This window comes from Ursus arctos, unplaced genomic scaffold (genome assembly GCF_023065955.2).
Source record: "Ursus arctos isolate Adak ecotype North America unplaced genomic scaffold, UrsArc2.0 scaffold_21, whole genome shotgun sequence".
NCBI lineage: Eukaryota > Metazoa > Chordata > Mammalia > Carnivora > Ursidae > Ursus > Ursus arctos.
The window spans coordinates 14,422,087-14,484,949 of NW_026622886.1; the positions used below are offsets into that span (position 1 = coordinate 14,422,087).

Here is a 62,863-nt window from a genome sequence, read left to right on the forward strand (position 1 = left end):
GTAAAATGAAGTATCCACTGTGGAAAAGTATTTGGCAGCTTTTTACAAAGTTATACACCTACCCTATGACCCAGCAGTCCCACTTCTAGAGAAATAAAAACATATGTCTACAAAAAACCAAGAATGTTTATAGCAGCTTTATTCACAGTAACCCCTTCCCTCTGAATTGGAAACAATCCAAATGGCCATCAATAGGAGAATGGATTAAAAAAAATTGTTATATCCATACAATATAGTATTACACACCAATTTAAAAAAGGGAACTACTGATAAACACAGTAACGTATATCAATTTTTAAAATATTATTCTAAGGGAAAGAAGTAAGATTCAAAAGAGTTGATTCTATATGGTTCCATTTATACAAAACTCAAAAACAGGTAAAATTAATCCACAATAATAGAAATCAGAATAGTGATTACCAGTAGGGGTAGTACTCAGGTGTATGTATACATAATAAAAATCTGTCGATGTGTAAACCTAAGACTTGTGCATTTTTCTCTGTGTAAAGTGTATCTCCGTGATTATTTTAAAATCATGTTCTCAAAGAATATTTAAAGACACAGGAATTTATTAAATAAGGTTAAGTGCAAAAAGCAGGACACAAAACTGTGTATTGAAGTATGATCCCAATTTGTTCAAAAATACGTATGTGTAGAGAAAAGACTGGGGGCCCATGTGCTGAATGGCAAGAATAATTAAATCTGCTATAGTATTAGGGTGATTTTTATTCCCTTCAATACATTTTTCTGTGTTTTTAAATGTTTCTACAAGGAGCGGATATTATATTTTTTAGGGAAAAAAACTTTTTTAAGTATTCTGTAACTGCCCTCCCCTCCCCCATCTCCATTGCTCCAATCCTGGCTCTGCCCTCATTTCTAAATTATTATAGCAGTCTCCTAACTGATGTCCCAGACTCAAGAGTTTATCTAGTCCAATCTGCTTCTCCGGATATTTCTTCCTTTTTAAAAAATAGAATTCTATTTTTGTGTCATGCATGCAATATTTTTTCTTCGCTTTTAGATTAAGATTTATTCTAATCCCTGCATAGACAATAAAAACCCACCCTTTATTTAACCCATCCACCCAGGATTTTGTCATTACCATGATATTGAAACTGCTCTAGTCAAGGTCACCAATGATCTTCATGTTGCTAAATTCAATCATCCATTATCAGTCCTCATCTTCCTTGACCCTCCTTTGACACAACTGATCGTGTCCTAACCCTATGTCCCCCTCTGAGACATGCTTTCTTCACTTGGCCACTAGGTTCCTCAGCCCACCCTCCCAACTCCCCTCTATCCCCCATTTTCCCATCTCTTCTGCTGATTCCTTTTCATCTTCCTGATCTCTCTATGGTGGAGCATCCCCCGGGCTCAGTCATGTTCAAATCTTGATGCTCTCATCTGGTCTCGTGCCTTTAATTACCACTGTGTGATGTGATGACTCACGAGTACACAGCTTCAGATCTGACCTCTGCCCTGAATCCCAGACTCTTTCCACTGTCCACCTCATATTGACACATAGATATCAATAGGCAAGTAAAATTCCAAAATCAAGCATGCCCCACTTCCTGATCCCTTCCTCACCAATCCTAATCCTCCCTAGTCCTGCCTCCCAGTAAATGTCCCATCTTCCTTCAAAATATGTCCAGTACTTCAAGGAACTGATGTTCTTTGAATATGCCAAGTGTGTTCCCCCTTGAGGGCCTTTCTACTTGCTTTTTCCTATTCCTGAAACTTTCTGCCCAAATATGTTCTGCCTTATTCCCTCACTGCCTCTCTTTCTCTGCTCAAAGTTCATTTTATCCCTGAACACTCAACGTAACCCAACAACTCCCATACTCCCTATCCCCCTTACCCTGTTTTATGTTTGTTATTAGCATTTATCACCCTCTGATATACTGTGTACTTGATTTACTCATCAACCTGCTTATTTTTTGTGTCTGCCCCCTAGAATACAAGCTCCATAAGAACAGATACTTATTTTGTTAACTTATTTTCTATCCCTAATTTCTGGACCATTGTAGGTACTCAATAATTGAGGTACTTTTTATCAGTGCTAAATAATTGTAGGATGAATGAATGAATGAATGAATGATGGGATTTCTATTCCCATGGCAGGACTCAGTGGATGGCCTCCACAGGGAGTGATTGGGTGGTTATTTTGGTGGGGAAACAAGTCCCCAGATGTCAATGGCGGTAAGCCTTTCTCTTAGTGAGTTCTCACCCCTCACCCTGGGATTCCTCCAATCACTTGCCTAGGGGATATAAACCTGACCACCTGCGTTCTGGAAGTTCCGCTCACAAAGGCAGTTGAAAGCTCTCAGTGTTCATTATGCAAACTGTTAATTAACTTTCCTGTGTTTAGTAAGGTTCATTCATTTATTCATTAGGCAAATATTTACCAAGCGACTATTAAAGCCAGGCACTGTTCTAGGTACTTGAGATCTATCGGCAACCACAACAGATGAAAATCTCTCTCTTTTGGAGCTTATTTTGAGCTATGACAGGTGTTCTTGAGTCCAGAGATCTCCTGTCCAGAAGATAAACCTCCTGTTTCCCACCAGGTATGGAGAGAAGCAGTTCTTCGTTTGAGCTGGTCAGGGACAGACTCTGGGGTTGTAACTGCCCCTTATATGTACTTTCAGCAGGATTGGGAAATCTGGCAACTCTCACTTTCAACCAGTCCTTGTCCTTTCAGGCCCCTTCCTCTGATCTCACTCTACCCCCACCCCCACCCCGTCCTCCAGAGGTACCTAGTGCTGGTGTCTTCAATTCTTCAGCTTCTGTGAGTGCAGTAACTTAAAACAGCTTCCTTTTTTTTCACTCAGTTCTGCTGAGGTCGTTAAGACTGATGTATCCCTATTCAACTTCCTAAATGCAATTTTCACCTCCTTTCTTTTGTGCTTGTGTTTCCATACCTGGGGTGCCTGGGAGAAATTCAGTCTTCTGGAACCTGCCCCCACCCCACTCCCCAAGACACATACCCAGTAAGCATTGGGTTCAAACTTTGCATGTTACTGTTTGTGTAGTTAGGGAAATAGGGAAAAGACAAGGGTCTCTGGTTCTTAATCTCACTTTAGTCCACCAGTTGGTGAGAAGAGGGATCTCACCTGTTCATCTGCTGTTTCACCTGTCCCTGTGAATGGGCCTAGACTAAACTACCAGGGCTCATTCCATCAGCTGGCTCCTGCCTCGCTGAAATAACTGGGACCCTCTCCTGACTTTGAGAATCACCATTTTCTGGAATTACCGCAGCCAGGAGAAGCAGCGGAGAACAGATTAAAAATTAAGATTAAAATATGGCCACTAGAGTCTTGCATTTAAGTTCTGCTCTGAAATACCATTTATTTATTAATAAATGTTTGAAAATGAATAGTTGAACCTTCCTCACGGGGTTGCCATGAAAATTAAATGATCATGTATGGAAAGGCCTTAGCATAAGGTCTGGGACATAGTAACACATGAAATCTAAAGAAAGGCTTAGTTTTCCTTGTCCTTCAAATAGGTCCATGTGGTAATTAACTCAGGTTTGAATCAGGCCAGAATCTAATGAATTGGCATTTTTGTGGTCTGTCCTGGAGGGGGCTCAAAGCTCCCTCCCATACAAAATTTGCTCCCTATAACCTAGTTCAGATCTTCCAGAATGCCACAAAGCAGAGTCACATTATTTATGGCACTTGGAGTCAGGGGACTAATTCAACATGCCAAGTGAAAGTTCAAAAGAGCCTGAAGCTAGGCTAGAGCTGAATGGCAGATGTAATTAGCGTTCACTCTAGGGATCCACAGGCTCCCTTCATTCTGTAGCCCCCTCTGAAGTCAGGTTGGGACTATATGGCTAGTGTAGGTCGATGGACTAGAAGCAGAAATGACAGTGTCATTTCCAAGTGAGGCAGTGAAAAGCCAGTGTGCCTCCTTCCCCTTTGCATGGTGATATCTGAGATCATATGTCCTGAATGGTGAACTATAAGATGTGAGTGGAGAAAAAAACAAATCCTAGATACCTGAGTGACTGTCTGAAACAAGCTTCCAGGCCACCTAACTCAACCCACACTTGATTAGTAACATAAGAGAGAAATCAACATTTGCTGTATTAAGCCACTGAGATTTGAGGTTTATTACCACACTATCTCAAGGGATATAAATCCGTTCAAGATAACTTGTGAAAATAAAATTAAAAGGGACTTCAGTGTCCATTAATGACAGGTTACATAATTCAGGTGAACCTTCACACTAGAGAAGCTGAACAAAAAAAAAAAATTTTTTTTTAAATGTGTATTTAACAGCGTTGAGAGTTAGCATGGAAGTAAAAAGTTACCTGGCTACCATCTGGCCATCTGGGTGAAGATAAAAATCCAGAGAAGTGAGCCTGACATTTGAGGCCACCTTTCTCCTGGGAGCATTTGTTAATTATAACAAAGCCAGTGTTTGATAGCTGAGCAGTCTGATGGCTAGGTATGGAGACAAAAGTTGGACTCCTCTGATAAAGCACAGTCGTGTGGGTTGGGAGCCAGAAGTGCTGCACTCCAGGAATAAAGCTGAATTGAAAGTATAAGAGCCTTCATGCTGCCTGTAGCCCAGCTTTGAGTCATCTGGGTGGCCCAGAAGATCTCAGACTTAGCAACTGGAAAGTCTTTGGCCTCTGAGAAAAAGCAAACAAAAGTCCTTTCTGGAGAAAGAGCGGAAAGAAGGCATTATTTTAAACCTAAAACCATTTCTACAAACAATTTTTCTTTTTTTTTTTTTTTTAGATTTATTTCTTTATTTATTTGAGAGGGAGAGAGTAAGACCAAGCATGAACAGGCGGAAGGGCAGAGGGAGAGGGAGAGAGAAAATCTCAAGGAGACTCCCTGTGGAGCCTGACAACAAGAGCCAATCTCATGACCCTGAGATCATAACCTGAGCCAAAACCAAGAGTCGGACGCTTAACTGACTGAGACAACCCAGGTGTCCCTCTACAAACAATTTTTCAAATACAATTTTGGATACAGAGAAAACCAACTACAGACCGAGATACGATAATGTGAACAAGAATCAGCAAAACCCACAGAAAATAGAAACAGAATGATATGGTCTTCAGATATTGGCACTGATCAGACTTTAAAATAATTTGCTTACTGTGTTCCAGGAAATAAAATACCAGATTGACAATTTCAGCAGAGAACTGGAAACATTTTTTTAAAAGACATAGCAGAATTTTAAAAGAATCAATAAAAGTTCTCAAAGTGAAAAGACAATAACTGAAATTAACAACACAATGGATGGATTTTTTTTTTTACCAGATTAGATCTTGCTGAAGAGAGAAGTAAAGAACTTAAAAAAAATCAAAAGAAGATATCCAGAATGAAACAGAAAGAGGAAAAACCCTGGAAAATGTAGAAAATGTAGAAGAGATATGGAAGAGACTGCCCCACACACTGTCCAGCGTCCATTTAACTGGACTCTTAGAAATTGCACAGAGATGAAGCAAAAGCAGAAGAAATAACAGCTTAAATTTTTCCAAAACCAATGTAAGACATTGATCCACAGACTGAAAATAAAGTTAAATAGATTTGGCAGGGAAGAGAAAGGGAAAGGATTACTTTTTTAGAAGTCAAAGTTGACCCCAAGATTTCTAGCTCTAGGAGTAGAGTGAGGTGATTAGCTGAGATAAGAGACAGAGGAGGAAGAACAGGTGTTCTTGGCATCAGGAGGAGGCAAAGTGAAAGAGAACAGTACCTTCCAGTTTTTATGTGTTGAACTTAACATCCACGCTGGGATAGCAAACGTGCATGATTTCTTGAATAATTTTTGGGGGGGATCATATTTAGAAGTCTCCAAGACTTGCATTCTTTAAAAGAGCTAGTCAAACCTTTCTTGTCTCAAGAATCCAACACTTTCAGGCTTTCCCTTCCCTTCTGCTGAATCTATGGTTTCCCTCCAAGAGGTGGCCTACAAGTGGATATTTGCTGCAAAACATAAATGGACTTGAAAACTGCATCTGCCTGGTGTTCAAATGTGATTATCTGTGCGAAGCAACCTTTGCAAAACCCATCACAACAACATAATGTGTTTTCGTTTTCAACACCATGATCCAGTGCTCCATTCTTTTTTCTTTCTTTAATATTAGAAGGGCAAGTTACAGGCACCTTAAATGCTTTGATTTCTGCATATGACATTGACTTTAAATGATGGAGTAAATACAACTTTGCATTGCAATCTACAATATTACCTTAAGGATCATGAGGTTTTTTTTAATGGTTATTTGGCTTTATTAACAGAAAAAAAAAAACAAAACACTGACTACCATAAATTTCTCTCTCTTTTTTTTTTTTTTACTTAGAAAACAGCATAACCTTCATAATAAATTCTATGGCTAATGGATGAAAAGTAAATAGCATGCTTTCTTTTCAACTGAAAAGTTCCCAGAAAGGTTGCAAGATGATAATGATGATGATAGCTAATGTTTATTGAGCACTTTTTACATGCCAGGAACTGTTCATGGGATTTACATGCATTCACTCATTAAAGAGATCTAAAGATATAGGATAACATAAATTACATACCAATGACATATAGGATATTATTTACTAGAGAGTCAGGCAATTCTTTTTTTCTCTCAAAATTATTCTTTTTTAAAAATACACTGCAACTCTGCTGGTACAATTAGGGACAAGAAATGTATATGGGAGAACTTACAAAAAACACTTTATAATAAGCTATACAAGTAAATCTATAATTTTTCTTTGACATTATATTTTTCTTCTGAAAGTAGAAATAAAATTTTCAAAACCAATGAACAGGAAAATAATTTTATTTTCAAGCAATCCTTTACATGCCAACTTTAAATTTTAAAATATCATTAGACTTTAAAATATATCCAGAGAGTATCCATGTTATTGCCATTTGCGATCAAAGATGAATTCTTCAACATTAGCTATGGGTCTAGTTGTCACAGCTGCTTTCATTCATGCTTTCATGTCATTTCCCTGTATAGTTACTACTATATTATTGTGGTTTTCCCCAATAACATTCCAAATACGATCATTAGGAATACTTCAACCATAGTTGATCAAACTTCCAAATATCACTAGCAGAAATGGCTAAAGACAAACATTGTTTAAAACAGAAGACTCTTCCAAGAGAATTTTACCAAATAAAACATACGAACCAACTTCTTAAATTACTAAATGTCTTAAAGATGTAGAAGTAATTTAGGGCATTGTTTATTTGACTATATTCTTAATAACATGAAGCATCAAAATTTAGCCAAGCCCTTGCTTACCCCTCAGCCATTCTGGATATCAGATTCCTAAAAATCTAGCTATCTTACTTAGCTTTTTTCCTTTTTTTTTCTTTTCATTCTTTTTTTTTTTCCCTTTTCCTTCTCCTTTCTTTTCTTTGTTGTTTTAACCTCTCAAACCCAGGATCCTTGAATCCAGCCCCTCATACAGTGGCAATGCTTTCACACCAACCCAGATGTTTCCCATCCCCCATGCCTGCCAAAATAGGGAATTCGCCCCAAGACAACCCTCTCCAGTTTCAGTTTTCACTACTTAAAAAAAAAAAAAAAAAAAAAAAAAGTCTTCTCTACATTGAGGTGAAAACTTCTTCCCCAAAACTGCCACCTATTTTGGACCCCACCAATCTCAACCCTGGCCCTTGGGCAAACCAATATCTTGTTGCTTTAGCTTCCTTAGTTGTAAAATGAAGACAAGAACTGTATGTGATAGCGGCGTGGAAATGAAATGAGAATGTTTATAAGGCACCTGGCACAATGCAGGGCCTCCATGAGCAGTAGCCTCTCCTGGAATAGGAAACCCTGCTCTGCACGGCTGCCCTCAGAAATGTAGTGGCAGCTACTGTTTTCTCTGCTCCAGGCCAAATATGCCCAGTTCCTTCGGTTTTTCTTTGAACAGCATGGTACTGTCTCCCTTATTTTTCTGGTCATTCCTTTCTGAATAAGTTCAGTTTTTTGAGAACTGAACTCTGAGAACACTTCTTTGAGAAGAGTCAACTGCCAGTCCAAAAAAATTATATATTTATCCCCATTTTGTCAACTGAGAGCGAGCTCCAGACCCTGAAGTGTCATAGCAAGATAGTATTTTTCCTTTCTTTCTCTATTGCTGATTATATTTCCTCTCCACCCCCCTCCTACCTCCAGTGTCACTGTATTTGACCCTCTGGCAAGCCGGGTTATGGGGAAGGCAATAGGTATGGATACTTTCTGGCTCTACGTAAGAAGACGGAAGTGCCCCTCAGACATTAGGCTGTGTCTGAGAAGTTTCCCTCTTCATTCTGGTAGGATGTCAACTCTTCCTCATCGAGGGTCACGCCCCTCTGTCCTCTCCATTTCTTCTTCTGGACTTCACAATTCTGGGTGGTGGCACCGTAAGACATCTTCTTTTGGGGACTTGCAAAACTCTCGTGGTTGAGTTCTGTCTCCTCGGCTAATTCGTCTTGGTCAATGATTCCACACTTCTCCTCAGAGAGATTCTCAGGGTCAGCCCACTCCTGCTTCTCCCCTGAAGCAAAGATTCCATAGAAGATCACACCGCTGTAGTGCACCAGGGCAGCTATAAGGAACACATTCTGCCATTCCTCACGGGTCTAGACAAGGAAATATAGTACCAATTAATGGGGGTTAACAGTTTGTTCTAGAGGCTTCCACTGGGATAAAAATCTCCTGCCCACACCTAAAGGCAATGCTGTGCTTCTAGGGAAGGTAAGTGTCAGATGCATTCTCAGGAGCCAAACAGACTTGGAGTGTTTAAAAAATGAAAGTTAACACTACAGTGAATATAAAAATCAGAGACTACAATGAATGTGTGTTCTTTTAATTGAGGAAACTATTTTTTTAAATAAACAATATGTACCATTTCACGGGTCTTTTAAATATACAAATGGGGTTTCCATACAAATGGTAGGTTACATTAAACTCTCTTTAGGAACCCACCATTTTAAATATCAGAGGTCTACTTCTTGCTTGCTGTAGGATACATAACAATATTTGAACCATGAAAATGCTCACTCTTGACTGTCAAAAACTTATTTATAATCCTATTATCTGTGAAAAATACGGTAAATCAAAAAATAATAGGAATTTGTGTTTAAAGTTAGGTGAAGTCAATATCTGAGATTTAGCGGTCATGTTACCTGCCCCGTCATCTCATGAGCAGAGAGGGAAAACATAGATCTTCTGCCTATAAAATCCCCAAATGCCACCTTCTTTTCTATAAAAATTAAATAAATAAATAAATAAATAAGAAAAGTTAACCTACAGTTTTTTCTCCAAGAAGCTGGGAGACTTTCTGAAATCATATTAATAATAGGCAATCTAAGAAAATAGTAGGGTAAAAACTCCATAGAATCAAAAAATTCTTATTTGTGGAAAGCAGCATCCTAAAACCTTTTCAATGACAGAGATGAAGAAAAACCACGTGGCCTGTGGTTGAACTCTGGGGAGGTCTGGGATCCCCTCATCTAAACACACGAAGGCTCAGTAATGGCTAAGTGCCCCACCCTCGTAGATTCTGAGGTAAGGCCATTAATGTATTGTTCATTTTCTTCATAATAAGGAAGTCTAACAGCACTAATATCTTTACACTGGAACATGCTAAGTAATAGGTGGAAACAGGCTATAAAGTTTAATTACTTAGAATTATAAAACAATCTTGGGTAAATTATTTATCCTGAGTTGATCACCTCAGTTTCTTCTATGTGTCTCTAAGTAGTCCCTAAGGTGTTCATTTCCCTTCCCCCACAACACACACCCCTTTCACTTCTCAGTTGAGGAAATGTGGAACCGAACATCGATCAGCCCTGTTGCTGTCAATAAACAATGATTTTTTTAAAAAAAAAGAAGAAGGAAGAAAAAAGTTCAAATGACTCGGCCAAGGTCGAAGACATACACATTTACAGACTGGGGCAGGGCCTTGACATCTCAAGTTTGCACAGTAATTCAGTCCTCTGATACTGCAACCCAGAGCCCCAAAGGAGACCATTACCTTGTGCTTGGTCATTGCACCGACGATGAGGGGACAGACCATTCCAGAGAGGGTCCCCACTCCATTTGAGATCCCCATGAGAATGCTGGCATAGCGGGGGGCAATGTCCAGGTGGTTGACGTTAAAACCTACAGTGAAGCCAAAAAAAACCTCAAAATCAGAGTCGAGAACATTTTGGGAACTACACTGCTTTTCCCAACTCTCCTCAATCTATTTGGTTTCCTCTACCATAGGGACTAATGGACACCTCTCCCAAGACAGCTGGGTTGAGGATTGTCAGGCTGTGTCTGCACATAGCAGAAAAACGTGCTGTGATTGATCAGCAATGGCTACCATGGGTCCTCTGCAGGGAGAATTACGACACCTGTGCTCCTAGGTAGACTCTAAAATAACGGTGTTTTGGGGCAATACTGAAAAAATCGAAAGGATCACATTTACCCAGAGTAAACAATCACACTGATTGTTTACAGTGTGATCAGAACCAAACGTGGCCTCAGAATACCCTCCCTCCCAGTCCTCAGCTCACTCCCGAAACGGCAACTGAGGTAAGCCTGTCTTAGTGGCCACATGGCACAAAATGGAAAAGGTCCTTTTTTGATAACAAATATTTGCACAAACATTGGCAGGATTCTCTGTAACTTACAAAAGACTTCCCCATAGGTACTTGATTTGGAGTCTGAGGATCTGGATTCGAATCTTATTTCCACCACTTACGTAAGTTTTAGGCCTTCGTTTTCTCCTCTCTAATGTGGGGCTAAAATGACTACTTAACTCCTAAAAATGCTGTGAGATGAGCCTCGGGGAAATGTGTATGCAAGAGCCCTTGACAAGCAGCTGAGCTCTGCTAACCAGCACTACTAAAACCACCAGGACACGGCCGCGGCAGCTGCCGGGCTGAGCCTCTCCCTCCCTTTGAGGTCTTCTACGGGATGGTAATACTGCTGCGAGTGGTAAACTAAGTTGCCGACCCCTCACTATTCATCAAGAGAGAAGAATGGATGTGTGGCTCAGTTAAGGTTAAGGTTAAGCATCTGCCTTGAGCTCATGATCCCAGGATCCTGGGATGAAGCCCCTGCCTCGGGCTCCCTGCTCAGTGGGGAGCCTGCATCTCCCTCGCCCTCCGCCACTCCCCCTGCTCACGCTCTCTCTCTCAAATAAATAAATTACATCTTTTAAAAAATGAATGAATGGAGTGAAGGGGGGAGGGGCGAAGGCAGAGGAAGGGGCTAGGCTCTGAAAGAGGAGGTCACTGGCCCTGAGAACCAACTCGACCAGTGTTGCCCAGGCAAACATTCTAGAGCAGACAGACCTGCCTCTGGCAGCTTCACTGAGATGCAAACATGGACAAAGGATTTAAACAACGTCGGAAGCTCTGCTTCTTCATCAATAAGGTAGCATAACCATTCTTATAAAATTATTGTAAGAATTAAGTTAAATAATGTATGTTAAGGACGTGGTACATAGAAGTGAAAACCAACAGGAATGTTCTTTATGGCTGGTTATTCATTGGTCTTGTTTACCACTATCTTCCCTGAACTGGCAAAGAGTCCGGTGCATAGTACGCACTTGATAAATAACTGTTTAATTACGCATTTGAGCCGCTGAAATTACAGCAGGGGATTGTAGGTGTTGTTTATTCATGTTTTTGTTTTCGTTTGCATTGCGTTTTAATTCTCTATTCTGTGCAAAGAACCTGAAAATAGGATTTAAAAAAAAAATTTTTTTTTTCCCTAATCTAGCACATTGGTTGTTTTTCCCTACCTCCAATTCAGGGAGAATTTTGAGAAAACCTTTTTTGTAATAAATATACCTTCTCTTTCAGATCCAAGTGGCAGACAATCAGAATATAAAACACCTGCAAGATTAACTAATCTTACTGTTGATTTGAAAGCGATAAACACTTTATTAGGAAAGAACCCAGAGATAAGAAGCAATTAGTATGATCGTTGAGTATTATATTCTGATACAAAGCTGAGGCATCTGCGTTCAGCTAAAGATAATGTGAGAAAAGCCATTTAGATTTCTAGCTGCACAATCCTGGTGTTTAGGCGAAAAAAAATCATTAAGAAACTCAGATACTGATAGATTTTTTTGTAGTAGATACAAAAAAAAAATGCATACAAGCTAGGAGAGTCTGTCTTCTCTCTGTAGGACATTTCTCAAAGTAAGCATCACCCATCCCTCTATCTTCCTAATCTCACCTGTGTCAGCTCTCTTGTTGATAATCAGTTCCAAATGGTACCAGTCTTCCCTGACATCCCTATGAACTCCTTATGAAGTCAGCAGACAGCAGATTCTGAGAAATCATTGCCCCCAGGGCCCTTGTCCCTCCCACAGTGTCACTGCTGGGTCAGGTAAACCTTTTTTCCAATCCCAGCCACTCAACTTACGTGGGCAAGTTAAGTCACCTTTCTAAGCCCTAGTGTCCTCAGTGGTAAAATGGATATAGCAATATCCTTCTCATTGGGTTGGCAGGAGGATTATATGAGATCATGTCAAAAAGTCGCTAGCATTGAGTAAGTGCTTAAAAAAAAAAAAAAAGGCAGGTGCTATTTTTTGGTATATTGGGTTTCTCTCCTTCCGATCATGGTGGAATTGGCAATCCAGGAACAATGTGAGCCTACATATTTCGTTATCTCTGGAGACAGGATATGAATCCCTTTTGCATCACAGAGCTATCAGAGGAAGGTGTTCCACGTCGACTGGAAACAAGTCATGATTGCTTTATCTCTGCTCCTCAAAGTAGAGACCACAGATCAGCAGCGTCAGCAGCACTGGGGAGCTTGCTGGAAATGCTGAAACTGGGGCCCCACGGCGAAGCTGCTGAATCGGAATCCGCATTTGGCAAGATCCTGGGGTGATGTGTATGGACATCAGAGTCTGAGAAGCCCGGGGGCTAAAGTGAATAATAACTGAACAACACAATTCACAATAGTGAATACTTCCTAATTTTGTTGTGCATCTGGCTCTGGGCTAAGGGTTTCAAAGGCTTTATTTCTACTAGAATGTAAGCTTTTTTATGAGGACACCATCTGGTTTTTTTTCCGCTGTAACATCCCTCCTGCTGCAAACAGCTGCTAGCTCATAGGAAATGTGAGTGAAGGCATGAGTTATCTCAAGTTCATGGCCATCTCCCAACCACCCTGTGAGGCTGCCATTCATTGTACCTCTCCAATTTCTAGGTGAGGAAACCAGGGCTTGAGAATTGAAATAACTTAGCATTTTTTCTTTTATAAATAGCAAATAATAAAGAGAGGCCTCAAAATCAGGTCTATGCATCTCTAAACCCAAGTTCTTAGTAGCTGCATGCTACTTTTAAAGTAGACCCCCCCCCCCCCCCGCCAATTTCACTATCCTACAGCTCTGTTTATTTTGAAAAGATCAAGGCTTTATTTTAGGGTGGTTTAAAAAAGTATCAGAGGTTCCATATTTTTCTGTCCTGGGATATTCTTACTCTGATCTTTCAGGCAGCCTAGAACAGTAGAAAGGGCACAGGCGTGGAGCCAGCCAGAACTGTGCTTTACTTCTTCCTTTGCCACCAATTGCACGACCGTAGAAAAATTTCTGATTTTTCTGAGTTTTAGGTACCTCATCAGTAAACTAGTGATGTTACCCACTTGCTTCACAGTGCTGTGAGATACACGCACTATATGTAAACTGTCCAGGAGGTGATCGTTGGCAGGTGGCAGTCTGGTTTAAAGGCAGGAGAACTAAATTTTGCTTTTTCGTCTGTTGTGCCTAGGGCGTGTCGGAAGCCCAAAGACCTGCTATGACAGCGCCCTGGGCTCTCACACACAGTAGGAGACTGGTCTCCGCTCCCGTGAAATGGGGAGACTGATGCCACCTCGGGTAGTGGGAGAATTCCACAGAGGGCTTTGAGTGGTTCTAGGCACAGAGTCTGTGCTTGGTCAAGGTCAGCTCTCACTAGCACCATTATTATTCTTACTATCTGCTCTCCCTGTTAGGGAAGTCACTTGCCCTCCCTGGACCTGAGTTTCCTTCTTCAGAAAATGGAAGCCATGGAGAAGACAAAATTTAAAGCAACTTTCCACTCTAAAAAAAAAACTTCAGATTTTATGACACAATGTCAAATGACCTCATCACATGACTTTTGAGCTAATAATAGCCATTCTCTAGTTGGAGGTGAGGATTGAAAATGTCACAAGAGCCTCTGTGACACCCAGCCCAGGCAGGTGACCTGGTCCTGAAGTATGAAAGGGCCACTTCACCCGGGACATGGGCTTGTGCCTCTGCCCATGGCTCAGGGGGACTGTCTGTACTTTGTGTCTTTTTCCAAGCAGGGAAGTAGGGACAATTCGAGCTCGACTGGGCTCCTAAGCCTAGTCCTCAGTGATCTTAGAGAGTCATGCCCACATGATGAAACTCTCTAGCCAGGAGCCTGTTCCCTGGGAATGGCCTGGCTACTAAAGGAAAGTGATACAATACTCCCTTTTCCTTCCTTCCTCCTAAGACTCGCTGAATCTGTAGGAAAGATTTGGAAAACCAAAGGACACCTCACCTGAAATAGCAAAGCCGCTAAATCCTACAGCAAGCACCAGAAAGGAGATGGCCACCCCTTTGGTATGGGAAAAGCCAACCACCAGGAGCAAGGTCGCCTCCATGCCAAAACCTGCAAATGGAAACAGCAGGAAAAATAGATATATTGTTTTCGTGTCAGTCAGCTCAGTTCATGCATTTATCAAATAAGAATCTATTCCTACTTCCACAGACCTAGGTTTTTAGTATCTACATTCGGGCCCATTGCTTACAACATTACCTGGGTGCTTCGTGATGACATGACTATGCTAATATTTCCCAGGGCTTCTGTGAGCCTTCCAACGTATACCCTGGTGCACTCTGAATACTGAAAGGTTCCAGCAGGTTCCAATGATAGCCCTGGGATGGGGAATGTTTATTATCAGTTGCTTCACGGGTAGTTGCCCTGCCATTTCTAGATACTAAAACTCTCTTCTATACTGTCAGTGATCCCCCTTTGATTATAAAGTCATGGCCTCTCACAGAAAGACAAAATGACAACACTCTAATACATATTGCCAGAAATGACCAGAAAGCTGTAGTGAGTATCTGAAACAAAAAGCAGCACCTCACTTCTTGTAAAGCACAAGGCAAAATTCTTCCCTTTCAGAAGTTGGCCAAGCTCTCAGGCCTCTTCATAAAAGCCATGAGATATTTGCACAGAAGTACATCAGGACAAAAGTACTTTCTGTTCCTTTCATTCTGAATAAGTGAATCCAGTACAATAAAAAAGGATGAGGAAATTATGAAGATGTTCCTTCTCACAAACACACACACACACACACACACACACACACACACACACACACACGAGCTCAGTCAACAGCAGAGAGAAAGAAGATATAAGTACCATTTCCAGGTATATGAAGTGTCCTGGGAGGTAGAAGACAATGATGCTTCATTCTGGAGACTGTCTGCTGATTCCAGACATCACTGACTGTTCTGTAGTTACCTCAAAGACTACACACTCACATCAAATCTCTGTCCCCCTGTTTTTTACTTCTACACAAAGAACACCACCACCATATCACCTCCACCATGCTCTCTCTTCCTCTCTGAATTAATCTGTCCACCTGTGTTTAGAACCCAGACTTTAGAGTCAGACAAGCCCGGGCTCAGATTTCACAACACATCACGAATTATGTGACCCTGGACAAGTCACCCAACCCCTAATAATACAACCTTGTAGGATGCTGGAAGACAAAATGAAATTGAGTATATAAGGCATCGAGTACAGTGCCTGTCACATGAGCATAGCTCAAAGGTCAACCAAAAGTGGGGCACCTGGCTGGCTCCGTCAATGGAGCACGCAACTCTTGATCTTGGGGTTGTGAGTTCAAGTCCCACATCGAGTGTAGAGATTACTTAAAAAAATAATAATAATATCTTAAAAAGAAACAAGCCAGAGAAGTCAAATGTACAAATCTCAGAATCATCTTGGATATTTCTCACTCTTCCTCAGCTTTCACAGACAAATCTATGGGTGTCAGATCTGACCTCTGCTTTCTCCTCTGCCACTTCTTGTCCTGGTCCCATTACCTGTCACCTAGACAACTTCAACAGCTCCTTTTAGTCTCCCCATCTCTTCCTCCTCTGACCCATTCTCCACATCCTCTCTCTCTAAACCACAAATCTAGTCCATTGCCCCTTTGCTCAAATAAAACTTTTCGTCAAGGGTTCCACATTATCGGTGTAGTGCATATAATAAGCTTTTCCTGCTGCCCCACCTGCCAATCCTCACCTCCCTGCCCCCAGGCCATATAAAGCCCTCTGTTGTAGTCAAGCAGATCCATGAGCCATTTCCTACTCAAAACACTTGATTCATGCCCCTAACGTATTTTCACAGGCTCTTCCTTTGCCCAGGATACTCTTCTCTGGCCACTTACTTCTCTTTTTCTAGAGAAACCTCACTACTCTTTAAAGTCCAATTCAAACATTGCCTCTTCTAGGAAGCTTCCCCAACAACCCTGCCCTTCCCCCATGAGTGAAGCTGACATCTCTTTCTTCTTACTCATTTTACAGAACTTTTCAACGTTGCTTTGTAAGACACCAAGTATATAGCACAGAGCCTGACTAGCATGTAGTTGGCACTCAGTAAATAAGATTTCAAGATATTCATTTCATAATGCAAAGGAAAGAAAATAGGACTCAGGATCAAGATAGTTAGGTTGAAATACAAGCTAAAACACTTTTGTAGACCTTGGTAAATTGCTTACCTTCTGAGCTCATTTTCTGAAAACTATCAAAGAAACAGGGCAAGCATTGGTAATTGTTTTAGATGGTCATTAAAAGAGAATCAGATGATGGGGCGCCTGGATGGCTCAGTCGGTTAAGCTTGCAGCTCTTGATTTCAGCTCAGATCATAATCTCAGGGTCATGAGATGGAGCCCCACATTGGACTCCATGCTGGGTGTGGAGCCTGCTTAAAATTCTCTCTCTCCCTCTGCCTCTGCCCCTCTCCCTGCTTTCACACCCTCTAAATAATAAATAAATAAATAAATAAATAAATAAATAAATCTTTTAATAAAAATCTTTAAAAGAGAATCACATGAAATGGAAACAGTGGTGTTTCTCAACTGTGGGCTTTATACCACTGCTACCTGTTATCAACTTTGTTTCAACATTTTAAATTAAATACAAGGGAAAATTGCTAGTGTTTTATACAATAACTATATGTGCTTTAGAAGTGCCCTGTCTTAAATAACAAGGCATCTGGCTGAAACTTCTTTTATCTTAATCTAGACAAAGTTGTGCCAAAAAATTAATTCCTCCAAACAACTAGAATGGAGACACTTTGTGAAGAATAAAACTTACAAATGACACATGAGTTCATCTGTAAGGGAAAAAAATGATCTTTGCCAAATAGGAGATTTCCAAAGGGAGGGGAAAAAAACCATTTAAGAGCTTAAATGGTTCCTAGTGAAAAAATGCTAGAGATAGAACTATATATTTCAGGATCTTGAGGAAAAAACTTGAACTTCAGAAGTGAACAAGAGACCTTGAAAGTGAACCTATCAGAGCTGACAAGAGAAACAGAACTAGGATTTAAAGGTCAGAGGAAAATGTTCATTTCATATTAAACAATCTGAACTTCACACAGGCAACTGATTCAGCCAGACTAGAATTTTTTTACCTCAGTCATGCTTTCCATGTACTATAGAGGGAAGTACACGGATTTGACATCTGTTTTTAAGGACCGTGGAAATGTGCCCCGACTGAGAATGAACTAGAACAGAGCTTCATGTCTTAGGTGATCTGTTTGCTTTAAATGATTCTAGCAGCAAACATCCCTTGCCTATGGAAAGAAAAGAAGGTGACAGACTCTAGGAAATGTGTGATCCTTCTCAGATGAGAAATGTCCTCTATATTTCCTCTTAGCGAACATGAAACCAACTAAATTCATGCAACTAAAGACATGCAAGTGCTTCATTATGTCCAAATCAATCTGGCCTCTTCAGTGATGGCACAAAATTTTCTCTTCATGTATTTATCTCTAGTCTAACATCTTTGTATATAAGCAAAATAGGACTACCATTTTTAAAAACATACAATGTAGAACTGCTATTTCAAAATATAAAATGACATGAAAAGATATGTGAGGAGGTTTGGGTTGGTTTTTGTTATTGTTGCTGTTTTGTTTGTTTGGTTTTTTTTAAGATGGGAGAGAGGCTAGGGAGATTCAATGTTTACGTTCTAGTTTCTGGAACAACAACAACAAAAAGATTTATTCTCAATAGTCACTTTGTTAGCACTTTAAAATCTTTGAGAATTCTCACCACCACCACCACCCAACACCAACACTATTGGTTACGGAGGAACAATGGCTGAAGTGACTGGGGCAAAATTAAACACGAACAAGACAGTCCCATAAAATATGTTCAGAGTCTTCAAGGCATGCAGCTTGGGAAGCGGTTGTGCAAATGGGGTTGAAATCCAGAATTTTCTTTCAAGTTCCAGGTTAAGAGGTTGCCTGTTTTTGGCTATGGGAAATACATTTGAATAGCAGACAGTTATCGAATGCCTCCTTAGAAAAACTTCTGTTTTGTCAGTGTCTTAAACACAGGAGAGGAAAAAGGCATTGACATATGTTGAGAACTTTTATAGGTGGGACCCATGCTAGGTGCATTTGTACCTTGTCCCATTTAACATCCATAACAATCATTGGAAGTAAATACCATTATTCAGATTTTAAAGAAGAAAGTTAGGCTCAGAGAATTTCGAAACCCATCCCACTCTCTCTACCTCCAATGATAACACTTTAGTTCAAGACATGATATTCTCTCAGCAGAATAACTGAAAAAGCGTTCTAGCTGGTCTCCCTTCTTTCATTCTTATGTTCTATGTTTTATTCTTCAGATTTAAAAACATAAATCAAATCATATCACTTTCTCTGCTTTAAACCCTCTATTTGCTTCCCAGGGCATTTCAAGTAAAATCCAAGCTCTGTGCATATCTACAAAGCCTCCCAAGATCTGGGCCCAGTCGAGCATTCTGGTCCCATCTCCTGTCACTCTCCATCTCACGTCTTAAGCTCCAGCCATTCTGACTTTCCTTCCTTCTGCTCTCTGACATACCACATTCATGCCTGCCTCAGGGCCATCGCTCATGCTTTCCTTCTGCCTAAAACACTTTTCTGCAAGAGCTATAATTAGGTGGTACGTGATGAGTTACGACCCATGTGTATGCACAGGAAGGGCAGTCGCTGGAGGTTGATGTTGACTTCATAAGAGGCAAGATGAACCCATGTGGAAGGACATGTGGTGAGGACTAGCGTGAGAGGTGAAAGAGGACAGAACTCACAGTAAAGAGCAAGGGAGTGAGCAAACTCAGAGATGGAAAGAGATATCCAGGGCCTGGTATGAAGTGGGTTATTCAGCTGGGACAGAACGTGATAATCAGAGGACAGGAATTGGGCTCCTGTATTAGTTTCTGATTGCCGTAACAAATTATCACAAATGTGGTGGCTTAAAACAACAAAAACTTACTATCGTACAGAGCTGGAAGTCAGAAGTCCAAAATAGGTCCTATGAGCTAAAATCAGGATGCTGGGAGCTGTGTTCATTCTGGAGGCTCTAGGGAAACTCCGTTCTTGCTTTTTCCAGCTCTGGAGCCTGTCTGCATTCCTTGGCTTGTGGCTGTATCACTCTGACATTTGCCTCAACCATCACATCTCCTTCCCTGACTCTGACTCTCCTGCCTTGTGATTACATTGGGTTCACCCAGATAATCCAAGATAATCTCCCCATCTCAAGAACCATAATTTAAATACAGCTGTAAAGTTCTTTTTGCCATGTAGGGAAACATAAGCATACATTCTGGGAATTCAAATTTGAACATTTGCGGGGGGCCATCAATCTTTCTACCTCAGCTTCCATAAACGCAGTGCCCCACGGCTTCACCTCTCACCCACCAGAGAGCAGGTCCACACCTGCCAACCTTCAGTCTCCTGTAAAAAAGTTCCTTCAGTGTCAGGGTCAAACATCTCTGCCGGGGCCAGCAGTCAAACTGCTGGGACACCTGATGCCAACAGATTATTCCCAAACTCCCTGGTCAGACTTATACCTGAAATACTGTGGGATCAGATTATGTCTGCTCTTGTGCAACCTCCATATAATCTTCACTTCTGAGTAGCCTTGACCCATCTCATCTAGAGTGACAGTCCACCCGTTCCCTCCTTTCCAACGGACTAGCTGTTGTGACTTTTTACCCATAGATGGCGCTGTTCTCTGCCTCCTGCCTGCCCACCCTGCTCACCTGAGGACACCACCATTACCACCACAACCACCCCCCACCCCCCCACCACCCCCTCCACCCCCAGCCCCAGTCTCGTGGAGGAGTAGCAGCAGTGACTGGGACAATGGCAATGAGCTCAGACAGACTTGGGATCTTGCACAGCATCTGCCCCTTGAGGAAGTCACTTGATTTTACCCCCGTTTCCTCACTATAAACCACAGTGTGGTTATGACTAAATAAGATAATGTGTATAAAAGATGTCGCTTAGTGTCTCACACAGAAAGCATCCAATAAATGCTAATTTAAAACACAAAAACAAAAAGAGACAAGGGAAAAGTGGAAGGTTTAAAAAGGTGAGCAGTCATAAATATGGCAAGTGTTCACGATTACTTTTACCTACCTCTTTCGGAAAATCACCCAGCTTCCTTGTCTTTGCAAAATCAAAACATAAAGCAGGTACTAAATAAAAGCAGAAAAGAGGATGGTGTGCGTGCGCATGTGTGTGTGTGTGTGTGTGTGTGTGTGTGTGTGTATGTGCGTGCACTCCATATACAAGCATAGGCTGAGAGGAAAGAAGACTATTCAGAGGAAATACTTTTCTTGTGTTTCTTACCAAAACCTGTATGTGTAGAAAGGGAAAAGGATAAGGGGATACACTACAGAAGCAAAGGATTATGTGTATGGGAGAAGGTGTGGGAAGGATAAACGATAAAGACATGTCACAGGAAATCAGTTTTGGCTTAAGAGTAGATGAGAGAAGCATTTCTGCAGTTGGGGGTGTGTACTGATTACCAACTAAGTTGTCCTATCTCAGGTTGCACCAGTATGGGCTGGAGGACCAGTTGGCAGGACTATGATGGACACTCGAGGATCCGCTGGACGAGGGATTTAGGGGCCTTTAAGATCCTTTCTTTCTTTCTTTTTTTTTTTTAAGATTTATTCATTTATTTGAGAGAGAGTGCAAGCAGGGAGGAGGGACAGAGGGAGAGAGAGAGGGAGAGGAGCAGACTCCCTACTGACATGGAGCCTGACACAGGGCTTGATCCCACAACCCTGAGATCATAACCTGAGCCGAAATCAAGAGTCAGCCTCCCACCCGACTGAGCTGCCAAGGTGCCCCCAGATCCTTTCTCGTGGGTAGACATGACCTCCAAACTATGTTCTGCAGCTCAGTTTCATCTCATTCTGTAAAGGCTGCGTAAGCCACCTGTGAAATCCACAGTACCTCCACAGTTCATGATTTTTCTGACAGCCGTTGTGGTCAAAATTTTTCTGCTTCTTAAATAATCAGCCAATTGTCCTCCAATAGGCACAATGATGGTCATAACCATGTGTGGGACTGCTGACAGGAGACCCACCTGGAATGAAAAGAAACAATGAGCTATTTTTCGCTGCTTTGGAGAGATGCACTTCCCTAATTCCTTGCCTCCCCTCTCCCCCATCACCAAGTTTAATCATCTAACTACCTGGGACCCAGATGGGCCTGAATTTTGTAATAAATTATGAATGCATGAATGATTTTAAGTATAGCCCTGTCTCTCCCACCAGACTGGAAGCTCCTTGAGGACAGACACGGCTCATATTCAACACAGAGGTCCCAGCACCCGCCGTAGCGCCCGGCACCTGCTAGTCAAACACTTGGCGCAGAGTGAGTGCTTCGCTGATGGGAACCACTGTGCCTCGACTATGCTAGCTCCTCCAAGGTCACTTCAGACCGTACCTGGAGCTATGCAGACAATCGACCTCTATGAGGCCACTGTTCTTTCCCTTGTAGAAAGGAGGTTACGTCTTTCATGGTTTATGTTCCACCATCTAGGTCTTTCCTCCTAAAACACGGACAACCTAAGGACAATGGCTGGGGACACTGAAAGAGGTTCTTTGTCAACTGTACAAGGCAATGGCTGTTATTGCTAAAGCTACCATTACAGCAAGAGGAGTAGTCTGCAGAATGAGCTTTAAGGCTCTTACTGCTACTCACTGGGTAATTAAAGGGGGGAAAAACCCACAAAAACCTCTTACCTTCAAATCTTTTTATCCTCACCTAATATGCAGTCCTTGAATTTAGCTTCAAAACCACTTTGAGATCGAAGAGAACAAAAATCTTTAAAAGCAGCTTAATACAGCTCTGATCCTTATGAAGAAGAAATTGAATAGCTATGTATACCATGCCCAAAATGTAGAGCCTGTCTGACCTCTAGGGTACTAGGAGTCACAGAACTGTTATGAATTCTGACCAGCAATTTAATTATTTCATCATGCAAAGATTTTCTCAGTAGAAGCGAGATTTAAAGTTCAAGAACATTTGAAGCATCTCTGTGTTTACCTTACTTATTGCAAATCCAAAGACCTCTTCGAAGTAAGCAGGCTGACTTATTAACAGCAAATAAAAAGTCCAGCTTCTGCAAAAATTTGCCACAATGATTGCATAAACCGGCAATGATGTAAAAAACCTTTTCCACGGTGTGTTAAATTTCTAGAGAGTAAAAATACCATGAGATTTTTAGTGACTATATTGACATATTACTTTTCTTAAGAGGACAACACAGTCACTAAGAGAAATAGAAAAGAGACAAGTCTTTCCATCTATACTTACACTGAGGCTAACCACGTTGGCTCCTTCTCCTATACTTGTCTCTATGTAGGTCCTCTCCTCACTGGATATTGTTGGGTGAGCAGCTGGGCACTCATAGGCCTGCAATAGCCAAAACGTGTACCAAATAATCCCAAACATGCCTGCAGTAAAAAACAAAAGGCTTAATCATATGGTTTCCTTGTTTTCCGTCTCTCAATATTCCAGTTCTCAAAATATTCCCAGATGGCACGGTGTTCATCTAGGAGAAAGTTTTTTGTTGCTTTTCCTATTATTGTTGTTGTTGTCGTTAACTGGTATTTAAAGAAAGATAATATTGTTCTCATTAAGAAACTCAACTTTAATAGAAGCATTAAAAAATCCTAAGTAGACAAGTATTCCATTTACATGATAAGCTTGTTTTAATAATCTCTATTTTCATATAGTAAATTCTTAGTCAACCTCATTATACAGTAAAATACCATCTCTATGAGTCATCCATGGGAACTCATGAAGTCAGATTACTCACCATAAATATAAAAGACAGAGGCCCATCCAATGTACTGTACCAACACCCCAGCCAGAGGCATGGCAATCACAGCCCCTGCATAGGAACCTAGAACAAGAAAACACGGAGGAAACTTGACAACGGCCACACAGGCCCCTCCCACCCATCTAGAGTTCCTGTTGTAGAGATGAAGATGAACCAAACTAAGAAGAGCCAAATGCCTCCCTGCAGAGGGACGAACTCCCAGCATGTCTTAAAATAAGGCTTCCAGGAGAGAAAGGTCACTGGATGCCCTTTAACTTTATCCAGGTACCATGGAGGGAAGGGACAAAGATTACTCAGGCACAGCAATTTCAAATCACATGAAGGAATAGGACAAAAAGAGGAGGAAAAATCTAAGAGAAATGGGAAAAATTCAACCAGGTAGAGTGTTAGGGGCTGAAGAGAGCAAACAATGGAGCAAATGATTTTCCTTTCAGAGCTCACAGTTCCGAAGAATTATCACCTCGGTCTTTAAATGAGGGACCTCAAACTATTAAGAAATCATACTTTTCAGAGTCTTGATTTCCCTTAAAAAATCAGGAAACAGTTCTATTCTAGGATGGCAGAATGAATGGGAAGGCTGGTCTCTCCACCTACCTCTGGAATGGGCCCATTTTTAAGTGTATTTCTTTGTAAAAACACTTAGCCTTGTAAATACTTACTTACGTGTGGATATTTAACTTGTCTAGACAAGATCACGAAGGCTAGAGGCAGTGGCCTGGTCTCCACCATCCCCTACAACTTCGTGATAATCTGCTATAGAAACACGAGCCCTAAAAACTCCCAATCTGTATTAACTCTATCCAAAAAAATTACTACCTGAAATTCTCTCTGGGCTGGGAATGAAAAAAATTCTTGGTCAGAAAAAGTGAATAGCAACAGGAAATTCTGTATTGCAGACTCCAGTGCTAAGGAGACCTTCAAGAAATGGGAGTTTGGGAATCTTCCAGAGAAAGAGATGAAATCCCAAGTTTCCAAGCTGGGCCTGACTGGCCATGAAAGGCGCATCCTGGAATCTCAAATCTGAACCTCATGACACCTGAAGGAGTCTCTCAGTCACTCAGAATCATTATCCTCGGATAGAAGATGGGAATGACATCTCTATGTCAAAGAGAGGTTTTGAGAATCAAATATGTCCGTGAAGATGTTTTGTAAGCTGTAATTAGTGCCGTACAAACCCCAACACTCACATGACTGTAATGTACAGAATGACAATGCATTTTTCTTTCAGCCTCAGACTTCCTCAAACCAGTAAGACAAGCATTCCAAGGCATATTGTTTAGAAAGAGCTACAGGCCTGACTCTGCTGTGGGTGTGGAGAAGGTGGTCTTCTCTGGGCCAAATTTCCTAGAAGTGAGAGGTAGGGGAATGCCCGGGGCAGGGAGGGTCCAGGGATAACTCCCCCACCTAAGATGCACTGGGTGCTTTTTGTGTGCTCACTACTCTGTTGAGGATTCCAGAGCCATGATTTTAGTTAACCCTTTTTTCAACTAACCCTTTTTTCAACCTCTTCGTGGTGGTACCAATATCATCCTCATTTATAGGGGAAATCAAGGCTGGGGGAGGGGAGATATATTGCGTGAGGTCACACTGACAGGAACCAGGTCTGTAGGAAATCCAGAGCCTTTATCCGTAACTATTTAATAATTTGGTTCTGCCTCCTCCATTCCAAAACAGCCCGTTAATTCTTCCTAGTAGGAAACATTCTCTCACTGAGGAAATTTTATACTTGAAACTGTCCTTCCCTGTCTAGCAGACAAACTCTCCCTCATCCTTCCAGACACAGCCGAGTGTAATCTCCTGTCACACCCACAGCCCCTGAACATACCTCAGTGGGGCGTGCCACCCAGACTGCCCTGGGGGAGCTCTCTGCCCCTTGATCCCTCCCTCCGTGGGCAGACGGTGGAGGACAGAGGAGCCCTCCAATGCTTGTTGAATGGCGTGAGGAGGGGGAGTAGCTATTAGGAGTGGACGCATCCCCAGGTCTGTCCTCACTAGCTGGGAAAACTTAACTTGATCGGATATTTCCTAATGTCCCTGCCAACTCCAACATTTTTCGTGTAAGAACAGATTAACCCCAAATATGGGTTTCCTTCTAGTGACATTTTTCCTTGGCTGTTCTTTCAAACCAAGGCCACACACCTTAGCTGGGAAAAGTAATAAAGCCTATGACTTTGATCAGGTAACGTTCCTTGAGAGTCAGCCATTTTTTAAACCAGCCCTTGAAGGGTTATAAAGACACTAAGAATGGGCACGGCAGCCAGTCATTCTCGCTTTGCTGGCAAATCAAAATGCAAAGCCTTATAAATAAACCATCCAAAGAAAATAAGATCAAGGATCTGACAGTTTGTAGGTTGGAATCTTATATTTTTCTAGAGTTGGCACAAGGTCAGTAGTGAGGTGGAGATGATCTTGAACTACAAACAAGAGGACAGAAATGGTTTCTACGGACAAGAGGGGCTAAAGATTCAAAGGCATCTCAACTGAGCACGCCGCTCCAAGCTAGGCGTAAAATAGGCACATTGGTGAATACGTCACACCAGAGTCCCAGGGATTCTATATTATTATAATAATTATCATTATTATGCAAGGAGGTAAAGAGAAAGAGCAAGGGAGAAAGAAATTAAAATATTCACAGAAATTAAGAGGAAGCTTTATCTCTCCCTTTCTCTAAGAAATACATGTTGGTTTTTCCTAGGAAAGACATACTAGCTTAAAACACTAGGCAGAGCTGAATTCTGATCCTAATTTTGCCCAGTCCCCATTATGACTTTCATGGCTTTAAGGCACTTTTATCTCCCTGGGCCCCTTCCCCAATAAAAAAAATATTGGAAAATATATTTTACAACTGTGTTGATGGGGTCAGCATGCACTGTCCTTGTTAAATTATTGTTTGGTATCTAGGTACACCCTTCAAACACTGATTATTCTGGATATACATAGAGGGCCAGTCCCACAGAGTAAGACAATTTTAACAAGGCGAAGTTTGGTGACCTAGGAATTAAAGTCACTTCACTACTTAAGGACCATTAATATACTTTCAGGTAAGATGGATGGCCTCCATTTTCATCTGGAATATAATGGCAAAAATTAATCAAAAATCTATATGACAATATGTACATAGTAGTGTGTAGTGAGGAAAGTTCTGAATTAAGAATCAGGTGGTCTAGGGGCACCTGGGTGGCTCAGTCAGTTAAGCATCTGTCTTCAGCTCAGGTCATGATTCCAGCTGGGATCAAGGCCCTCATGGAACTCCCTGCTCAGCGGGGAGTCTCCTTCTCCTGCCCCTGCTCTCTCTCTCTCTCTAATAAATAAAGGGAAAAAAAAAAAAAGAATCAGGTGGTCTACCTTCTGTTCCATGCCCAGTGTGACCTTGGACCTTGATTTCCATTCAATAAAACTCAACTTTAAACTTAGTTTCAGTTTCTCTGTCTATAAAAAGAAGAGAAGCAAAAGGCTTCGTGATTCTCTCTTTTCTGCTTTTGACCTCGGCAAATATCATTTGTTGGCTAATTCAACCACCACTTCCAACCCCTGCTTTCTGACCGTTCTCTACTAACGGTGCCGGGAAAGTTAGCACTTGGTTTCCTAGCTGCTTCTGCAGTTGGTAAAGCATCTGACACAATTAGGGCCAAGGAAATATGTGGAAGCCTGCTAAGGAGTTTCTGGAAAGCTTTTGCTTTGCTGATAAAAGGAACAGATGTGGTTAGGACAACCATTTCCACTTCTTCCTGCCTGGAATGTGGGCTTGATGCCTGGGGCTGTAACAGCCATCTTGTGAACCTGAGGAACAAGCGTGAGAGTAAAGAGCTATCACTTCTATGATAGTGGAACAGAAAGTCAGAACATGCTCAGGCCCTGATGGATCACTGAGCAGTAAAACCAACATCAGCAATCACTCACCTTTGGACTTCTGTTACGAGAAAAAAATAAATCCTACATAGTAGGGTCTTCACTTAAAGACAAAGCATTCTTAAGTAAAACTTATGATTCTAATACACTTACCACAAAAAGAGGTTGTGGCCAGTCGGCTTCTCTCCAAAGGTGGTGCCCACTTACTCCACATTCCATGGCAGGCTGGGTAGGTCACACCCTGGCAAAACGGTTGAAAATAGATTATTTGATTTGACTCCAGTTTCTGTTTGTGTTTAAAACATGGATCCTGCTTCTTTAAGAGAGGCTACAAGATAAAAACCCAACTCATAAATACCAAGTAGCCTGTGTCAGCTATTTTAACTCACAGTACAGATGCTGCAATTTGAATATCGGTTCCAGTGTAAGGATGGTGGGGAATGGGGAAGGGGTCTTTATATTTCATATTATTATAGGATATTGGTGTAGAAAGGGATTTCTGCAATCAGCTGACCCTTCCCCTCATTTCCAGATACAGAACCTGAGGCTAAGAGCCATTAAGTGACCACATTCTAGTCTTTATGGCTGTTAATAGCATTGTTTTCCACCCACCAGTATTTTCCGAAGTCCAGTATATGTCCCTCTAGTGGAATGAGAGTTGGATTTGAGTTCCTACAACAAATGACATTTTTTTATCATAATTGGTGCATATATATTCGAATAGGCCTTAGAAAACACTGTAACTGACGCATGAAACCCATGATTTCAAAGATATTGTTGCTTACGATGAGATTCGTGTGTGTGTGTGTGTGTGTGTGTGTGTGTGTGTGTGTGTGTGTGTTTAATGAATTGATCTAGGGAAAAACTGTAGGTAAATTACAGTACAAATTGTACATGGATATGACAGAAGTGCTGGAGGTTAGAGGGGAATGACCGAGCTTGGGAAACAGTGGTCTACATCGGGGCTTGGGAAACTATGGCCTGATTTAGCTCACCATCTGTTTTTGTACTGCTCTTGAGGAAGGACTGGTTTTTACATTTTTTCCTAGACTCACATTTTTATTTTCTTCTTAAGTTTTTTTTTTAATTCCAGTATAGTTAATACACAGTGTTATATTAGTTTCAGGTGTACAATATAGTGATTGGACAATTCTCTGAGTTAAATCTCTGTGTAACACTACACCCTGGATATTTACAGATTTATTAATAAATCCATTTAAATTGCTTTAGTAGAAAGGGCCGCTGCTGTGTGAACTATAGGATTCGGGCCTCAGTTTCATTGTTTATTAAATGACTGGGTTTGGATTAGATTATCTCTAAGATCATTCCTGGCTCGTGTGAAATTCTGCACTCTATGAAATGGTACTTTATTGTGTAGACGTTTGTAATCACACAGGTATTCTAATAAAAGTATTCATAATTGTAGGTAAAACCAGAGAGTGGGAAATAGCAGGACAAAGTGGAAGATCAGAAAACTAAGTGAAGCAGGTTTTCTTCAGAAGCTGGATTATCTAAAGGACCACACTGTATCTAGCAGTAGCAAAAACCATGAAGGAAAGAATCTCCTACCTCCACGAGCCCTTGCAAGATTCTGACGCACATGACACAGCCGTAATGCACTCTGGCCGCAGAAGGGATGAACATGTTCAAGGTTGATGTTAAGAAGATGGCAGCTCCAAAGACCCTGAGGGACCAAAACACTGTGTTAGGGGGCAGGCCCACCTGTGGATGTGGCACTTCAGTTAGACATTAGGATTGAACCTCAGCTTTCATGGACAAACCACCATGGAAATTAATAAAAAGAGAAATAGATGTTAGGGTCTGGTGTATCCCAAGCTAGACTGTTGGGCGGCTTTGAATCCTCAGCCCATCCCTGGACCAATTGTACAGGCAGGTTGTTGGCAATACAGGAATGTCCTTCCTGAATGAGGTCCCAAAGCTAGAGACTGACCAACGTGAGGTGAGCTTGCTGGAGATGCACCATTCTGCTTGGTTCTACCCAGCTGACTCATTCGATCACCACATGACATCGGCGCATTTGCATTATGTCTCCCGCTTCACAGTTCTGCTGTCACTTTACCAGAAGGCCATACTCTCTGAAAGCAGGCTGTGTCCTGGGACCGGCCAAGCATAAAACCAACTGTGTACCTGTCTGAGCCCCCAGCTTGCTCCCCAGTGCCCCATGCCTTCTCCTGCCTGCCTGGACCAGAGTGTTCTGGGAAAAGAGAGCAGGCAGCATTTTCTTCTTCTCTCACACATTAATGATGCTTCAGCCCTTTCAACATGATGGGAAACATTATGTGTGATTTTCTTTTATGGCAGAAGTGTAAGCAGTACCCCCAGAGACCAGGTGAGCCAGTATTTTATCACTTTTGAAAAAAATACAATAGGTAAGTGATAATAAATAAAGGATACAAATTAGACAAGAACGTAAGTAAGTAAAGTCATGCTTGTATATATTTGGATCTTATGGTATTGACTTTCAAACTTAACCCATAAAACAAAATATATTTTATATTGCAACTCAATACATAATCACACACTCAAATGTAACCAAGTTTCAAAAACCAATACTAAAGTGTGCAATGAATTAAGATATTTTCTATTCTATTTTATTCTATTTGATTATCCTCTCTTCTATTTTTCTCTCTTTTTTTAATAAAATGCTCATTGGTAAGTCACTATGTTGATTCCATTACCATCTAATGAGTTGTGTTTTGGAGTTTGAGAAACACAGCTCTATAAAATGTATGGCTCATGAAGTCCATACGTATACAGTAACACAGGACATACAACTGGAAGGAAACCAAAGACATTTGGTACACTCCTTTTCTGTCACATATACATCCTACGTATCTTCCAAGTGGCTACCTTCTTCTGCTTGAATGCCTCTAGTGACAGAGAACTCCACTGCTCCTTGAGGCAGCTCATTGTCTTGGATACTTCTAATTGCTCAAACACCTACTGTAGAATTTCAAGGGCATTAAAGACATCTTACACTCTAGAGGCAAACCCCTACTACTCACATGACAAAATCTGTATGATACTGGACTGTACTAATATAGTACATAGAATGTCACCTGTCAAAGGAAACTCAAACATAATCTAAACCACGCTTTATTTCACAGATGAAGAAACAGACCCAGAGAAGGGAAAAAAAAAAAAAAAAAGTGACTCAGTAGAGGTCACCAAGTAAGTTATTTAGGGTCCAGGAACTATTTCTTCTGATTCAGATTCAATTGCTCTTTTAGTGATTACTAAAAGAATTGCAAGATAAATTAAGTTAGGCAAAAAAGTAAATAAAAAGAGACTTTTAAGAACAGAATCATATCAATATCTGGGAATCACATCTATTGGAATGGCTCTTGTCTTTCATTCTGCATCTCTAAATTGAGAGCAAACTATGAAGATTTTATAAAAATACGAAATCGTGTTATGATCTGTACCACATTCATATTATTTCAGTTCTCCTTACCTGTTAGCAGCAAACTTATTTGAAATGAAACCACCTGGAATTTGTGTCACGATATAACCCCAGAAAAAAGATCCATGGATAAGGCCCACTGTCTCTGGATCCCAGTTAAACTGTGCTGTCTGAAATGAAAAATCAGATATAGTTGTGTTTGTAAGAAAACACTTGACCACCATTTTTCACTGATGACCCTACATAACAACCCCACAAGGTCCTTCTTTCCTTCCTTTACTCAACAAATATTTGTGGAGGGCTTCTTGTATGTTTGGGATGTAGCAACAGACACAACAAAGTCCCTGCTGTCGTTGAGCTTGCCTTCTAGTGAGAGCAAGGAGAGATTATGTACAAACTTAAATACATACATATGTATGTACTATGTATTATGTAATACATACATACGTATGCATGTATTAAATATAAAAATATGTATTTAATAATGATGCAACTCTTTTTTTTTAAGATTTTATTTATTTATTCGACAGAGATAGAGACAGCCAGCGAGAGAGGGAACACAAGCAGGGGGAGTGGGAGAGGAAGAAGCAGGCTCATAGCGGAGGAGCCTGATGTGGGGCTCGATCCCATAACGCCAGGATCACGCCCTAAGCCGAAGGCAGACGCTTAACCGCTGTGCCACCCAGGCGCCCCAATAATGATACAACTCTTAAGCCATTGAAAATGTGATTCTCCAAACCTAGACCCCCTTTCCTCCCTCTCTTAGCAAAGCAATTCATTCTGTTCAGACTCCTTGCAAATGTTCCTTCCTCTGAGGAAGCTCCCCAACTCCCTTTTTTTTTTTTTAAAGATTTTATTTATTTATTTGACAGAGATAGAGACAGCCAGCGAGAGAGGGAACACAAGCAGGGGGAGTGGGAGAGGAAGAAGCAGGCTCATAGCAGAGGAGCCTGATGTGGGGCTCGATCCCACAACGCCAGGATCACGCCCTGAGCCGAAGGCAGACGCTTAACCGCTGTGCCACCCAGGCGCCCCCCCCAACTCCCTTTTGAAGTGGTCACTTTTTCCTGTACTTGTCCCACAGGCCTCTGTCCTTAACAGTCATGGCCCCTGCCTGGTGCTGTTCTCAAACTAGCCATTCACATGTCCATTTCCCACACTGGTGGAACCCTAAGGTGGCAGCCATGTCCCTTTGACTTTATAGCCTGAGTACCTAAAATAAATTTCTGAAACATAGAAGGTGCAAGTATATATTTGCCAAAGGAATGAACCCATGAATGGCTTTGTAAAGGACTGGGCCACCTGGCTGGCTCAGTCCCTAGTACACGCAACTCTTGATCTCAGGGTCGTAAGCTCGAGCCCCACATTGGGTGTAGCGATTCTGCTTGAATACCTCTAGTAGCAGAGAACTCAACTGCTCCCTGAGGCAGCTCATTCTGCCTAGGATACTTCTAATTGCTCACACATCTACTATAGAATTTCAAGGGCATTAAAGACATCTTGGAATCTAGAGACAAGCCCCTACTACTCACATGGCAAAACCCATATGGTACTGGACTATATTAACATAGTCCATTAAAAATAAGTCCATGTTACCATAGTCCATTAAAAATAAAATCTCTTTAAAAAAAAACAACGATATCGAAATGGAAGGTGTTCCTGTTATGGAGGAAGTGTTCTTAATTATCAACATATTATGCCTTCTCAACTTTTGTTGGTTTATTTTGCCATCAGAAGTTGTTACATATTTATTTGCTCATTTATTCAACATTCACCTAGTGCCTCCTGTGTGCCAGGTCAGGTGCTAGACAATGCAAATACTAACTCAAACAAGAATTACCTCTGTGTTCTAGGAGATCACAGTCCATGTAACATTGGCCTGTCCTCTATACCACATTTCCCATTTTACCAATTAGGAAATTGAAGTTTAAGAGTAAAATGAAACTGGGGTGTCTGGCTGGCTCAATTGGCAGAACATGCGACTCTTGATCTCAGGGTCATGAGTTCAAGCCCCAGGTTAGGTAGAGATAACTCAAAAAAAAAAAGAGTAAAATGAAACTAACAATCATTCATTGAAATCAGCTCACCAAATTTTTATTTTGTGCTACTACGTGCCACATATTGTTCTAGGCACTGGGGATACAACAGTGAACAGAACAACAGTAATTGCTGTCTTCACAAAGATGCTGCCTTCACAAAGGGACAGCAGATAGGCAACACGTACAGACCGTGTTAGACAGTGATCAGGGATAAGGAGAAAAAATAAAGCAGGGAAGGGGTCAGGAAGTGCTGGATAGGAGTGAGGTAGAGTGCAATTTTAGAGAAGGAAGTCTTCATTGAGGAGGTGATTTTTGAGTAAAGACCTAAAGAAAAGAAGGAAACAAATCTTGCTGGTCATTATCTGAGAGAACTTTCAAGCAGAGAAATAGCAAGTGTAAAGGCCCTGAGGTTGGAGGAACAGCAAGATGTCAGGATAGCTGGAAGGTAATGAGTGAAGGACACGAGAATAGGAGTTAAAGTAAGAGAGGTTCAAATGTCACCAAGGACCTTGGCTTTTACTCAGAGAGGCAGAAACCGTTGAAAGCTTGGAGCAAAAGAGGGACATAATTTTGTTAAGGCACTGTCCATATATTTCCTCCCTTAATTCTTATAACACCTAGAGGTAATTATTGGTTCTTCTTTTGTAGATGAGGAAAATAAGGCTTAGAGAGATTAATTTACTTGCCCAAGGTCATACAACTAGTTACAAGGAGAGCCAAGATCAAGATCTCATATCAGCTTGATCCAAAAAACTACATTCTTTGCACTGCTTGTAGAAATTTGACTTTCTTATTAAGAAAGAGAGACTAGACACCTTTGCCTTGAGTCACAGAATGACCCAAGGAACCAAAGATCCAAGGCAGAGGGATCCACTTCATCCCAAGGCTAATTAGCGATCACAATGTCCCTTGCTCATACTTTTTTCTCTGAGGGGATGGTGCTTCCAGGTATTCTCTGAAAGAGATGATACAGGACAAAGAGCACTTGGGCCTGCTGAGAACTGACCTTCATCATCACTTGAGGGGCATTAGAATCATAATGGCCCCATGAAGGTGCCATTACTATAGGTCAACCACTGTGTCAGGTACTGTGTTGGGTGAAGAACGGCCCCCAAAAGATTTACACACACAATCTGGAATCTCTGAATGCTGCCTTATTTGGGAAAAGGGTTTTGTTGATGTGATAAAATCAAGGATCTTGAGATGAGTTATCCTGCATTATCTGGCTGGGCCCTAAATCCAATGACATGTGTTCTTGTAAGAGAAAGGCAGAGAGAGATTTGGGACAGAAGAGGAGAAGGCACACAGAGAGGAGAAGCTCATGTGAAGACAGAGATAGAGATTGGGGTTATGCTGCCACAAGCCAAGGAACACTGGGAGCCACCAAAGCTGGAAAAGGCAAGGAAGGATTCTTCTGTAGAGCCTTCAGGGTGGCCCTACTGAGACTATCTCAAGTTTCTGGTCTCCACAACTGTGTGAGAATAAATTTCAGTTTTTTTAAGCCACCATGTTTGAGGGAATTAGTTACCACAGCCTTAGGAAACTAATATAGATACTTAATATATTAGCACCAAATTATCTCCTTTGATCTGCAAAGCAGGCCTTTTATTCCTATTTTACAATAAGGGCAACAAGGGTCAGCAAAGAATTGCTAGAAGTGCTGGTTCCTGCCTCCCTGGTCACGTTTTCTTCAGAAAGCATTCCCCACCCTCACCCTGGGTCTCTCCCCTGCTGACTGGACATCTGGCCAATCAGGCTTTCTCTGTCTCTGTCTCTCTCTTTCTGTCTCTCCATCCTGAACCCAGATATCGTACTTAGACAGGACTGAACACTTGAACTGAAACAAGTCCCCTTTTAGTCAGCTCCCAAGCAAGACACTTCATCTTTGGAGGGCACTGAGAAGGAAAGAAAACAGTCCGTGGAGAGACCTGGGACAGTGGAGCATACTCAGAGAGAAGCAGATGAGGGACCGTGGGGAGCAAGGAAGCTTAAGGATTAGGATGTTAAGGCTTAAGGACGTTAGCTAAGGATTTCCTACTTCCCAGGAGGGCCAGCTCCACTCTGCCCTTCCTGGCAGAGCCTCTGTTTATGCCTTGAAAAGAATTAGGTAAAGACTCCTTTTCCACCCCTCATGGATTACAGCCAGGATTTCAGTCCCACCGCAGGCTGGGCTCCCCACTGCCCAGGGCACAGACTGCACATCAGACCTGCTTTCTGCCCTTCACTCTCATGAGATCCCCTGTAGCCCCACCATAATTCCCTTTTTAACTTGACCTGGGTTCATTGCATTTCTCTTCCTTGCAACCAGCAATCCCTGACCAGGACGTAAGGACAACTTGTTCAAAGTCCCAGAGCTAATAAACAAAAGAAGTCAAGTGTGAAACCAGGTCTGGCCAATTCAAAAGCCCATCCTCTTAACTGGACAAGACTCATGATTCATGAGAAGGAGTTTGGACTTTTCCTGAAGGTAAAAAGAGATCATCGCAAAGTTTCTTAAACATCAGTCATTTATTGCTTGCCATATGCCAGATGATGTTCTAAATGGTTCACGTGTTTTAAAATTTATAATTATTAAACTAAAAATGAGTATTCACACATCAGCTAAAACTACTATGTATACCACTAGTAGAGTATAAGCCAAATATTTGTAAGACCTACATATTCATACTGCTTACTTCTCTCCCTCTTTGGAAAAGGAGGATTTCAAAATATCTCAGTGAAAACTACCTAGATTCCCCGCCTAAAATGAAAAACCAAATAAACAAAAATACCAGTCATTCAGAGACTTAATACGCAGTTAGTGAAATCCTTGTCATCAGGTTAAACAGATCAGCTGATAGGTAAGCTTTGCTCTATTTGAGGAAGAGAGAAGTGGCCTGCTATAAATTGGAGCTGTCCTGGAGCTTCTGAAAGGCTCCCAAACTCCTATTTTTGAGACCAGAAGAAATGATGCAAAGCATACTTTGAATCTCAATCAGCTTCTCTAAGACTCCAAAGGGAAAACCACAGAAACTGGAGAGCACGCACTAGCATTGTTCCTTAGGTTTATCAGAATGTCTTTTCCATATGCCTCCAAGCAGACTCTGTTGACCTAGGCCTATCTTTCCAGCCAACAAACAAATGCAAACCAGCATCTCATTTTGATCTGGGCCTTGGCAGACAAGGTTTAATTAGCTGGCCCTGCTCACAAAAGGCTGGGAGAATGCATGCGATACACATCTGAAACCTCACTAATATACATCATTCTTTATTTAAAAAATACATGGCTTGCCCCATCACACCTCTCCTGCCCTCCCTCCCCACCAACAAATAAACAACTAGCATATCCCTTTAGAACAAATTCAGCTGCGGCATCAAAAAGAGGCTCGAAGACTCTCCATTGTGCTCTTTTCATCTGTCAGAATAATCTCTTAGCTAAAGGGGAAGCAAAAAAAAAAAAAAAAGCCTGCAGGGGCCAACTAAAGACTCCTTTTTAATGGATCAAAATCAAATTTTCCCAAACCAGTGCTGGGCAGGAACTGTTCCAGGTAACGCTAATAGATGTGGCACGAAAGAAAGTGTTCTACAATGAAGTCCGGGAAATAATGCATACCACAGCCCCTTCTTGGAGACTCTCACAGGACACAGCACAATAAAAGCTCCCATTTCCTACAACACCTTCTTCCTAGCACAGCCGACAGAACAGTGATGGGCCAAACACCAGCTTGAGAAACTCTGATGTGAATGTGTCTCCACATATGGGCAGGGACCAGAGGACCACTAGAGACTGTGCAATCCACATGTTCCTCCACACGAGTCATTCCCATGCGTGTGTTCGATGCAATGAAACTGTATCCACGGGGCGTCCACTGGGCGTACGTTTTTGGTTTTTTCCCCATAGCCTCCGTACTTCTCTAGGCCTACCATGTAAGAAACAAGCCAGATTTTATCTTCCCAGTGATTCATAAAAACAATGCTTTTTCTTTTATTTAAATTCAATTAGCCAGCATCTAGTACAGCATTCGTTTTTGATGTAATGTTCAATGATTCATTAGTTACGTATAACACCCAGTGCTCACCTTACCACGTGCCCTCCTCCATGCTTTCAAGTCACCATCAGAGTATGCTTGCTTTAGGACCACAACGGCCTTTGAACTGGGGCTCCTGCTTCCACTTGCTTCAATCCCAATCCCCTGGGAGACCACTGGCTTGATAGCGATCATTGTGGAACAGATTTGATCATACGGCCACTCTGCACAAAGCCCACCCAGGGCTCCCGACATGGTTTACCAGGCTTTACCTGGCCTAACCCCTATTTACCCTGGTGTCTCCTTCTCTTGATGCTCATTCATGCTCTACTCTCTTACAGGGGTTTTCAGCCTGGAGTCCAAGGATGGGATCCTGTGGAACTGTTGAACTTTGATGGGGAAAACCATCATTTTTATTTTCACTAACTGCTAGCTGAAATTTAGCATTTCCTCTGATTTTGAATGTAGGCAACAAACTACGGTAATATTATCAGTACCTGTGGTTCCATCACTAGTGGAAATTATAAATCTGTTCATATGACGGTTCTCACCACTATCTTAAACTATGGTTTGTACTTCAAACTTACAGTAATTTTATTTTATTTTTTAAAGATTTTATTTATTTATTTATTTGTTAGGAAGAGAGCAAGAGAGCACGAGCAAGGGGAGCAGCAGGCAGAGGGAGTCAAGGAGTCAGATGTGGGACTCAATCCCAGGACCCTGGGATCATGACCCAAGCTGAAGGCAGACACAACTGACAGAGCCACCCAGAGCCCCAAAGTTACAGTAATTTTAGACTCGTTGTTAAATTTTGTCATCTGATGTGTTCATAAAGAAGCCCATATGTTTCTACATCATTAATTTCATTTTTAAGTACTTTGACATCTGTATTCCAATATAATTGGTTTCCTTTATAATCCCGTGCATTTTATTTTAAGAATTCAAAACATTGTTTTGACAAAGGGTTCCTAAGTCTACAGCAGGTTGCCAAAGGGGTCCATGGCTCAGAAAAGATGAACTCCTATCTCAGTTCCTAAACACGTAATTTTCTCTCTCTTCCCCTCCCTCTCCCTCCTTCTCTTTCTCTTTCTCTCTCTCTCTCTCCTTCTCTTTCCCTCCCTCCCCTTCTCTCCTACAGTCTTTCATACAAGATGTTCCTTTTTCTTCAAACACTCTTCTTCCCACCTCACCAAAACACCCTTTGTCTGTCAATTCCTCCTTATCTTTCGGAACCAGCCATCCCTTTCTCTGGGAATTCTTTCACGATATCAAAGTCTGGTCCAGCATTTTCCTATAGGACCCCAAGCATCTGAACACCTCCAACACAGCACCTACAACCGTGAATTATGCTCACTTACTTGTCCATCTCTATGACGACAAGGGCCCAGCCTGTGCTTTTCATCATTCTATTCCCTTAACCTTGCACCGTGCCTGGCACATCGTAGCCATTCTACATTTTTGCCACATCAATGGAAGAGGTGTGGTGCTTTCTTTCCTACAACAAAGTATTTGCACAGCTGTGGCCAAAAGAGCTCCCACCCAACCCAACGAGAACACTGACCTGAATTTCTGGTTTTCCATCAACATATACAGTGCTGTTGTTGACCATTTCCACGATGGCAACTCCAAGATTGCACCGGATCCCAAAGGAAATGCAGAATCCCAGCCCACTCATCATGGCAATGATGTAACGCTTGGGGAGGCCACAGCAGTGACAGTTGCAGAGTGGGGGCCTCTGCCTGGAGGTCTGCACTGGCCTTCCTTCTTCATTCAGCTCAGTGCTGTCTTCTTCCTCATTGGTCCCATCAATTTTTCTATAGTGGAAGAAAAATGGTTAGAGAAGAAAGGCCAGGATTAGAGAAAAAAGGAAATATATGAGGCAAAAAGAAAAGGTGTACGGAAGAAGAAAAAGGGAAACCCAAAGTAGGATGCAGACTGCCTTTTAAAAAGTTATTGTCATGACAATAAATAATAATGGCTAAAATTACTGATATTCTGGATATCGTATTGCACTTTTATAGGCATTAGGTCATTTAAAGCTCACAACTCCATGGCATAGATGGTGTTATCTTGCCATTATGTAGATCAGGAAACTAAGTCATCTGAGGTGGGATGCAAGTCCAAGTCCAAGTCTGTGTCCTCAGCAATATGCTTTACTGAATTTCCTGCTGGAAGAGTATTGACAGACTTCATCCGCATTGCATGACCTAGCTGACTATTGCACTTGACCTTGATTTTAGTATCATCTGGAGCTTGCTAAAAAGATACACAGTAGAAAATCAATCCATTTGCAGATTCTTCCTCTTTATCTAAATCTTGACAAAATATTAGGTAGAGGTAGGGAGGCACATCTTCTATCACAGCACATACCCAGTTGGTTGTATATCCTTTCTTCCTAGGTGGTTCTTCTAAGGAGGTGATCTGATCCTCTGGCACCTTTTAACCAGATGCTAGGATTTTTCATTGACTTCTATAGGTTCAGATTACATATGTCAATTACAGTGAATTTACCCTTTTTAAAAAAAAATAAAAAGGAATTGGACAAATTGAACGCTGTCAAGTAAACATCTCACATATTGTAACCCTTCTGAGGATGTTGCTATGGCCCAGTTAAGGTCCAAGTTTTTGTAAAAATGAGCAAAACTTCTAAGTTTTCATGAATATTGAATTCAGTAATAAATAGCTAATACGATGATTAACAGAATAGATTGAAGCGCAAATAATCTGCCCAACCAATTCGTAGAGAACATGATATTGGTAGCTTCTTAAGACTCAAGCAAAATCAGGTTTAAAGTATATGTATAGAGATTCAATTCAAGTATACTAGATTCAATTCAATCATCAAATATTTATTGAGTGCATGCTGTATGGCAGGCACTGTACCAAGTGTTCAGGAGCAATAAAGAATGTGACATGTTCTCTGCCTCCCTTCAGCTCTTAGCTGGTGAGGAAGAAAGAAAAGGAACCATAATTACTGCATGATTCAGGTTTTGTTGAAATCGAAGTGAAGAGCAATGATAAAACAAGGGAAGGAGATTTCAATATTTAACTGAGCTCAGAGCGGTAGCTTAATAAATGGGTGAGCACACTGAAGTAACCAGAAGAGAACTTCAGCAACTTCTCAACGTACCTAGCTACCCACCTGCACTTATGCTGATGCATTCTACCTTTTCTTTGGTAATTGTCCACACTTCTACCCAAAGCCAACCTCTCTTCAGATCTCACCCCCTCTCATCTACTCAAGGATATTGTTCCAGAAATTCCCACTCCCATAATTCATCAATTATTTTCTCCTCTCTACTGGATCATTCCTGTTGTCTACAAATATGTTCTTATTTCTCCCACATCAAAATTTAAAATAAAACACTTTCTCCTCCAGCTACCCCCATTCTCATCTTCTCTTTTTTTACAAAATTTGGAAGTCACTTTCTTCAATTCCCCACCTCCCATTCTCTCTTGGACCCATTCCAACCGGGTATCCCCCAACCTGTCCATCAAAATTGCTTTTCTTAAGGTCATCAATGCTTTCCATTGACCTTTGGCTCAATCCAATGGTCATCTTAGGTCTTCATGTAATCAGCCTATCAACACTTAACACAACTGATCACTCTTTCTTCCTTTATTTTCTCCCAAGAAACAACACTCATGTGCTCTTCCTCCTAATTCTCTGACCACACTTTCCATTTTGTCTCTTAAGCTAATTCCCTATTCCCTTGACCTGTTAACACTGGGATGCCCAGGACTCAGCTCACAGATCTCTTTTATTTTCTATCTACACTCTGTAGGTGATCTAATCCCATCTATGGGCTTTAGATACAGATTCCAATTTTCATAAATAGACTTATTTGACATCTCCTTCAGCACACAATCAGCATCTCAAACTTAAAATATCCAAACTGAGTTTCCCTAAAAAAATTTAATTTCTGAAATCTTTCCCATCCTAAGTAATGATAATTTTGTTCCTCTGGTTGCTCAGGCAAAAACCTTGAAGTCATCATGGATGCTTTGTTTCTTCTCCACCCTATACCCAAACTAGGAGCCAGTGTGACTTAGTATGAATGTTTACTCTTCCACTTATTTAGCTGTGTGACTTTGGCCTAGTTAACCTCTCTGGGCTTTTGTTTCTTCATCTGTAACCTAGGAATTATAAAAGTAGTTTCTTCTTCGTGAGGTTCTTCTCAGGATTATCATAAGTGGATTATTATAGTTAGACCATTTGGAACAGAACTTAACACACGTTAAAAACTCAATATATACCAGCTACTTTTATTACATTAATCCCCACAATCGCTTAATGAGTCCATTGTGTTAAACTGAGCATTGATGCCATGTATTGTCACTTATATTGATGTTCAAGAACCATTTGGATCACAGGACTATTTATAATTTGTAGCCCTGGTGGTCTACTGTTGCCCTTGTAAACTTCCTAGTACTGGGTGTAGTCTGAGACTCTTCCTACCAAAATCTTTCCCTTTCTCCTATACAGATAACATCACAGTCCCATTATTTTCCCAGCCCCCTCAGCTCTTTCCCCCATTTTCCCTCAATAAATCTTTTATGCATCTGTCCCTGTCTGTGTGCATGATGCCATCTGGGACATCCTGAAAGTGTCCAGAAGAAGGACACACGGTATGGGGGGCAGAGAGAAAGGAAAGAGTAGTTTGATAAAAGGGAAGATAAACCCCAAGGAAGGAGGTACGGGCTCCCCAAGCAGCAGGACCTACAGCCTCCTGACCTTGAGCACTTCCTACAGCACTCCCCAAGTTGGAGATAGGATGTGGGGAGCTGTGAAGAGGAGGCTTGGGCACTGGGTTGCAATTTTCCTTGCCCCAAGTGCTAGTAAAGTCACCAGACTTCAAGCCACCATGCAACCAGGAGCAAACATGGATCAACCACTACAGGGACCCCCTGAGTTGTTTGTGTGTCCCTTGCACAACCTAGTTGTGGCAGGAAGTGCCCACACACATCATCTGAAAGTTCATTTCCATCAGGCTGGGGCTCAGAGTCAGATTTGATTTGTTTTAAGAACAGTAAAGTAGGGACACCTGGGTGGCTCAGTCAGTTATGTGGCTGTCTTCGACTCAGGTCATGATGTCCTGGGATCGAGTCCCAGCTCCTTGCTCAGCAGAGAGCCTGCTTCTCCCTCTGCCTGCTGCTCTCCCTGCTTGTGCTCTCTAACAAATAAATAAAATTTTTAAAAAATAAAATAAAAACAGTAAAATAGTGGAACATTTCTTGTAGAGCCAAGCTCAGAGAGGAAGATTTCTCAACCCCCTCCCCCTGTATGATGGGACAAGTCAGGCTTCACTGCCATCAGTCAACCCAGGTTTGATAGCCAGCTCTGCCACTTATTGTCCAGTACCAGCTGTGCGACTCTGGGCAAGGGAAGTTGGCCATTCTGAAACTCATTTTTCCTCATCTGTAAAATGAATGCAATATTTATCTCACAGAGCTGTTGTTGAGATTAAATGAGCCTACACAACAATGAGTAAAACACTACCACCACAAATGAGTGGCAGTTGATTCAGTGTTAGTGCCTACACCATCCCTGATGTGTCCTAGGTCCTGGACACATTCCTCAGCTGGACCATTTATCACATTGAGTTAGTTATTTGCTTCCATCAGCATAGTAGGTGTTGAGTAAATATTTGTTGATCTGAGAATGTGAATGAGTGAGTGAATGCCTCCCCAGGAGACATGACATGTTGAAGGCAGGAACCATTTCTGACTCATCTTTATTCCCAGGGCCCAGCGTACGGCCTGGACATAATTAATCCCTATTCAACTGAATGGAATTGGTGGGTCAATTCCAGACTTCACTCCTGATTTGAAGCACTTACACCTAGAGGTAAAGATCTGTTCACCCCTGCCCAGAAACAAGTTTGTTTGTTTGTTTGTTTGTTTTTCTGAAGAGGGTTGGGGTCATAAGGAGAAAAGGCGACTCCTTTCTTAAGAAGTGGAGGGCTTTAATTATCCAAAAGAGCTGTTCATCATATTAGGTGTTTTGGTGTTTGCCTGCACTTGGCCTATAAGATCAGAGAGCCGTCATTCTTGCCAGCGTAACATCTGTCTTGTTTCTCCAAACGCAGAGAGCTGCAGTCTGTGGGCTGCTGGCCCTTTACACACTAGGAAAGTACAAGCCCATTGTTCACAAACACAATTGTCCAGTAAACATTTCAGCCCCAGGAGTCTAATTGCTGACGATGTGCTCACTAGCCTTTAGGCACTTACAGAACTACTTACTTACTTCGAAGTACCCAGTAATTGTGGAGCAGGTTTGGTTTGGTTTTGTAGGCAATAAGGTCAACATTTGGAGCACAAAGTGAGCAGAACTTATGGATCATTTTGTGGCTTTTTAAAATCCATTCACTTGCTCACTTATGGTAAGTATTTATTATGAGCTGAATTGTGTCCCCACTGTCCCCACCCTACATTCTTACTTTGAAGCCTTAACCCTCAGGACCTCAGAATGTATTGGGACAAAGGGCCTTAAAGAGCAATTAAATGAAATTATATGGCTGGGCCCTAATGCAGTAAGACCAGCGTCCTTATAGGAAGAAATTTGGGCACACAGACATCAGGACTGCATGTCCACAGAGGAAAGACCATGTGAAGACCCAGCGAGTAGGTGACCTTTAGGAGAAAGCAAACTGTCGACACCTTGATGTTGGACTTCGAGTCTCCAGAACTGTGAGAAAATAAATTTCTGCTAAGTTTCCCGGTCTCTGGTACTTTGTGACAGCAACTCAAGCAGACTGATACAGTATTCTAACTGACCTTCCAGAAGAAGGTCATTTACATATATATATATATATATATATATATAAAATCATACTCTTCAATAAATAGGTCTCCCTTTAGCTGGTTTTGTTGTTGTTGTTGTTTTACGAGAGATGCCTGAACTATTATGGCAGATTATAGAAAAAGTAGATGTGCTATATGGATTTACTAAATAAGGCAGAAAACCCATAAGCTAAATATATTCCTTAGGAAGCCTGAGGAATCACACTCCTTTACCAAGGCAGTGAGGAATGGGGCCACCAGCACCACTGAGCCTCTCAGCAGTGGCTGTCCCAGGCAGATCCCATCTGACAGCAGGAGGTGCTATTCCAGAACTGGGCTCCCAGTGGCCGTCAGAAGCTAGAAGTCTGGAGTGGCAGAGGCCAGTGGCAGGACTTCAAGATCAGAGACAAGGGCAGTGAGGTCAGAATGGCATTTGAAGGATCTGCCTCACAGAACTGACAGCCATGAGATTGAACACAGAGCATGGACACAGAGTGTGAGATCGTGGGGTTGCTCATGAACACATACCAGAGAGCTTCCACTTGGAAAGAGGCACTAAACAGCCAGTGGATGGCTGGCTTGGCTGGTGGGTGGTGGCCAGCTTCTGCTCTCAGCCACCCAGGCCTGGAGCAGTGGCACGTGGGGTAGCCGTGGGAGCAGAGACAGAAGGAATGTCTGGGATCCCACTCACCATGACTGATGCAGCTACCACTGCTGTCAGCCACCAAACTAATGCTGAGCCCCTGATACGGGACGGTCCCTGAGGAGACAAACCAGCCTCATGGTGCCAAATTGTTTATATCAGACTCCTTCCATCTTGGAAAGGGTAGCAGTTCATCCTGACCGGGGCTGACATATATTCCACACATAAGCCTGCAAGTCTTGGCTAGCATCACCGCCTGAGGATTTGCAGAATCCTGATTAGCCAACATGGGATCCCACATAACATCACCTAAGACCCAAACACCCAGTTTATGGCAAAGGAGGTACAGCAGGGGGCACATGACAGTGGGATCCACTGGTCCAACCACGAGCCGCACAGTGCAGGAGCTGCGCCTACCAGAGCAAAGGAAGCCTCTTCAAGATGCAGCAGAGGCATTAGCTCAGAGAGGAATCCCCATGAAGATAGGGTGCTGTCCTTCAGGATGCAGTATGTTCCATAAACCAACAGTTATTATAATGGTGTTATGGCCCCAATAGGCTGAATACATTGTCTGAGAAACACAGGGTGGAAGTGGGAGTAGACCACTTACCATCATGCGCAGTAACTCACTTATGGACTATCTCATCTCTTCAACTTTAGGCTCTGTGGGTCTAGGAGTCTTGATGCCCAAGGAAGAATTCTTCCACTTGGGAATACAATGAAAATCCCATTAAATATAGCTACAACTGCTGCCCAGTCATGTTGGGGTCCTCATACCAAGACCAAAAGGCAAGGCCATGGGTCACCATAGTGGCGAGGCTGGTTGGTCCTGAATTGGTCCTGATCCTTAGCAGGGGCAGCCTACAGTCAATGACTCACTGATGCACAGACATGAAAGACTGGCCCCTTTGCTTAAAGGGACAGCTCAGTGCCAGTGATGCCCCAGACCCTCCCACTGTGATCTGGCCCCTGTGCATACCTGAGATCACATCTTTGCTTGGTTTTCTCCTTTCCGATCTTGCTTTACTCCCTGCCTCGCAATTTCCGCCTCTGTAAATCACATCCTAGGCTCTCCAAATCCCTGTCTCAGGGTCTACTTTTAGGGAACCCTAGCTAAGATAGAAGTGGGGTAAAATGAAGCAGGGAAGAGAGATAGGGAGTGGGTGGGGGAGGGGGAGAAGGAGAGCTTTCTCTTTAAATAGGATGGTCAGAAAAGTCCTCCCTGGGAGAATAAGCCATCAGGCAATTAGAGAAAAAACTTTCAGGGTGAAAAACTGGATGCAAAAGCTGGCAAAGGCGTGGGTCTGGGGAGTTCCCATAAGAGTGCAGAGTGTGGCTGGAGTGGGGTGAGGCAGGAAAAGAAGGCCAGAGATGAAGTCAGAGTTCTCAAGTTCCCACAGATCAGGTAGGGCCTTAAAAGCCATTGAAAGGATGCTGGCTTTAATTCTGAGAGAGGTGAGAAACCGTTGGGAGGTTTTGAGCAAGGGAGAGATGTGACCTGACTTTGCTTTACTAGCCTTACCCTGGCAAGTTGGAAGCCAAGTTGCCTGAAGTTGTCCAGGCAGAAAGTAAATGCTGTCACAGCCATTAGAACCCAGGCTCACCTGACCGCAGAGCCCACTCTCACACACTTGCATTTGTCAATGGAGTAGACAGTGCATGCCTGGCACATAAGTTGAACACACAGTCACTGAATGCTGAGGAGGGACAAAACACACAGAGATTGACTCCATCTCTTTAAAGAGAAGATATAAATACAAGGAGACCAGGCACCCCTTCAGTTCCCTTGGGAAATCTTCAATACTACAACTCCCTAAACCTAAATGAGTCATTAAGTTTCAACACAGTTAAGTGGGAAGAGCAAAGACACTTAGGTAGAGAGGTCACATAGTGTAATGACAAAGGTGGGCAGAGAACATCTGGTCTGAAACCCAACTCTGCCACTTACAAGCTGTGTGACCTTGGGTAACTTACTTAACCTCTCTGTGCTTCAGCTTTCTCAACTAAAATGGTCCTTTACTGCAATAGTCCCCACCCCATGGGGTTTAATGGAATTTAATGTGTTTACAGCGCCAGGAACAGATAATGTTTTCCATTAGTATTTTATTATACATAAGCAATTAGAGGACATCCATATTGCATGTAAGTTGAATAAATCTACATGTCAATTTCTAGGTATCAACTCCCAAATTTAATGCCTTTTATGTCATCTGTTCCAATACTGGACTATACATGAACATATTCTTTCTTCCTATACTTCCGAAATATTATTGTACTTTTAGCTGATGAAATTGTTCAGCTGATTTTTATCCATGACTCTTCTCCAGAAAGGCTAATAATGCCTGACTGTAATCAGCCCCATGTATGCACTTCGAAAGCTTCCCTATGCATCTGCCACTCCCCTGACCATGTGGAATGCTCAGTAATTAAAAAGCATCCCAAGAGGGGTACCTGAGTGGCTCAGCTGGTTAAGCATTCAACTCTTGGTTTCCGCTCAGGTCACGATCTCTGGGTGGTGAGACCGAGTGTTGAGTAGGGCTCTGCGGTCAGCGTGGAGTCTGCTTGAGATTCTCCCTCGCCCTCCCCCTCTGCTCCTCTCTCCGCAATGCATGCGTGTACTCTCTGTCCCTCAAATAAACAAATAAAATCTTTCTTTAAAAAGACACCCCAGGAATTCCAATTAGATGATGATTTCAGTATCAAGTATTACAAGACATCGGTGATTGACACTGCTTGCTTAAGTTCTAACTTCTGAATGTTCCTCTACCTTACAAAACAGAAAACGGTTTTTTTCCGATTTTTTTTCCATTGGATTCTGCCAATTGGTTTTAGGTGAAAAATCAGCAAGGGGAGGGAATGTTCATTGTATACCGGTCTCTGGACAAGGCACCTGATATATAAATATCTTACAGACAAGGTGAACACCAAGTGTGTGTCAGAGTTGGTCTCACTGGAGGAACCGTAATTCTGCAGCTCTGCCCAAAGACTGTCAGAGCTTAGGGTCAACTTGGATTGCTAGTCAATTAGTGCCTTTTTTTTAACCTTCCTCTGCCAATAATTTCCTTCAGGATCATGGAAGGAAGGGGTTCAAGTTTGCCTCTATTTTTTCTCAAGTCATTCTATTATTAAGCCAACAGCGATAACATCTAACATGCATTTAGTGCATTCTGCTTCCCAAGTCCTGTTAGCCATTTTTCTATTGTATTGTGATTCACTTCCAAGGAAACCATTCAGAGTCCTAAACACATAGCTCAGTTTTGGGTTGAGGTCGTACAACTTGGAAATTGTGAATTTTGTTATATTCCTAAGCAAACCAATCTGGCAAACAAAAGAATTTTCAAGTGGATCATCTAATCAAACATTGCAAAAACCAGCTCTTACAGTAAGTCTCTTACCGAAGAAAGTGATTCACTTTCAAAAAAGCAATTCAACTTAATGTTGGAAAGAAAATTCCTAACTGCTTCCTTGTCCAATATTGTATAAACTAAGGCAGAGTTTGATGATTATAATGGTGGCTGTAGTCGACTGTAGTCCAGAGTCACGGTTTTTATTCCTGGCTTTATCAGATTCCTTTGTCATCATAGTTGAATATGCCAATCAAGCCATTATGCCTCCTTTTTCGTTTTTAATCAAATGAACACCACCACAGTAAGACGGATGTTACCTGGGGAGTGCGCAACACAAGGCTAAAACATTCTTAAAAGAAAAGGTCATTATAATCACTTCCTATGTTTGGCTGGTTTATCCTGCTGTCAGCTAGGTTTTTATCTATACATGATAATTCAGTGTGGGTCTAATTGAACCTTTTTGTTTTTAACATTTAAATTAATAAAGGGCTGAACCCAGTTCTCTTACTATGAAAGTTCGTCAAGAGTGATACAGTGGAAATGTCACACTGACAGGAGCCCCTGTGTTATAAAACCCAAGGAATGGAATGAATCTGTGTGCCTAGAAACAGTCCTTTGCATGCTGAAGTTTTTTTTAATTTAAGGGATATCATAAAAAGTTAAAAGGAGATGCCAGATGGCATTTTCACTCATCAGGATTAGAAATAGTCATTCAAACATATAAAAATATTATCAAGAGTATTTTTCACATTTATTTATATCAGAGGGTTTTAAAAAAATCACCTTACCTTGTACATAAGGACTGCTTATAAATTCATCTATAAAACCTAGAAAGGCTATGTCTATAAAAAATCACAAATTACAATGTCACATCAATTCATTCATTTGTGGCAAACTCTCCTAATAATAATGCATTTCACTTTAAAAAAAGATTTATTTTTTGGTTTGGACAAAAACATTCATTTTAATGATGGTACATAGTATTTTCTCACTGTAACCATGTAAGGTTTCTTTTTACTTAAATACTAATTTTTAAACATACTTTCTTCAAACTATTGTGTAACTATTCTCTTCTTTCAAAACCAATCAGCAACCACCTTATACAGTTTATATAACAAGATGAACATATATCTAATTTTCATTTGTAGTGAAAAATTCTTAAAAATTATTTCAAAAGCATAACCATGTAACAGGGTTCCTGATTTTGTCATTATTATTGAATTAACAGGAAATATTATCTCCCTATATCTTTTCTAATTCAATGCCAAACACACAATATGCAACATCACCATCTCCGGCAAGTACTAATACTGCCATATAAGCAGAATGCCTGTCTTGCTATTTTCCTAATTCAATCCTATATTTTTGATACATCTTTTTTTTTTCCTCCAGGCTTAGTGTGTTGGAGCTAGAAGGGGCTCCAGAAGCCATCTAATCTGACCTACCACTCCTTTTTTAAAAGGTGGCTTTTAAAATATGAAGCAAAGCCTTTCAAACATTGGCAATGTGAAACTACCCAGACATAAACCCAAAGTTTGCATTCAAACTTTACCTTTGTAAAATCCCCAACGAATCTCCCACGGCGTTCTTCACTTCTTCCTTTCCAGGTTTCAGAATTTTTTCTTTGAAGGTATCAAATGCTTTAAAAGGCATTTTGAATGGGTGAGGGGGACCTCCAAGCACTAACAGTTAAGTCTCACAAACTGTCATCGTTTTTCATTTCCAGCGTGGGGACCACTCTGCTCTCCTCGAGGAGTAGCCTGAAGTCAGTTCTCATGGAGGTAACTACTTAACATCAAAAAGGAGATGAAATCCAGCCCAGCTCTTCCAAGATGAGACACCCCTCCCAAATCCCCCCCCAACAGAGGCCAAGTAATGTCTGGCTGGGAGTTCAGTCCCTTGAAAGCTACAAGCTCAGCAGTGCCTGTGGCACTGTCTCAGGCAGCCACTCTCGGGCTGAGCGCAGCCTCACTCCCTCCCTGGGGCTGCAGCTGGAGAGGCTCAAGTGGGCTCCAGCCCACGAGGTGTCCTGAGACCAGCAACAGCAACTGCAGCCTCTCTCCAGCCCCTCCTGCTGCTTCTGACCGCATCCCCCTCCTGCCTCACTCAGCCCGAAGCTCTCACTGAGTGATCCTTTCCAAGGTGATGCTATAGTAACCAGCACAATACCTGCCCCTCAGCCGCTGGGGCTTATTAATGGGCTGTCAGCCAGAGCAGACACCCGGGGTGAAGTGAATGAAGCATTTGCAAGTCCTCTGCTTCTCTGAGGTCTAGCCTTACAGACAGGCTCTCAGCCACCACATTATGCCTCATGTGCCCCTCGTGGGAGCCATGAAACAGTTTTTCCCCCAGACACTAGTGTGGATGTGGTCCTTGGAGGAACACTTGCACTCCAGGGTGCTAAATGCAAGTACCTAGGAAGAAATTTATTTGCTCCTGATCAACAGAGCAGTATCTCTCAAGGTGTAGTGTGGAGATGTCATCGGGGCCGCCTAACTGGAGGTATCTGAGCTGGTCCTAGTACTCACTTAGACCTCTTCCCTGGTCCTCACTGTCCTCAGGAGAAATCCAACTTCTTTATCATTTATCATGGCTCACAGGCCCTCCATGGGACCCCAGCCTTGTTTCTTGTCACTCTGCTCTTCAGAGCAGCCCTTCACTGAATTCATCAAGCTCCATACGGCCTCTGGGGTTTGCTCAAGCTGTACCCTCTGCCTGGGTAACTCTCCACACCCTTCATCTGGGAAATGTCAGGGGATTCTTAAGTCTCACCAAGACATCTCTTCCTCTAGTACCCCTCATAGACAAGGTGTCCCTCCTCCATGCCCCCCAATCACCTGTGCTCTGCCCCAGTAGGACCTGGAAGATAGTGGGGTAAAACCTAAAGGGTTGTTGGACTGGGGTTAAAACATCACATGTTGCTCCCACGTTTATAGGCAGCAGGTGACACCTCTGTAAACGATGCTGCCATGAAGAAGCAGCTTTTATCTGCAAAGCTCCCGTGCTCCAATCTCCCAGCCTGCATGTGCCTGACAGATGCTGTGCTGTAGGCTCTCAAATTCCCCAAAAGTCATGTCCACAGGACTGGTCACTGCCATTTGCAAGCTGCAGTCCCATTCTTCAAGATTTGACTTAAGTTACCTAAATCAGAGCTGGATCCTTGGTAGATTAATAATAATAATAATATAATTAATATAATAATAAATATTATTATGGCGAATATTTTATCGAGCTCTCTCTATAGTATAAATTCTGTTAAGCAGACTTCATGTATGATCACAATCTTCCCAACACTGCTTTGTGATTAGTAACTGATTTTTCCCGATTTCACTAACAGGCAACTAAGGCAAAGAGGTTAGACTCACCAGGTTTCAGATCCAAACAGCCTGGATCCAGCTATTCTTACCTGTCTCTGTGTCTCTCTCTCCTCCCCGTCACACCCTCCACATAGCCTCCTCTGACTTTACTAAGGTATATTTTGTATATTATATGGTTCATCCATTTCAAGTGGACAATGATCTTCAGTAAATTCACCAAACTGTGCAATATGGTGGTTATTGTGTGCTTACACTAAAGCACAAAGCAGATAGAATGTGTCTATCACCCCAAAAACATCCCTTATATTCACTGTTAATCCCCATCTCCCACCCCCACTCCCAGTCCCAGGCAACCATTAATTTATGTTCTATCTCTATAGATTTGTCTTTTATGGACACTTCATATAAATGGAATCATACAATATATGCTCTCCTACGTCTGGCTTCTTCCACTTAGTATAGTAATTTTGAGGTCTGTCCAAGTCACATTCATATCAGTAGTTGTTCCTTCTTTTCTGTGCAATATTTCAGTATATGGACTCACCACATGATTGTTGACTTACCTATCCATTGACCTGTTGATGGACATTTAGGTTGTTTCCAATTTCAGGTCATTATGTACAAAACTGTTAAGAACATACCCGTGTAAGTCTTTGCATGGACACATCTCTTCATTTCTCTTGGGTAAATACCAGCAGTGAAATTGCTGGGTCATATCATAGGTATATGTTTAACTTTTTTGGAAGCTGCCAAATTATTTTCCAAAGTTGCTGCATTATTTTACATGCCCACCATCGTTTATGAGGGCTCCCACTTCTGCACATCCTCACCAATATTTGCTATCTTTTTTACTATAACCCTTCTAGTGTGTATGAAATGATATCTCATTGTTTTAATTTGCATTACCCTGATGACTAAATGACTTTGACCGCCTTTCCATGTGCTTATTAGCCATTTTTATGTCTTTTTTGGTGAAATTTCTGTTCAAGTATGTTCACCATTTTTTAAATGAGATTTCTGTCTTATTATCGAAGTGTCTATGTTTTTGATCCTTTTTCAGCATATGTGTTTTGCAAATATTTTTTCTTGGTCTGCCATTTGCCTTTCCATTTTCTTCATGCTATATTTTGAAGTACAAAAAATGTTTAATTTTGATGAGCTCAAATTTCCATTTTTTCTTTTATAGACTGTGCTTTTGTTTATATACCTAAGTAATCTTTGACTAACCTGAAGTCTTCAAGATTTTCTCCTATTTTTTCCTCTACAAGTTTCATTGTTTCAGCTCTTACATTTAAGTCCATGATCATTCTGAGTTCATTTTTATATATGGTGTGAGGTACACAACTAAATTCATCATTTTTCATGTGGATATCCACTTGTCCCAGCACCATTTGTTAGAAAATCTATCCTGGATTAATTGCCTTGGCACCTTTGTCAAAAAACCACTTGAACATAAAGATCTATTTCTTGACCTTCAATTCTTTCTATTGATCTTCATGTCCGGCCTTATTCCAGTATCACACTGCCCTAACTGTAGTTTAATAAAAGTGTTGAAATTCAGGAATGAAAGTCCTTATTCTTTTTTTTTTAATTGTTTTGGTTATTCTAAGTCTTTTACATTTCCATATAAATTTTAGAAGCAGCCTGTCAGTTTCCACAAAAATTCCTGTCAGTCCTGTGCTCTTAAAAGGACAGTTTCTGGCCACCAACCTTGCCACCCACAAACCGTCAAGGCTGAGAATGCTAAGACCCCAGGACATCACACATCCGATCACCCCACCAAGTTTCCAAAAAAAGCTTGCTCATGCATCAAAAGCAAATATAATCACAATATGATAAGCACACTCTCTCGCTACAGAAAGCATCCACTGGTAGAACTTCTAACCCACTTCTCAGTCCCTAGATACTCTTAGAGTACGTATCTCTTAGAGCACACCATGGAAGCAGTACCAGACAGAGACCACATAAACACCTTTCTGAAAACACTAACCACACCTAAAGAATTGGCTTTCATGTTGTTCATGGAACACAGAGAAGTCTACAAAAGTTTCTTGGTGGTGATTTAGATGGTTGATAATGGTAATAATGAACCTTTCTGGAGTAGTTTCTAGTAGTAGTAGTAGTAGTAGTTTCAGACTTTAAGCACTCAACTCATGTAACCCCCACAATGACCCTCTGAGGGAGGTACCATTACTGTGCCATCTACAGATGAGGAAACAGAGGCACAGAGAGGTCAGGTAAACTTGCTCAAGAGCACACAACAAAGAAACTAAGCAGAGATGGGAGATGAACCGAGGAATTCTGGCATCAGAGCCTGTACTTTTAGCTTCCACACTAGAACTGTTGATAATAGAGACAAGAGAATATAAAGCCAGGCTTTAAAGAACTGAGGCTCATTTTATTTATTTGTTGTTTTTCTTGAAGGCCTACTACGTGGCAGGCCCTTTTGAGGCACTGTGAAAGGCTGAAATGTGAAACGCCTCTTGAAGGAACAAACCAACCAGGAAATGAGTCCGTGCAGCATAGTGAGTGCCATGTATGGAGTTATGGGAGCACAGGCAAGGACACCTCATTTGGCTTGCCAATGGGGAGTGAGAGAGGGCTTCCTAGATGAGGGAGGTGGTAGTGTTACTTTTCACGGATGAGAAAGTGAGGCAAACAAGAGAAAAAAATGTAGGAGCAAAGAGAGAGAAAATGGCATCTGAGAAAATGGCATCCCAACTTTCAGAATTGGGTGAGTGTGTCATGTGGTGGAAAACAGAGCCAGAGTGACGATCTTGAACTTTATATAATTCAGGTGTTAAACATTGGATCCCCATCTCAAATAGCAAATAGTGTAAAGATACAAGAAATGATGTGTAGAACAGAACCCCCTGAGGGCCACGAAACAAAAGCTTTGGTTTGTTTTGGGATATGCAGACTGAATGTTTATTAGAAAAGATTCCAGCCATCGGCATGTATTAGATGACTTCCTGGCATCATCCTGTACCAAACAAGTCTCTTCCCTTAAAGAAAATATTAACTAAGATCTCTTTAGAAATACTTGCCCAGATAATGGCAATTCCTCATTCTCAGGGAACTTTGGCCCCTTTTATGGTGCTAGGCCTCTGTATACTCTATAATGTTTCCTATCTCCCCTGACCACTGCTGGCTCCTAAGCCAAACTGAGGTGGTCAGATGCCAGATTCTCCTGGTAATTTAACTTGGGAATTGAAAGACTGCTAGTTCATTGTGCAGGACCCCAGGGCTGTAACTATGGAGTGGCTACATTCACCTGTGGACTGGAGATGCAGAGAACACTGGTCTGGCAAAGAGAGGAATGAAACAGAATGAAATTTTGCCAGGGAATGTCTCTGCTTGTAATGGCCTTCCAGTTCCTGTCTGTCTAGACCCAGCTGTCCTTCTACTCTTGGGTTTCATGAAATACCCATACCCTTATAACAAATTGACCTTTTGCAACCTACTCTAGTTAAGACAGCTTCTGCTCCTCATGGATAAAGAATTTTGACTATTGCAATGCCTTAAAACCCAAATCCTATAATGCTAAGACTGCCTCTACCTACACCCTACAGGCAAGCCTGACTGTCCAGTGTAATGACAGGTAGGATTTCTAGTCCCCCACAGTGAAAAGAGTAGAGCTCATGGGCTGCTTATGAGCCAACATTCCAAACTACCTGGGATGGGGGGGAGGGGTAAGCAAACAAATGTCAAACAATCTGAAGAGAATTATTCAAGAACATAATTCCATCAAATCCAATCAAAGTGTTAGGTGGAGAATTTTAACCAGGCTTAGAGCTAATAACCAAGTTATTCACCTTTTCAGATAAGAAACTTTATAAGGTCATCAAAAACTAATGATGTACTGTATGGTGACTAACACAACATAAAGAAAAATAATAATAATAAAATAAAAAAGAAAACAGAAAAGAAACCTCATAAGGAAACAAAGGTAATGAAGAAAACTAATCATCTTGAGGTCCCTTCTCTCCTGAATTCTGTGCCAGCTTGTCCCGCCAATAATCCCTTTCTCCACTCCAATTCCACATTCCTCCTACCCATCCTCCATTACATACTGAGACCAGCATAAAAATTTCTATTTTTTCCAGGACTTCTCTCAACCTTTTACAATTTAAAACTATATTGTTGATAAATATCAGTACTAATCAGAATGTATATAAAATGATTTTTTATCACACTTCCATATTTAACATTCATTCTTTTATTAATAGTCAAGGTTATATACAAAGCAATTTCAAGTATCTCATTTGATTCTCACAACAGCCCTGTGGTACACATATGGATATCAAGACTCAGTTTTGCCCAAGGCAACCTGACTAGTAAAATGTGGAGATCTGGGGGTAGGTCCTTACACCCATTTCCTAAGCTTGTAATACCACAGTACACAGTACAGTGTGATCCTATAACCCTACTATGGATACTGAAGACTGCCTTTAACTTAACTCAGGAAACGTGTACTCAAAATCCTTGTACCTTTGAAATGTCATTGAGGGGTGCCTGGGTGGCTCAGTCCGCAAAGCGTCAGACTCTTGATTTCTGCTCGGGTCACTAGCTCAAGGTCTTGACAGCAAGCCCCGAGTCAGGCTCTACACTGAGCATGGAGCCTGCTTAGGATTCGCTCTCTCCCTCTCCCTCTGCCCCTCCCCCACCTTGTGCTCTCTCTAAAAAAATATAAATTCTACCTCTGAAACTCACAATCTACTATATATTAAATTGAATGTAAATAAAAAATTAAAGGGGTGCCTGGGTGGCTCAGTCGGTTAAGTGCTGGCCTTCAACTCAAGTCATGATCCTGGGGTCCTGGGATTGAGCCCCACGTTGGGCTCCCTGCTCAGTGGGAAGCCTGCTTCTCCCTCTCCCCCTGTCCACCCACCCCCCTGCTCATACTCTTGTGCATACTCTCTTTCTCTCAAATCCTTTTTTAAAAAGTTAATTAATTAAAAATAAAGAAATAAATACATCATTGAGCACCTAACTATAGGTAAGCTTTGCTCAGCTACTGTGGAAATTTTAGAAATAAATAAAACTAGGTGCTGATTTTTGAAATTACACACTCAGCTGTTGGCTTTCACTAAAAGGTTCCACCAAAAAGTAGGGCCAACCAATAGTGAAATCAAGAGAAATTGACATAGAAACACCGATGTTCTAGCCCCTGGATTAAGACTGCCACTGTCCACCCAAGTGTGGTAAGATATCCTTTCTAAGGTTAATGGGAACCTTTAGCCCATTCTATAGTAATTGCTTCCTTATCTGACTTTCTGACTTGAGTTTCTTGATATCATTTTATTCTCACAGAGTAGAACGATACAGTATATACACAAAGTAGAATGGCCAAATAGATATTATCTCCATTTTACAAGTCAGGAAACTGAGGCTGAAACTCAATTAACTTGTTCAAAGTTACAGTTTGTGGTGGAGCCAGGATTTAAACCTATCTGATTAAAAATGTTCATTAGGCCCTGCTGCTTCAGGTCCATCAATAAAGCATTGTTGGTCCCGTTATTTCAGCTCATTGTGAGTTGGGTACTAGAAGTCAATTAATTTGGCTTTATGTTCATAATTTATAGGAATATAATTTTATAACATTATAAAATAAAATACATCTCCATATACTTTGCTACTACATGGACACCCTGGAAACATATCCAATTCTATTTTTGGTTCATCATTGCAACTGCCTAAGTATTAGGTGTCATTAATTTTTTCCCCAATTAATGAAAATTTAAAAGAAGGTCAAATAATCAAAATATAGAAAGGCAGGATGTCCACATAGCATGGAATAATTTCTAAGTGTTTCACATTTTTCATAGAAGAATTTACTCATGACAATTCCTTATATTTATGAAGCACTTTTAACTTCATTCTTAACTGCTTCTTTGATCCCTGTAACTACCTAGAGGACCAGGTTGGGCAGACTAACCCACTTTACTATTGAAGCCAACAGCACGGAGAAGATCAATGACGTACTTAGCTCTTTTGAGGTACTGGGCAGAATTGCACAAGAAATCATACTCATATATTCATCTGCTGGCTGTCCCTGGATGCCTTTAACAAATTATTTATCATTTCATCTCGGAGAATCCCATTCCCCACAGCCCCCAGCACAAGACACTTAATTATCAACTCTCAAGTCAGTTTTCTGGCTATAAAGATAATTTGTTTTTCTTTAACATGTGCTATTGTCTGGACACTCCTGAGTATATATCGGTTCAGACTCAGTCTGATGTCCCCATTTGTAAGTAATTAGGGAAATACTGGTTCATTTCATCCATGGAAACACTTTCCAACTCTGCCTTACACACAATGAATGGTGACTTGAAAAAAAGATTCAATACCTTAGGTCGTGTCCCAACGCCAAAATAACCTAGACAACCTGATAAATTAGCAAATGCAGTTGCATCATACTAAGACGACCTGAAAATGTGAGCAGAAATCAAGATCAGAGAGGATATTTTGAAGAATTTTTCACCACCTTCACTTTTCAAGTACAGATGGAACCCAGAGTGTCCACATAATTTCAATAAATGGAGTGGCTAACAGGGTTCATACTTAGGGCATAAAGAATCAAGATGAAACAAACCTACAAACCTTGGATGCGTACTTCTTGTGAGGTCCTATCCTTCTCATAAATTCAATACTAGAAGACAAATATTCTTATCAATCTATCACAGCCTGCTGGTGTTCAAAAAAACGTACCTGCAAAAGTGTCAATGGAATAGACCATTAATTGGGAGACAGTGACATCTTCTGGTAGTTTATAGACTAAATACATTTTTGCCAGACATTTTTTTTTCCCCCTGGAAACCAGCCACTGTAATTTTAAAGGAATAGATTTACTTACCTATTTGGTATACCTTTATTGTACCCACAAGTACAAATTCTTAAATTTCTGAAATGAATGAAACATAAATTAGCCAAAAAGGTTATTAAAGCTCACTTACTTGCTCCTTGCCCTGTCATCCCTGGGTTCATCTAATATGGAAGGTTTTAAGCAGCCAATGTTAATTCCACTTTTCCTGGTAATCAAAGTCATTTAATCAGACTTTCCATAATTCAAGCATTTTCATAGAATCCTAAAATTCCAAAAACCCTGCTCACTATTCCCCTCTTCAGTGTACACAACTTAATTTGGGGAAATGTGATCCCTAAAGTAATCATATGATAACATCAAAAACAATTTTAAAAAGGTGGCATAAATAAATCACTGCAAGCACTGTTGGGGGAAAAAAGGGGGGGGCATGCAAGGCTGACTTCATGTCCTATCTCTTGAGGAAGGCTTCCACACTCCTAGTCTAGGTTGGACTTGTCTCCTATGTAGATCTGTCACGTTACTGTCCTGTAATGGTCTGCTTACTCAGCTATCTTTATAACTCCAGTGCAAACTCCTTGAGAGCAAGGCCTATATCTCATTATATTTGTGTCCCAGAAATCTCACTTTGCCAAACCTATAACCTATTTTTTGGCTTATTTTTTGAAGGCTGTATTGAAACCATGCTAGGCGAGGTCTCTGTTCTTCATCAAACAAATATTATTTTAGAAGCCTATGTCCATCATTAGGAAAATGAGGAATAGCACCTACTACGTGCCTGGAGTCTTGCCAGGTACTTCACACACATTTACTTCATTTAATCCTAATAAGCCTGTAAAGCATGATCCTCGTTTTATGGCTGGGAAAACTTATTGTGGTCAGCTAGTAAAAGAGACAATATTTAAACTCATTCATTCCATATAGTTATTTATACACTTATTCCAAAATGAGAATTTCTAAAGAAATGATACAAAACTGCAAAGGAAAAAAAAAAGGAAATCAGAACAAAGGAGAAAGAAGAATTTAAAAAATCAGGTAGAACCAGAAAGCAAACACTAAACAGTGCATACTATTAATATACCATACATTTGCTACAAGTAGACTGCAAATTTGGTGGAACTTCCTAGCTGTTAATATGTGATTTGTTACATTATTCAGAAACATTCTTTCAAAGATAAGCACAAACCAGTTACTTAGAAGCTCATTTACTCCTGAACTGAAACCTGAAATTTCTCCTATGGGTTCTCAAAGAAGCTATTATATCTTAGAGTGAACCAGTGTCATCTCTGGCATGAATTTAAGTTTCACAATACAGTCCAAAGCTAAGTGTGGTAAAGGAACTTGATGTGTAGCCAAAGGTGCCCCAGACACAAAGGTCTCCATAGAGGGCTTAATTTCATTCACAATTTCTAGAGAAATGGACCTAGATTCCTCAATTTTTTGGCCTCTTCCATAAACATTTCTCAAAAATGAGATTCTGAACGTTGGGCAATAGAGTTAGAGGTTGTTCTCTGACAAGCACCTGGGGCACGGATATTTTTGCTGATTAAGGGCATGTGCATATATAATCAATGGTCCTGGGGGAGAGAGGACATCCCTTCTGAAAGTGAACAGTCTAATGAGGCTACTGCTTCAGGGAGAGGCCTTTCCCCCTCTTCACAATAGTGATCATAAGAGTAGCTACTGTTAGAGACAAGATTTTCTTAAAACAAGTATGGATCTGTTTCAACACATGAACAAATGTATAAATCACGCCACCTCCATACAGCATGAATGCTATTGTTTTAGCTTGAAATTTTTTAAAAAGCGTACCCCAAAATACCCCAACTTTATCTGGCTCCAAAGTCCTATGCACTCTGTATGCTCCTAGTGTGCCCCTGAAAATGCCCTGAATTGGACTTTCATTTGATCATTGCATTTAGAAAAACTGGCAAGCTTAAGGACAGAGACTTAGAAGAGACCTGTATGAATGTTGATTCCTACCTTCAAACCCTAGACATTAAAGTCCCAGTCTCACTGACTTATTTATATGGAAGCCAAACGCTGACTCTCCTACCAGCCTAGGCCACCAACAAAGGAACATAAACAAAAAGAAGAAGGAAAAAGATAAAAATTGGAACTGCATCAAATAGGTATAATTAAAGTAGCTAAACTATATTTCCACTATGAGCACATTTCAAAAGAACTTTTAGGAAGGAAAGTTTTAATACAGGCTAGGTATATATAATCAAACCCATTATCACTTTTGCTAGCAGCATAAATATATAACATATGGCCCCATTTTTAAATGGCTTAGTAACAACAGTTGTCAAATCACTAAGTTGTATACCTGAAACGAATGTAACATTGGGTCAACTTCATAGTTCAATAAAAAAAATTGAATATTTTAAAATTTTAAAATAAAATGGCATAGATTCAGGAGTCCATCAGTGAGGGTGAGGTCAGGAGAGAATCCACACCAGGTATTTGAATGGGGAAATTTTAAAAATAATTGTTACATAGCAGAAGGTGGTTAGCTTATTAAAGGGATACAAGAGAACTCTAACCTTAGAATACAGAAGTAGCAGTTGCAGAAAAAAAGCAGCTACTACCTCTAGGCTGAGAGAAAGTGAAAAAAATAAGGAACTAAAGAGAGCTGCCTGAGGGAATGGCTGAGCTGTCACAGAAGCAGCCCACTGGAGCTGCTCCAAAGGGACAGTAAGGTTGGGAGAGCCTCACTGGGACACAGCTGGAACTCTCCTGCTGGGGCTGCTGAGCTCCTATTGTGAATTAAAACCGAGAACTTGGACCCAGAAGTGAAGTGTCTTCTTGCTGCTCTTGCTTTGCAGTGTTACTTCAGGGCCCTCTATCAATGAAGCCTAATGTTCTGCTAAGCTGTCGAAAGACACAAGTTTATCAGGTCCGGCTGCAGCATCGCAAAGCAGGGCAGAAAAGGATGGGTTTGGAGCTGGGAGATAGTTAAGCTAACTGCCATGGTTCACTCTTATGGCTACTTAGCTTCTATATACACCTACACTATGTAATACAGTTGCAACTAGCAACACATAGCTACTAAGTACCTGAAATGTAACTAGCCTGAATTGAGACGTGCTCAGTGTAAAATACATACTGGAGCTCAAAGACTAGATACAAAACAAAACATAAAATAGCTCATTAAATTTTCTATCAATTCTATGTTAGAAATACTTTGGCTCTATTCAGTTACAGTATATTATCAACAATTTCACCTATTTTTTTTAATGAGGTTACTACAAGATTTTAAATTACATACATGGCTTGCACCCTCTCTTGGGTAGCTGGAGACACTTGGCTGCTTTGGACAGAAAAGGTTTCTAATATCCAACACACTCCATTTCGGTGAAATGGTTTTTCCCACTACACCCCCCCTCCTCAAGGTTATGTACTTTAATTCTGCTACATATCTGGGTACTGCAAGCACTGCTAACCCGGCTCCCCCAGCCCTCCTCACCCACAATTCAGAGAAGGAGAGGCCGATTTTGACAGAACATTTGTCATCTCCTTCTTGTTCAGTGCCAATTTTTTTCCACCATAAATAAACTTACGATTTCAAATGAGTACTGAACACATACTTGCTACACAGAATAGTCTCAACAAAAGCAATTCCAGAAGAATTCGTACAATAAAGGATATAAAGGATGCAACATGGTATAGAGCATCAGATCGCAGGTTAGGGAAAAAAAAAATCTAGCTTCTATTCCTGGCTCTGACCTCCTTGGGTTAGGCCATATAAGTATCTGGTCCTCTATTTCTACAACTGCTTGGAAAAAGGGCTGAATTATTCATTTTATTCAAACTACATCATGAAATTTTTTTAGAGATTGTAAAGATTTGTGGGGGGGGGTTTCTTTGATGAACAGGACAGAATAAAAAAAATCAGAATACGTCACATGTATTAAAGACGTTTTCTGAAACTTTTGTTTCAGGTACGTTTTCTATACTGGTTTGCAGCGTAAGATATTTAGTTTGAAAGCCACCAACATAGAGGATCTCTTAAAATCCTACATAGTTTAAATTCTTACAGATTCATTTTGCTCAAAAATTATTTCAAGATCAGTAAATCACAAAGCATAAATCACAACTTAATATGGAGATTTTTATCAAAGCTAAAATTTATTTGGTGCATACTCTGTGCCTCTATCAGGTATTTTCACATATACCTTTTCTTTTAATCTTGTAAAAGCAACCACGTGAGGTATTTTACAGGTCAAAAAAATAAAACCTACTTCCTCAACTTGTTCAGGTGAAAAGGTGAGTTATAAGCATTCCAAAATAATAACAAAAACCACCCAATACACAGTCCATTTTCCATCTCCTTTCATACATCTTCTCACACATCTCAGCATTAGAATAAGGAACCAACCCAAATAAAGGGAATCTTTCTTGTCATTTTTGTCCATAGGTACTTTTTAACCCACCAACTTTCTACTCTAAGCACAAGGGCTTAAATGCTGTCAATACCTGAAATAATTTTAAAGTGATCTAATATTTTGAAAATTTTGTTCACATAGAAATACAAGCCTAAAAATGGCACTATATTTCTTTCAGATGTAATTTCTTTCCCTTCCTTTCTTCCTTTCTCCCTCCCTCCCTCACTCCTTTCTTTCTCTTTCTTTTCTTTTTTCTCTTTTCTTCCCTTTTCTTCTTTTTCTTTTCTTTTTTCTTTCTTACTCTTCTCTCTTTTTTTTTTAAAGTAAGCTGTATGCCCAATGTGGGGCTCAAACTCACAACCCTGAGATTAACAGTCAGCCAGGCACCCCTCAGATGTAATTTTTCAACAAGCAATGGTAACAGTTCAACTGATGGAAATGATTTAGATAAAACATCTTCAAGAAAACAGAAAACATGTAGGAAAAAAATTCTAAAAATGTAGCACCATTACCTCAGTGAATTAGCAAATTTCAAGATGTGAAAATTACCTAAGAATTATGTATTTTTCAAATAATCTATCTTTATATTTAGAAGTTCAAATTATATGTTGTTACATTCAGCTTTCCTTCTAATTAGGAGCTCAACACTGACATCCAGTTATTTTACAAAATAAAAAGCAATTTCCTAATAAACAGTGACTACTAAATTGTTACTAAGGAAATTCTTCAACCTTAGGCATTTATTCCATATGTGAACTTTTCTCAAGAGAAATATTAATATTGTGTTACAAACAAGACAGATAATCTGGTCAAGGTGTGAATGTATTTGACAGAAACATTTGCTTTTCTTAGTGCCTTTCATT

General features: G+C 41.1%; 1 protein-coding gene and 1 long non-coding RNA gene across 3 annotated transcripts; one reads left to right on the forward strand and one right to left on the reverse strand.

Annotated features, from left to right (window-relative positions):
- Window positions 1-7,578: 7,578 nt before the first annotated feature.
- SLC17A8 (solute carrier family 17 member 8) lies at window positions 7,579-49,348 on the reverse strand. The gene is made up of 12 exons (XM_026499824.4): window positions 49,022-49,348; window positions 38,258-38,510; window positions 30,702-30,820; window positions 28,796-28,910; window positions 27,380-27,467; window positions 23,354-23,440; window positions 22,849-22,988; window positions 22,579-22,728; window positions 21,481-21,613; window positions 14,506-14,616; window positions 9,987-10,114; window positions 7,579-8,589 (listed from the first exon to the last, which is right to left on the reverse strand). Exons 1-12 carry the CDS (start codon window positions 49,120-49,122, stop codon window positions 8,245-8,247), a joined length of 1,770 nt encoding a protein of 589 aa, XP_026355609.1. The 5' UTR covers window positions 49,123-49,348; the 3' UTR covers window positions 7,579-8,244.
- LOC123001119 (uncharacterized) lies at window positions 11,176-29,907 on the forward strand. Of its 2 annotated transcripts, XR_006409691.2 has the most exons (3): window positions 23,304-24,734; window positions 26,279-26,418; window positions 28,653-29,907. It is a non-coding gene; the product is annotated as an uncharacterized LOC123001119 (long non-coding RNA). The 2 variants fall into 2 exon arrangements; XR_008960792.1 differs by lacking the exons at window positions 23,304-24,734; window positions 26,279-26,418 and adding an exon at window positions 11,176-11,377.
- Window positions 49,349-62,863: the final 13,515 nt, after the last annotated feature.

Excerpts from the sequence above, each read along its gene's own strand:
- SLC17A8 (XM_026499824.4), bottom strand. The coding sequence starts at position 49,122 with ATGCCTTTTAAAGCATTTGATACCTTCAAAGAAAAAATTCTGAAACCT. Across the intron at positions 30,821-38,257 it reads ATGGAAAACCAGAAATTCAG|ACAGCACAGTTTAACTGGGA; the intron begins GTCAGTGTTCTC and ends TTTTCATTTCAG. Across the intron at positions 23,441-27,379 it reads GGCCACAACCTCTTTTTGTG|GTTCCTATGCAGGGGCTGTG; the intron begins GTAAGTGTATTA and ends TTCTTGTTCTAG.